At 39.5% G+C, this 72089-nt stretch overlaps 1 long non-coding RNA gene across 1 annotated transcript; it reads left to right on the forward strand.

Moving 5' to 3' along the window:
- The first annotated feature begins 11099 nt into the window (after positions 1 to 11099).
- On the forward strand, positions 11100 to 41582 carry LOC138835589 (uncharacterized). The gene is made up of 3 exons (XR_011374663.1): positions 11100 to 11280; positions 11790 to 12018; positions 37929 to 41582. It is a non-coding gene; the product is annotated as an uncharacterized lncRNA (long non-coding RNA).
- The last annotated feature ends 30507 nt before the right edge of the window (positions 41583 to 72089 follow it).

Here is a 72089-nt window from a genome sequence, read left to right on the forward strand (position 1 = left end):
CAATCTTTTTCTTAAGTTATTTATCAAATCAACTTAGAACTTTTACCGAATGACATTTGTGGCATCAGATAGAAGTCAAAGTATCTCAGGAATATCTCAGCATAAAGCAATATAAAATACAATTTTAAATTGGTGACAAATGGCCTCAACATATGAAAAGTGGCTATTTCACTCCACACAGCTGTCAGGTCCTGGAAGATAGAGTGAGATGGACAGAGGGACTGGGCCACATGGTCCTAATGCTGGAATGAATGGTCCAGCTCCCTCCCCACCCCCCAAAACTGGGCTAAATCTTTTGCAGCCTTCCTTAGGAAGAACTTTATAGTTGACTAACTTGAAAAATCTGTTTTTCATGGTCTGTTGGTGTTAATTATCAACAGGTAGATTTGGGTGACTGCAGCTGGCCTTGACATGAGCGTTCTAGAAGGAACCAAGATTTACTAGTTTTGAGAGTTGGCAATTATAGTGATAAGAGGATTAGAAATTCATTTTGTAGATGTGATTTCTATCCTTTAGTCTGCAAAGATTAGGTTGATGGTGTTTGTATATAAAGCATGTGAAGTCATGAGGGGGCTCTCCAGACACTGGCTTCCTTGGTTTTATTTCCATCTGAATACCTCACTTCTGCTATTTCCTCTGTGTGGAACAAGCTTGTTTATTTCTTCATTTCCAAGTTTCAAGAGAAATGTCCCCTCCTCAGAGAGGCTTCCTTGATGATTCATCCTAAATATCTCTCCTCCATCTCTGCCTCATCCTCTCCCATGCATCATCCTGGCTGAATTGCTTCCAAGATTCTCTTCAAAGCACTGGTGATTATCTGCAGCTAAGTTTGTGTTGTTTATTGCCTATGTTGCACTCTAACATTTAAGCACAATGAGAAAGGATACACTGCCCATCTTATTGTCTGGGCTGTCGCAGGACTCAGTCAATGTTTGGGGAATGATTGATTGAAGAAAATGACGTATGCAGTGAGCCATCAGAAGTAGAGGATACAACTTGACCCTGAAAGTTAGTGTTCATATTTAGAAGAGAAAGTGCAGAAAGAGATTATATCAATTTATTATACCTTGATAATATTATTTGGGCTGTAGTGGTCCAAAATATAGATATAGATATAGATGTAAATAGATAGATAGATTGAATCTTTTAAAAAATTTATTGTGAAATAATGTACAGAGGGGTTACAATTACATGGGCAAGGTAATGAGTGCATTTCTTATCAAGCACTGTTGCCTCCTCCTTTGTTTCCCCTTCCCTCTCCCCCCACCCCTCACGCCAAAGTTGTAAAGTTCATTTTCGACATAACATCTTGTACATCATATTATTGCAATGGGTCCACCTGTAGAATCTTTTTAATGATTGTGACAGGTGTCTGAAGATACCTTTTATAAAATGGTCTTTGTCACTTCCTGTTAGAAAACAGAATGTGATGCATACTTGTCTATACTTGTTTATGTTGTTTGGGTCACATCTTTGTGTTGGTGATGGTACCTTTTTCTTGTAGACAAAATCTTGTCTTTTGTATAACTGAAGATATTAAAAGCATTGTACAAAAACTAATATACAAAAAATAATAAACAAGATTCTGCTACATAGCCCAAGCTGGTCTTGAACTCCCAATCTTTTCACTTTAGTCTCCACAGTACTGGGTGTCACCATGCTTGGGTGTGATCATATCTTTAATTAGTGGCTTCAGAGACAGGACCACATTGCTCAGCCAAAGATGGGATAAGATCTGCAGAGGCCTTTATTGTTGAATCTACCTAACTCTACAAACCACAAACTGAGTGAGAAATTATCAACATAGTTCAGTACTTGCTAATTTTACTACACTCTTTTGTTATGTATATGAGAAAGTCACAGGGATTATAAATTCAATTGGAGTAAAGTTTAAAACTGTACTTTTAGGTTTCTATAAAAAAAATTTGTCTGTGTTAAGGAGCCCTAGAGTTTCTTATATTCCATCCTGTAATGTTTCAGGATGTCTGCTTTTATTTCGAGGTCTTTGATCCATTTGGAGTTGATTCTGGTGCAGGGTGATAAATATGGATCTAGCTTTAATTTTCTACAGGTGTTTAACCAATTTTTTCATCACCATTTACTGAAAAGGCTGTCTTTCTTCCATTTTATTTTTTTAGCTCCTTTGTCAAAGATTGAAATCAAAGAAAGGTTGGACAAATGGGATTGCATGAAGCTGCAGAACTTCTGCATGGCAAAAGACATAGCTAGCAAGATCAATAGAAAGCCCATGGATTGGGAGAAGATCTTCACTAGCCATACAACAAACAAGGGTCTCATATCTAAAATATACTTAGAGCTCAAAAAATTAAATCCCCCAACAACAAATCCTCAAAGAAACAACTGCCTGATTAATAAGTGGGCTAAAGACCTCTCTGAAGAGGAAATAAGAATTGCCATTAGACACATGAAGAAATGCTCATCTTCTCTAGCCATAAAAGAAATACAAATCAAGACAACATTGAGATTCCACCTCACCCCAGTTAGAATGGCTATAATCAAGAAATCTAGTAACAACAGATGCTGGAGGGGATGTGGCCAAAAGGGAATCCTACTGCATTGTTGGTGGGAGTGTAAACTTTTTCAACCACTTTGGAAAGTAGTCTGGAGGTTCCTCAAAAGACTCCATATAGAACTCCACTATGACTAAGCAATCCCTCTTTTGGACATTTACCCAAACGATATGGAACTAACCCAGATACCCCCAGTAGATGAATGCATCAAGAAAATGTGGCATACACACACACACACACACACACACACACACACACACACACACACACACACACACACACACACACACACACACACACACACACACACACACACACACACACACACACACACACACACACTGGAATTCTATGCCTCCATCAGAAAGAATGACATGGCCCCATTTGTTAGGAAATGGAAAGACTTGGAAAAAATAACACTAAGTAAAGTAAGCCAGGCCCAAAGAAACAGGTCCTATGGTTTCCCTTATTTGCAATAACTAGTACATGTCTAGGACAAGTAAAAAAAGATCAAAAGCTATGTACATATGACAATATAAGATGATATTAAGTGAAACGAACCCTAAGACAGGGACACAATTGTTTTTTTCTTTCTTATTATTGTTTTGCTGTACTTATAATGCACTATGTGATTTTCTTGTTTCTTTTGTATGTTCTTCCCCCACGGTATAACCCCTGTTTTCACTGTATCTGATTCCGGTGTCCTGCATCTTGAATATACGGTTTTATAATTTGAGGAGGGGAAGGGATATAACGAAATGCTTAAATAAGGATACAGGTTGACCCATTGTAGCAATGAGATGTACAAGACTGGGTTGAAAACAAACTTTACAATTTGGGGTGGGGGAGGAGTTGGGGAGGTTGGGAGGGAAGGGATGATAGGGGAAAAACAAAGGCGGGGGTAATAATGCGGCAAGAAATGTACTCATTACCCTACTCATGTAACTGTAGCCCTTCTGTACAGTATTTTTACAATAAAAATATATATGGAAAGAAAAAAACTGCATTTTTATGATAAAGAGCCTTTAACTTAATATGGCCAAAGAACTGATATTATATACATATATAATATACTATATATCATGAATTTTAGTTTTCTGATATTAGAAATTGATAGACTTGTTTTCATTAAAAATAGAAGGAGGAAAATTCAGGCATGATTTCATAAAGGTTCACTTAATTGGAAACCATTCTTTCTACAAAACCAAAAATATTTCTACATGGCTTGTAGTTTCAGTTTGAGCATGGAATGTAGGATATTTAGGAAGTGTGAGTTGCCAAGTTTGCATCTGACTATCTTGTCTAAACTTTCTTAAGCCTTGGTTTCCTTACTTGTGAAGCAGGGGATTTTCATGGTAGCTACTTTCTTGTTTTCTCCGGTCATTAAATGAGCTCATACATCCCATGAGCTTAGACTTTGTTTTTAAAAGAAATAAGTGAGAAAACAGAATTGGAGGTCAGGGAGCTATAAGAGAGGACTGAGTGTTGAGACTAAGGAGGCTGATCAATGGTGGAACTGCACCCTGATTGGGTGGAGGTTATAAAGCCTTTGAGCAGGAGGTACGATGGACCAGGAAAAGTGCCGAGTGCTGTGAGTGGGATTTAAAAATGTTCACTCAGTGACACATAGGAGTTTATTAGAGCCCACATAAAGCTCTCCCTCCCATCTCCTCTTCATCCCAGTGCTTCCTTGGTTTGGAGACCAAAAGTATGTTGGAACTTGAGACTTGTGTCAACAGAGAGCCATAAAATCAGATACCCATCTAACACTTGGACAGAGATAAAACACACCGTCTGGCAGTGTTTTGATTGTTTGCCTCAAAGCCAAATAGATTCCTAAGAAGCTTATAAATTACTTCTTTAGAAGTTTTCTAATGAGTAGAGAATGATAAATGGAAAATAATACTATAGTAGACATAATTGCTAATTTAAGAGGCCCACATATCCTTGATCCTGCTTTTATTTAGCAACTTTACCTATGATGTCATTCTATTGAATTTAAGAAAGTTTAGGTTTAATGATGCTTTCAGTTTTGTAAAAAAATCAGTTTTCCTATTTCTCATTTCTCAACTGCAAGGTATGTATACATGTATGTGTGTGTGTGTGTGTGTGTGTGTGTGTGTGTGAGAGAGAGAGAGAGAGAGAGAGAGAGAGTGTGTGTGTGTGTGTGTGTGTGTATGTGAGTGTGCATGCACTAGTACCAGGGCTTGAATTCAGATCCTTCCACTCTCACTTGGCTTTCTTTTCATCACTGACACCCTACCACTTAAGCCATGCCTTCAATCCTGCATTTTGCTAGTTATTTTAGAGACAGAGTCCCTTGGATTTTTCTGCCTGGAATGGCTTTGAACCTCAGCTTCCTGAACAGCTAAGATAACAGGCGTGAACTGCCAGCCTGGCTTTATCCTTGGTAACTTTTAATTTCTTTCATGATTTCTAGTCTTAGAAATATATTTTAAAACTGTTTACTGCCTATCAGGAATATTTGCAGAATCGTTATAATGGCCTTGGGAACAGCTGCTACTATGAACTAGCATGAGCAAAAAGGCCGATACTATTCTTTGCTGCTCTTGTGCCCATGGAACTTTCCTTTCTTGAGTTATAGCACCCATTCCATGTTAATAAACTTACTAGCTTTACCTGTTTTTCTTCACTACTTGAGTGTTAAAGTCCTAGATTGAGGCTAGAGTTTCATCACTTCTGCCAGCTCAGTGTTTGGAGCATAGTAGTTAGATGGTGGAGGGGAATCTAGACTTCCTTGCAACCTCATTGCAACTAGGCCCCTGGCTTCATGGAGCAAATGTCCATTGTCACCTGATTCTGCCAGGAGTCCTCAGATGTATGAGTGCATTGGAGGCCTGACTCTTAATCACCATTCTTTGCCCGTGTGACATGGGATGAGTATTTTTGTCACTAGGCATCCCACACAGAAAACTAGAACCTCTTGAATTTCTTGCATCTATGGCCTGTAAACCAGTGAACTGAGTAAATGCATGTGATTCTCTGATGCTGCCTGTAGAAAAACATCCCCAAATTTAATTCTTTTTGTTTCAACACTCTCATGTAAGAGAGCGAGCCACATTTGCTATCCTGAACTCAAATCCCTCTCACCACATGCATCAAGTGATTCTTTTGAACTGTTTTAGTGAACTGTTAAAGAACTCTAACTTCTTTCAATTTTCAAATGTCCTTTCTCTGCACCTGAGTTGTAAGTTCTAATGCTAGGCCATACCATATACTCTGAGAGCTCTAAAAACGTATTTTCACTTGGTGATGGTGTCTTGTCTACCCCTCCATCTCCAAACCTAAAGACTCCAAGAGCCTGGGACAGGGCACAGTTGCCTGTGTCTTCTTAATTGCTTTTGGCTCTCATCTAAAAGCGGTGGTTGGTACCCACAGAAGACTCAATAACTTGCTGTTAAATAAACTAAGCAATGGGTGGACACATTGCTGACTTGTATAAGAATTTCTTCTACAAAGAGAATGAAAATCATTTAAATTGTCTCTGAGAACATTGAAATAAAAACCACACTTTAGGGGAAAGCACCTTCCTGGCAAGTGCAAGTCCCTGAGTTCAAACTGCAATAATATTCAACCCAAACCCAAACATAAACCAACCAACAATAACAACAACAACAAACACCTTTGTTGGTCAAGAGATTAGGGCAGTCTAGGCTTTACTACAGAAAATGAAAAATAATTAGAAAGTTAGAACAGGAGGCATATTTTTGAGTGCTCAAAGTTTTTACATGACTTTATTCTAAATATATAGAATAAAATGGTTTATAAAAATAAACCCTGAATAAAATAAATAAAAATAAATTAAAAATAAAAGATAATAAAAATAGAAAAATAAAATCTATTTGGTGTCTGAGTACAGCAGATTTTCCTCATATCATTTTAAATTTAAAGATCAGTTTCCCCAGAGGCTGTGTAATCTGTCATAAAATGGCCTCTTTTTCGTGTGAGGGAAAGAAAACTTTGGGAAAGATGGCATATTAAATTGTACCATGCTGGCATGCAAGACTGGTGGTATCCAATCTATATAATTTATATATATTTTGATGACTTAGAAAAACAAAGAAATGGTTTGGGACAAGCCAAAGTAGCTTAACATATTTAACACACTTAAGAACTTTTTGTGGGGCTGGGAAGGTGGCTCAGTGGTAGAGTGCTTGTCTTGCCCTGGGTTCCATTCCTCAGCACCACATAAGCAGAAAAAGCTGGAAGTGGCACTGTGGCTCAAGTGGTAGAGCGCTAGCCTTGAGCTGAAGAGCTGAGGGACAGTGCCCAGGCCCTGAGTTCAGGCCCATGATCGGAAAACAAACAAACAAACAAACAAACAAACAAACACTTTTTTGCTGGCAGGAATTCTCCAGTTGGACCAAGTGGACTTTTTGGAAGTATCAACTGGCCTTCGTATCACCCTAATAAGATACACTGTAGATTGTGTTAAGGGTGAACACCAAATATCACACATAAAGGACAGATACATCAAAATATGAGGGAAAAAGTCAACTTTCTGTATGAGGTAAGCATGAAGAGTTGAAGGAGGGAGAAAATCTGAATTCATATCACTTGCTTTCTTCATTTCTTCTTTGAGATGACAGGCTCACTTTGTACTATGTATCTCCCATCAGTTATTGGATAGCAATTATATTTTAATTGTACTTAGTGGTTAACACTCAGGGTATATGTAGCCATTGCTTTTTTTGAAGTTAAATTCCTTCTCCTCCTTTCATCCACTGGCTCTCACTCACTAGTTAATTCATTTAACAAATATTTGAAGACGAACTGTCATAAAAACTCAGGTAACTGAATACATCTTGTGAAACACAGTAATCCTCCTCTAAACGCTTAGATTTCTCACTGCTCTCTGTAATTCAAGCCCAGGCAATTGATTTCATCTCTGAGGGTTATTCAGTGGGCATAGAAGCATGGGCTGCTGTGCATATTTTAGTGATGATAATTTCAAAGAAGCTCCTTCAGGTTTTCTTTATTAAATGAAAGGGTGATTATTATTTTTACAAATCTTGATCAAATTCTTCCCCACCTCCATCTCCCTGAGCAATTACCAGGGAAGAGCTGGCTGAGAACTCAAAGTACAAAAGGTTGTTTTCATAACCCACTAATCTCTAACCATTTTTTAACTGGAAGATTAAAGACCAGATTGAAAAGGGACTTTTTTTTAAGGTCAGGATTTCTCAGTTCTCTGTTATACATTCTCAGGCAAAGGTTTTTACGCTTTTTATTGACAAGGTGCTATACAGAGGGGTTGCGTTACATAAGGTAATGAGTACATTTCTTTTTGAACAGTGTTGCTCCTTCTCTCTTGTCCTCACCCCCCCCAAGTTGTAAAGTTCATTTAGTGAGTATCACCGTTGCATTGGTTCACCCTTTGTTCTACCAGTTCTGTGATTCTCCTTTCCTTCCCCAAATCAGATAAACATATATATATATATATATATATATATATATATATATATATATATATATATATATATGACAAAGGGTACAGAAATAAAAAAAAAACCAGTGACATCAGGGCATACACCAAAGGAAAAAAGAAAGAAAGAAAATACATTATAAAAACCTCTTGCTTCCATTTCTGGAGTTCATTTCACTAAGCTTCATTTTATAAGGTCATATGCACCTAGCTATTGAGCTATTGTGATCCACTGCTAAGAATATTCTAGACATGTTCCAGTTATTACAAATAAGGGAAACCATACAGCCTGTGTCTCTTTGGGTCTGGCTTGCTTTGCTTAATATAATTTTTTTTCCAGTCTTTCCATTTCCTTACTAATTCGGCGATGTCATTCTTTCTGATGGAGGTATAGTATTTCATTGTGTGTATATACTGCATTTTCTTGAGCCATTCATCTACTGAGGAGCACCTGGATTGTTTCCATATCTTAGCTATTGTAAATAATGCTGCAATGAACATGGTTTTCACTCTTAAATATGAGCCATTTCAGATGCATCCCTTGGTCTCACTGAACCCCGTTGTGTGGGTTGGTGATATATTTAAGAACATTCACATCCAAGTGATTGACAAGAAGGACTTCAGATTTTTCTCCTTTCTGTGTACCCTGGTAGGCTTTGGTGAAGACACTGAATGCCCCAATCATAATGGCTTTCCTCAGGGAACTTGCTATCATGGGACCATGCAGCCACTGGCAAGACCCAGTTAGTGACTTTTGGATGGATGATGGCCAGTGTTTCACACCACAAGTGAAATGGAATTGTTCCAATTTCGAATACTGGGTTTACTGTTAATGGTGAACTCAGTGATGGAAGGGAATTTCCAGCTGGATGTTGAAGATGATTAAACCAGGCTTAATCTATTTTCTATGATCCTTCCTGACATAGCTTGGAACACCCCTCTCATTCCTTCCTCTCTAATTCTCATTCATTCATTCTGCTGTCCCTGGTTCTCAGTTAATGAATAACTTTGGCTAAGAAGTCTTCCCTGACTCCTATGTGTATGTCATCCTTTTGAATACTATGTCTGCTTTAGACATCATTTGTCATTGTTGGGGGTGTATTGGTGCAGTCACAGTTTGGGGAAGATTACTGAGAGAAGTCAGGCCAATTAATTTTGCTGATTCCTTCCCGAGGTTAACTCGGGTTCCATTGTTCTACTTTGTTAAGTTAGCTGTAATATTTTAACACAAGATTCTCTGACTATTTAAGTAATATCAAACAACAATATTTTATTAATATGTACTTATTTTATAGTCGCTAAAGCATAGAGCTATTTCTTTAATAAGAAATGCTCGTCTACTTTTCTTCTTTTCACTTTCTTTTGAACTGACCACCCAATTAGCAAGTAAAATTCTCAGTTTAACATGATGATCTCCAGTTCTATCCATTTTCCTGCAAGTGGTGTAATCTTGTTCTTCTTTATGACTGAATAATACTCATATTTATGAGTATCATTTATATATAATCACATATACATGACATTTTCTTTATCTATTTGTATAAATCATCATGTCAAGTGAAATAAATCAGACTTAGAAAGACAAAAACCATTTATTTTCTCTCATACACGAAACTAGAACTTACCAAGAAAAAGTAGATGAATACAATAGCAGAACTGTTGGGAACAGCCAGATAGGATAGGGGAAAAGGAAAGTTAAGGGGAAAATATGATCAAAGTCTGTTGAATGCCCACATGAAATGGACATAAGGAAACTGACTTAAAACGTTGGAAAAGAGCAATAGTTGGGTGAATAGGAATATCACAACAAAACCCCTCACTTGTAAAATTAATATCAGCTACTAAAAAGAATTTATAAAGAAGACTCTGAAATTTGTATATAACAATTGTCATGTTTTTCCCCTTTCTTTTTTATTGTAAAGGTGATGTACAGAGTCTGGGTTACAGTTATAAGCAAGCAAATGAATACCTCCTTTTTAATGTTTTTATCCTATTTGAGCACTTGACCCGTGGTCTCAGGGTGATCTTTCTAAGCTGCTACTCTGATTCTCTGATGACAATTGACAACACTCTTATGAACAGCAGTCTTGTTGATGTGTTTCTTTCGATCACTCTCTTCTATTTATCCTTTGAAGGATAAATCAGTTAGGGCTCTCAATGTGTGTAGTAGACAATCTTACAGCAGTTCTTAAAGAAATTAGGACTTAATCAGTGTAGTGGCTTATATCTATAGTCTATGGCTACTTTGGAGGTTAAGATCCAGATTGGAAGGGTTGTGGTTTAATGTCAGCCTGGACAGAAAGTTAACAAGACCCTATCTTAGGAAAAAAAAAAGGTGGACATGGTGGTACAGTTCTGTGGTCTTGGACACCTGGGAGGCACAAGTAGAGAATCGAAGTCTAGGCCTGCTTAGGCAAAAAAATGTGAGACTGGGCTGGGAAGGTGGCTCAGTAGTAGAGCGCTTGCCTTGCATGCTCAAGGCCCTGGGTTCGATTCCTCAGCACCACATAAGCAAAAAGAAAAAAGCTGGAAATGGCGCTGTGGCTCAAGTGGTAGAGCGCTAGCCTTGAGCTGAAGAGCTGAGGGACAGCACCCAGGCCCAGTGTTCAGGCCCCACGACTGGACCCAAAAAAAAAAAATGTGAGACTTTCTCCACATATTTTGTTAGACAACAAATGTTTATGACAGCTCCTTTCTTATGTTGAGCATTTCTGTAGAAGCTAAACTTGGGGATTTAACAGTGAACAATATAGCTAGGTGTGCTACCTTCCTGGGAAAATGAATGAAGGAAAAGTGTATACAAACTATATATTAACTAGAATAATTATTTTGTTTTTCTCATTGTCTTAAAAAATGTTGAAAGTATTCATTAAAACTAGAAAGCTGGGTGCTGGTGGCTAATGCCTATAATCTGAACTACTTGAATAGAGATTGAAAGAATTGTGTTTTAGGCCAGCCCAGTAAAATGTTTGTAAAGCCCCATCTGGGCATGTGTCTGTTATCTTAGATACATGAAAAGCTGAGATCATGGGGAGTGGTCATGGTTAAAACGCTAGCCCTTGAAGAAAATGTTCCTAAGATCCTACCTCCATATAAAAAAGCTGGGTGGAGTATCAAGCATCTGTCATTCAGCTTTGGCAGACAGTGCAAATAGGAGGATCTGGTTTGCGGTCATGCCAGGCAAAAAGCAACGATCTATCTTAAAAAAATAAACAGAGCAACAAGGAATGGAAGTATGACTCAAGCAGAACAGCACCTGCTTAAGAAGCTCAAAGTCCGAATTCAAACCCCATGTCATGAAAGGTAAGCCAGGGATACTGATGCATACTTGTAATGACAGCACTTAAGAAACTGAGGCAGGAAGGTCATGAATTCAAGACAAATCTGGGTTCACTAGTGAGATCTTATCTCACCAACCAGAAAGCTATGTAAATGCCACAGTGGAATTAATTATTTTGAACAATTAATGTATGCAACAAAAATTCCATCTTAAAACTTGAATTCCCCAGTAGGATTATGTATAAGAATAGCAGAGAGAGAGAGAGAGAGAGAGAGAGAGAGAGAGAGAGAGAGAGAGAGAGAGAGAGAGAGAGAGAGAGAGAGAGAATTATAGTAACCTATTTTGCTTCCTCTTTCCCTTTTTAACTTATTTTTTGTCATATTTCAGTACTGAAATCTGTGAATCTGAGAGTACAGTAATTGTGGTAGATGGAGGCTATTTATAGTTGCTTTGGGGGCTATTTATAGTTGCTTTGGAGTCAGTCTCTAATTTTTATTTGAAAATGTTATTTACAGTCACCTATTTTCTCTAGCAGGTGTGAAATGGATCTGCACTATATGGAAAAGGGTCAAAATGTCACTTCTGAAGTTTGTGCTAAAATTCCTTGCTAGAGTCTTGAGGAGGAGGGAGATTTTGCTCGCATCTATTGCTTCTGTGCTTCCAAGGCTGGGAATTAGAAGAGAAAATCCTTCACGATTGTGGGCCGTGTCTTCGATCTTGGTACTCTACCTGCAGTCATGGTACAGAACAGCTCAGATTCTGTAAGTGGAACTAGCCTTTTGTGTGGTTGTAGGGAGCTTGTGACTTACACCAAACCTGGAGTTTCTATTAAATAATTTGTTTTAATGAAATAGTGTTTATATATTGAAAATCATTGATACTATTCAGTGACCATGTTAAGCCCAACTCTTCGTTCAAGAAAGAGGAAACTCAAAAGCAGCCTAGTCACCTCTTGTCTCTTCAACAAAGTAGACACTTCTTAGTTGTGGATATATAAGAAATAATCTATACATATTATTTTCTTTTATTAACATATTATTTTTTCTTTTTAATTTTTTATTTTTATTGTAAAGATGATGGACAGAAGGAGGGGGTTACAGTTACATAAGTCAGGTACATACAGGGACATATATTTCTTTTTAAACAGTGTCCATCTCTTCCCTTGTTTCCTCCTAGTTTTCATCCCTTCCAACTATTTTAAATGAGTTTCCCTGTTTGACTTAATTAGGAAAAAAGACAGCCTTTCCAAATAAGATACAGTACATTTTATCTGAAGCTTTGTGTTCTGTGGCTTCAGTAATCCATGATTAACCATGGTCTAAAAATAGTCAAGGGTAAAGTCCAGAAAATAAACTATCAGTTTAAATCGTGTAACATTTCTGAGTAGCACAATAAAGTCTCACACCAGTGCATTCTGCTTCACTCGGGGTATGAATCTACATGTCCACACTGTATATACTACTCACTTGTGAGTTATTTAGTCGCCTTCCTGGTTATCATATTGAAAGATGCAGATTTATAGTGCCTTATTTAATAATGACCCCAAACACACCCAAGTGCAAGAGCAATTGCTGGCAATTCAGATATGCCAAACAGATACTGTAAAGTCTCTTTATGGCAAAACACTTCCTTTAAGTAAAAGGGCGGAAGTTCTTGACAATAAAGAAATAAAAGAAAATATATGCTAAGGTTAAGATCTATAGCAAGTTATTGTTAATCACTTACTGTGCCTAATTTGTAATTAAACTTCATCATATTTATATGTATATATACACCAGTGCACATCAGGCTGGGTTCTGTCTTCAGTCTCAGATACCCATGGAGTCTCTGGACCATACTCCATATGGAGAAAGGGGCTATTGCCACTGAATAATTCTGTATTATGCATTATGAGGTCAGTACTTACAAAGGAGAGAATTAAATTAGTCATGGACTGAACAATGCATTCCCTAATTTATAATAAGAGTTCACAAGAGAATTTATAGGTACTTTCTTGGGAAATATTGATGAGAACTTTCATGAATATGTATTTTATGATTTTGCACACACCATCTGCCTTTTCCCCAGCCTTTGACTCTTGGAGTACCTGAAATGTATCTTCTCTAAATGAAGACTAGGTAACTGGTTCAGAGTCATTACAATCTGCACATACAAAGATGATGCAGTGAGTTTCTTGTTGGTGGGAATGTAAACTTGCTCCACCACTCTAGAAAGCAGTTTGGAGGTCCTCAAAAGACTAAATATGACCCAGCAATTACACTCCTAGGTATTTATCCAATAGAACATAAACCAGGCCACACTAAAGCTACCACCAGAACAACCATATTCACTGCAGCATTGTTTACCATAGCCAAGATATGGAATCAATCCAGATGCCCCTTGGGGGAATGGATCAAGAAAATTTGTTGTGTATACCTAGTGGAATTCTACTCATCCATCAGAAAGAATAATATTGTGTCTTTCATAAGGAAATGGAAATGGAAAAAATTATGTTGAGTGAAGTAAGCCAGACCCCCCAAAAATTATGTGTCATGGTTTCCTTCATTTGTGGTAGCTAGAATGTGCTTATAAGTCTATAAGTAAACACATTGGATGAGATATGATACATTGTAAAGGACTCTAGGAATTCACACAGTGAGACCAAAAGAGGACATTCTTAGGAAAGGAACACAAAGGCACAATGCCTGTGTGCATCTGATTATATAAAATAGTATTTATCAAAATGAACTCCAGGAAATAGAAAGAAGAGGTTTCTTCTTTGTTGCTGTTTTGTCTTTTTCCTTTTGTCCCATTTATTTATTTGTCTTTGAAAGGGCCAGGGGGCACAGAAATGGTGGGTAAAAGAGTGAACAAATGTAGCAGTGGCATTCACTAGACCCTAGAAAATGAACTATGCAACTTGAGGGTAGAGATGGGAGAGAGAAATTGAGAGAGAGTGAGGGAAGGGTGACTTTGTTTAAAAAGAAATGTACTCTTTATCTGACTTATGTAACTGTAACACCTATGTACATCACCTTTACAATAACAATAAAATGAATTTAATAATAACATTTTTTAAAAGAAGATGCACTAAGTCCTCCTCCCAGAGATTATCACCTGTGCCTGGATGTAAGATGGGCTTTCAAAGCAGATTGCATGTGAAAGGCATAGTCATCCATGTTGAAGATTTGATTCATTTCACTTAGGAGATGGCAGACACTTTGAGGATGTGGGTACAGGAGATAGAGAATCAGTTACATCTTTTAGAGGTATATGTGGAGGTGGTCAGAAGAATTGGCCATTTGCTACTCAACTTGTTTTGTGTTAAACTCTGTGCAAATATACACTTCAGTGTATATATATATATTTTGGGTCCGGTCATGGGGCCTGAACTCTGGGCCTGGGTGTTGTCCCTCAGCTCTTCAGCTCAAGGCTAGCACTCTACCGCTTGAGCCACAGTGCCACTTTCGGCTTTTTTCTTTTTGCTTATGTGGTGCTGAGGAATCAAACCCAGGGCCTCAGGCATGCAAGGCAAGCGCTCTACCACTGAGCCACCTTCCCAGCCCTCAGTGTCTGTTCTTACGCATGGTTTGGAGCATAGAAAAGCTGCAACAGGGACTAAGAGCTTAAATTACTTGTCCAAGGTAACCCAGCTAGTAGTAGTGAAGTCAAGTTTTAAACCAAATTTTATTGCTGTTTACATGGCATTTGTATGTACAAGGAAGTGTCGTTTTCTTCTTCCAACAAATAATCTTGATATGTATTTAGGAGGTCAAATTCCTCATTAGTGTTGAAGGCAGTTGAGGCGTAGAAGAATAATTAGCATGAGTCAATACCAATAGTTTCCATACAAACAAAACAATTGATTCATTCTTAACATTGTCTTCTAGGCTCATACTAAATGTATTTATTAATTCCAGAAATTGTTAATTGAATAAGAATAGTAAGTAAGAGATACAGCTCTAAAACTAGGCTAGCAAATTGAGATCCAGGCTCTGCCATTATCAGCTGAAGGCCTCTAAAAATGACTTACTCTCTCTTTATTTCATGTATAAGATGGAAAAGATAACAGCACTTACCTACAAGGGAGGTCTGTAAGATTATTATAAGGATTAAGGGATTTTTATCTGTGAAACACTTGGAACCACTTCAGCCACTGTGTTAGGTAGTATCTTTCAAATGATCCACCCATGATATCCTGCTCCCTCCCCTAGAATGGTGATTGTGATGAGATATCTGTGCCAGAATTCCCTGGGTGGGTCCAGTCTTACCACAGGAACTCTCTTTTAAAAGCAGAGAGCTGCCTTGAGTTTTTGGTAAAAGAGCAAGTTGGAGATTCCACACATGAGGGGAACTTGAAGCATGGTGGGTAGCTTTGAGGCTGGAGAGGGCCACTTGAGAAGAAATGCAAGGCAGCCTTCAGGGGCTAATAGGGAGCCTATCTGGCAGCCACCAAGGCACTAGAGACTATGTCCTACAGCTTCAAGGAACTAAATGTAGACAACAGCATGAATTAACTTAGAAGCTAGTTTTCCCCAGAATTTTCCTGTAAGTGCCCAGCTGGCTGGCTGCTTTACTTTGACCTTGTGAAACCCTGAAAAGAAAACCCAGTCAGGTATGGACTTTGTGTGTGTGTGTGTGTGTGTGTGTGTGTGTGTGTGTGTGTGTGTGTGTGTGTGTGTGTGTGTGTGTGTGTGTGTGTGTGTGTGTGTGTGTGTGTGTGTGTGTGCAGCTTGAGCTCAGAGCCTGGGTGCTGTGCCTGCTCAAGGCTAGTACTCTACTACTTGAGCCACAACTCCACCTCTGGGCTTTTTGTGGTTACTAATTAGAGAGAAAAGTCTCACAGACTTTCTTGTCCTTCAAACTACACTCTCAGCCTCCTGACCAGCTAGAATTACAAGGATGAGTCAGAAGTGCCTGGCTTCAGCCTGGATTTGTGCTGGAGAGGGATATGTTGGAGAGGGAGTCTCCCAGACTTCAGACTTTGAACCAAGTCCTCCTTACCTTAGCCTCCTGAAAAACTAGGATTACAGGCCTGAGCTCCAGCAACCAGCTAGACCTAGACTTCTGAGCTGCAGATCCATGAGATAATAAATGGGCATTTATTTAAGCCACTAGATGTATGATAAGTGATTTTGCAGCAATAATCTAAGCATAAAGACATGCTTAATAAATAATCACTATCATTTCATTTTTTTTAACATCTGAAGCAAATGATGCGCTGCGTGAGGAGGTCTGGGGTGACACTGTTGAACAAGGAATGGTGTCAGCCCTTAATGAGCTTATAGTCAAGAGCGTAAATCAGTTCTTTTATTTTCTGTGACATTCAAGATCTATGAAGAACAACTGTTGTTAGATCTTATAGGCACATTTCTTTGATGCTTCCTTGCTTTGGTTTACTTCTTTTATGATACATGTTTGTGATGTCTTTTATTTTTAGCCACACTCCAGACTGTCTTTAATCCACCAGCAGCCTTTGCCATCAACTGTGAGTTGAAAAGAGGATTTACTGATGGCCTTTCTCTTATGAATGGCCATTAGGCTGTCTGGGAAGTTCCTGGCACGTGCTCAAATATTGTAACTCATACAATGAGAATGAGTGTTCCTAACAGAGCATCTATACAATCCTTTATCTCCAGGATCCACCACCTGGTGTTCCCAACAGCCACAAACACAGAACAATTCCCAGTTTAATCAAACTGGAATACAAAAGGAACAGTGGGGTCTCAGCATGTGATCCCTTGAAGTTGTTCTAAGGGCAAGGGACCTTTTGTTACAGAGACAGCTCATTTTAGAGTTCACTGGCCTGTGACACTTCCCCAGCTGGCAGCCCAGCAGGAACCTTCTGATACATTTCTCCCCTTGAAAGCCATTTTGGGTGGGGAGAACAGTGAAACTGTCATTAGGGAACACTTGGTGAGAGGCTGGGGTGAGGGGTCATGGAGGGACGAGGGAAATGGTGGTTTTTAAGGAATGTGCTTTTGTGTGTGTGTTTTTTTTAAAATTTAAATCCATGCTGTCTTCACTTTTGAATCTTTGCTTTATGAAAAGAATATTAGTTGTTTGTCTATTTAGTTGAGGGGGGGTTGCAATGTCATTGTAATTTTTTTTATCTTTTTTATTGTAAAAATACAGTACAGAGGGGTTACAGTTACATGAGTAAGGTAATGAGTACATTTCCTATGGAGCATTGCTACCTCCTCCTTTGTTTTTCTCCTACCATCCCTTCCCTCCCAACCTCCCGAACTCCTCCTTCCCCACCCCCAAGTTGTAAACTTCGTTTTCAACATAGTATCTTGCACATCTCATTGTTACAATAGGTCAACCTGTAGCCTTATTTCAGCATTTGGTTATTGCCCTTCACCTCCCCAAATTAGAAAAATATATTTACAAGATGCAGGGCACCGACATCAAATACAGTGAAAACAAGTATTATACTATGGGGGAAGAACATACAAGAGAAACAAGCAATCCCACTTTTGGGCATTTATTCAAACAATCACAAATAAGGCTATACTAAAGCTACCAGCACAACTGTGTTTATTGCAGCATTACTTACCATAGCTAAGATATAGAACCAATACATAGGCCCCTCAGTAGATGAATGCTATATTTATACAATGGAATTCTATGCCTCCATCAGAAACAATGACATCGCCCCATTTGTTAGGAAATGGAAAAACTTGGAAAAAATGAAGTAAGCCAGGCCCAAAGAAACATAGGTCCCATGGTTTCCCTTATTTGCAATAACTAGTATAAGTCTAGGACAAGCAGAAAAGGTCAAAAGCTATGTACATATGACCATGTAAGATGATGTTAAGTGAAATGAACCCCAACATAGGGACACAAGTTATTTTTACTTTCTTGCTATTGTTTTTAACGTATTTGAATTTTTTTAAACACTCATTTGGAAGGCCCTTGCATTGTCTGGAGTTAATCAGGGGAAGCCATGCATTGCTCATACTCATTTTGAAGTACCTAACTCCTTTTCTGAACTAGAAACGAGTCCCTTCCTGCTGAGGCCCCCCCCCAAGAAGAAAGAGATGAAAAATTCCAAAAGTTATTACAATTTCTAAATATTTTTTCTTTTCATTTTCTGAAACAAGTTCTCACTAGATAACCCCAGCTAGCTTTGAACTGATCATCTTCCTGTCTCATCCTTTAGAATGCTGGGATTACAGGTGCCCCACCAAGTCTGCTCACACTAAAGCATATGGATACCCAGAATTGTGGAACTGAAAAGGATCTTGGAGCCAAACTGCCCATGTGGCAGGAGACCCTAAGACCATATCTCTCAGAAACCCACTTTTGAGTAGTGCGGGGCTTGTCCAGAGTTCAAACTTGGGGAAGAAAGAATTGTTTTTAAAGATTTTGAGCAATATATTTGGGTTCCCTAAGTCTTAGCTTCTTTATCTGATAATGGGAGTAAAAGCATGTCTGTGATGTCTCCTCCTCCGGCTTCTAATAGAAGCTACTGCAGGGCAGGAGGAGTATTAGTTTCCTATCTTTTTGTTTTGTGCATTCGTGTGTCTTTTAATAATTTAAAATATTTTAGCAACCCATATTAGTTGACATAAATTGCATCTTTCTTACATAAGGACATTAAACAGTACTTACACAACTGTTTTTGTCCTACACATTTTTCTGTCTCATATGTACACTTTCTTTTTTGGCAGTACCAAGGTTTGAACTCAGGGCCTGGTGCTGCTTTGATTTGTGCTCTACCACTTGAGCCATGCCTCCAGGTTTGGCTTTTTTGTTGGTTAATTGGAGGTATGTCTGTCTGGGCTGGCTTTGAACTGTGATTCTCAGAACTCAGCCTCTTGATTCGCTAGGGTTATAGACATGACATCAACACCTGGCCATACCTTATCAGTTTTTTTTTTTTAAAAAAACAAATAACTTTATTCCTTTCCTATATTTTTATGCTGCAAGGGTTTCTGTCCCCCTCAGATAGAGGGGGAGAGACGGATGTGGCGTTGGTAAAGTGTTGGGGAGATTAAAGCGAGCTTTTGGGTTTTGTGGGCTTCTGGCTTGCTGGAGTGGCAGGAGCCTCAGCTATGGGGAAACTGAGTCCTGAATCACGAGGCTGCTGCAGTTTCATTCATTTGCTATGAGCAGGGTCCCAAGACAGCCCTCTGAGACAACACTAGGCCTGACATGTCATGTCAGTGATTCCAAAATTAATACGTGATAAGAGAGCTTGGAATCCCAGCTTCTCATTTCCAGTCCCGGACTATTTCTGTCTTGTTGAGAAAGCTCACGGGGCTGGCTGTGAACGCATCAGAGGCTTTGCCATCTGGTCGTCTTTCAGCTCTGTGAATTTGGAAACCTAAGGGAAGAGACAGTTGCGGTGTCTCAGGCTGCCTGGGTTTTCCTGAAGTTGTGTATTGCGTTGTAACTAGGGCCTCGGAAAGTGAATGTCTGTCTGTGCGAGGGCTCTCAGTGCTGGATGGACTTCAGATCCCAGCGATCAGCTGCTTCCCACCAGACACCTGATACATCTGGCTGCACAACCAGTCTGTGGCTCTCCCCGTGCTCCTGTGCATGACTAACCAGGGCTTCTTGGGCTGGATTAGTGTCCAGCGATCACAGGGTAGCTTGGCTCCGTCCGCATCCAGGCGATACTATCTATCCCAGCCACGGGAGGGTGGCTTGCTGAATCAACTACCGGGCCCATGATCACCTGTGTGACTGGGCACCTGACAGGGCAGGAACGCAGTCTGGAAGGGCAATGCTAAGCTTTTAGACACTAGATCTGCCCGTATTTGGGTTAAAGCTTTTGCTACAGGATGAATTTAGGTTATGTCAACAAGAATTTTCTGATTCCAAGGACTGAGCTAAGTTAATAAGATAAATGGGATAAGTATCACCATGCTATCCTATGTGTGAAATTGGCTTATATCAAATATTGGCCTGAAATCTTTCCTTGACTATTTTCTCTTATCTTCTAGTTTATTTGTAGTTTGAAAGGTAAAACTAGTTGGTAAATAATTTTAGATGGATATGCTACTAGTTTAAGCCAGTGCAAGTCTGACAGGTTAGACATGATTTGTATGTGCATGCACACACACAATGTGTATGTGTGTGCATGTGTGCGTGTGTGTGTGAGTGTGTGTATGTGTGTTTGAGTTTGATGTGTGTAGAACTGCAGATTGAACTCAGGGATCTTGCTTATCTGACTTATGACTTCCATATATACCTGGGATTACAAGAGTGTTCCACTATGCCAGGCCTATTGATTAAAATGAGGGGGCCCTGGACTGTTCTTAGACCCGTGATGTTTCCTATCTCTGCTCCTGGTATTACAGTCATGAGCTACCATGCCCAGCTTTCTTTTTTTAAAAAATAAGTTTTTTCTTTTATTGTGAAAACACTGTACAGAGGGGTTACAGTTACATGAGCAAGGTAATGAATACATTTCTTATCAATTGTTGCCTCCTCCTTTGTTTTTCCCTTACCATCCCTTCTCTCCCACCTCCTCAACTACACTGCTCCTCCCAACCCCCCTAAATTCTAAAGTTCATTTTTCAACATAGCATCTTAAACATCTTATTGTTGCAATGGGTCAACTTGTATCCCTACTTAAACAATTTGTTTTTTCCGTTCCCCTCCCCAAATTATACCAACATCAAATACAGTGAAAACAGGGGTTATACTATGGAGGAGGGACATATAAAGCAACAAAAAAATCACATGGTACCTTATAAATATGTTAGAAACAATAACAAGAAGAAGAAAACCACTTGTGTGCCCATGTTGGGGTTCATTTTGCTTAACATCATCTTATCTGAGCTTTTCTGCTTATCCCAGACATATACTAGTTACTGCAAATAAGGGAAACCAAGAGACCTATGTTTCTTTGGGCCTGGCTTACTTCACTTAATAGAATTTTTTCCAAGTCTTTCCATTTCCTAACAAATGGGGCAATGTCATTCTTTCTGATAGAGGCATAGAATTCCATTGTGTGTGTGTGTGTGTGTGTGTGTGTGTGTGTGTGTGTGTGTGTGTGTGTGTGTGTGTGTATCACATTTTCTTGATCCATTCATCTACTGAGCAGCCTCTGGGTTGGTTCTATATCTTAGCTATGGTAAATAATGCTGCAATAAACATAGTTGTGCTGATAGCTTTAGTACCGTCTTGTTTGTGATCATTTGGGTAAACACCCAAAAGTGGGATTGCTGGGTCATAGGGGAGCTCTTTGTGGAGTCTTTTTTTTTTTTTTTTTTGTTGGTTGTGGGGCTTGAACTCTGGGCCTGGGCGCCATCCCTCAGCTCTTCAGCTCAAGGCAAGCGCTCTACCACTTGAGCTACAGCGCCACTTCCGGTTTTCTGGTGGTTTATTGGAGATAGGAGTCTCACGGTCTCTCCTGCCCGGGCTGGCTTTGAACCGCGATCCTCAGATCTCAGCCTCCTGAGTAGCTAGGATTACAGGCGTGAGCCACCAGAGCCCGGCTTTTGTGGAGTCTTTTTGAGGAACCTCCATACTACTTTCCAAAGTGGTTGAACAAGTTTACACTCCTACCAACAATGGATTAGGGTTTCCTTCTGGCCACATCCCTCCAGCATCTGTTGTTATTAGAGTTCTTGATTATAGCCATTCTAATTGTGGTGAGGTGGAATCTCAATGTTTTGATTTGCATTTCTTTTATGGCTAGGGAGGTTGAGCATGTCTTCATGTGTCTATTGGCCATTCTGATTTCCTCTTCAGAGAGGTCTCTCTTTAAGTCTTTAGCCCACTTATTAATTAGACAGTTGTTTCTTTGAGGATTTGTTGTTGAGCAATTTAATTTTTTGAGTTCCAAGTATATTTTAGACATGAGACCCTTGTTTGTTGTATGGCCAGTGAAGATCTCCCAATCCGTGATGCCCAGCCTTCTTAATGACATCTTTCAGGCTGAGAAGATCTCTAATGCCACAGGGAAGGCAGAGAATATAGAATGGTAGTAGGTAAGTTTCTAAAGCATCTTAGCCACAGTTGCTTATTTTTTATTCTTCTGTTGCTAAAAAGATTACTAAATTTAAATCCTATTATTCAGAAAAATTTGTTTTTTACAATGTACTTACTAGTCCAGTTCTTATGTTCCCAGTTCTGTGCTAATTGTAGTATGACTACAATCATGAACAAAGTGGTGGTGACCTCATAGAACTTAGGGTCTACAGCAATGCTAGCTAATGGAAATGGAATGTAGGGCTGGGCATGGTACCACCAAACTGAGATAGTAAAATGGAGAGAGTGAGCTTGAACTTCACAACAGAACCTTATCCAAAACAAAACAAAACAAAATAAATAGAATGTGTCCAAGTTGTAAGTTAAAGTTTTCTAGTAGTTACTTAAAAAAATGACTAAAGATAAGCAGGCAAAAATCTTAATATATTTAACTCCATTTAGCAAGAATATTATGTCACCATGTTATCCACACAAAAATCTTTGAGATATTTTCTTTTTTTAACTTTACGATCTTCAAAATTTTGTTATTCATGTTATACTTACAACACATCTGAGTTTGAATCAGTCACATGAAATTCTCAAGTCTAAATGCCTAAACACACTGTGCTTTGAAGACTTACCAACAGTAACACATAATCACATATTAAGTATGTAGAATTTAATAATAAGTGAGAATGGAAACTTAGTTAATTTGAAATTGGGAATGCTAATGGTAGATCTCAAAGGCTGGGCGGGAGTAAGCCAGCTTTGAAAAAGGTGAGAATCTTCCATGCAGGGGAAGAGTGATGGAAAGTCATCAAGGAGAGAGGGGTAGAGAGGGGGAGGAGAAGGGCAAATGAGACCAGAATTCTGAACTTTGGATCAGTGAAAGAATGATGATATGGTACTAAGAACTGAAAGAAAAATCATCTAGAAAAGGAAAGATAACTTTGAACTTAAGATGCTGCTGTCAGGAACAAAAAAATATAGAAAGACATAGATTGGAAAATCAGTGTGAAGAAGGATGGGAGATTCAGTCTTCAGGTTGATAGAGTCAGCAAGTGACATCTTTCATTGACATGCTAATAACCAATCTTTTCAAGGGCTTATTGGGAAACTGGAGACCACAATGAAGGTGGGATGGTTGGTCAAATAGATGGGGAAGAGAAGAGATACAGGGGGAACGTAACTGGCCTCGGTATGGCCTAGAGAAGACCACAGGACTTCAATTCTGTGGTGACGTCTCATGGCCAATAGGAAAAAGGAATAGAAGGGTTAAGGGAGGAGAATCCAGAGAGAGGTAGAATAGTGTGTGTGTGTGTGTGTGTGTGTGTGTGTGTGTGTGTGTGTGTGTGTGTAGTAGGAGGGGGGCAATAAACACATGGACTCCAAGTCAGCAGGTCAGACATTATGGGTGTCTTTCTTTAGTTGGCTGCCAGCAGTATAGTGAGAAATGAGTAAGCCAGAATTGATTAAAGGTAAAGAGTTCTGCAGATAGGCTAGCAGCTGTATCATGACATTTCTATCAACAACAGACCACATAAATGATGCAATGGGAAATATAGCTTGGATGTGTCCTGGGCTACACAATTTAGGCATGATAGAGCTCACTCTATCATGTTCACACAATAATGAAATTGACCAAGGGCACAGTTCTCAGAATATATCTATAGTGAAGCAATTTATGATAGTCCCTATCCATGCTTGTGGTTTCAGAGGAAATAGCTCAAAGCCTGAAAAGGCCTTGGAAAATGGTCCCGTCTCTCAAGGGGTCATACCATGTATCTGAGCCCAAGACAAAGCTCACTTTGGGCACTGATGGGAGCCTTTTACATCTGATACATTTTGTGTCCTTACTACGTGGAAAGTGGCACAGGGGGAAAAAGAAGACAGCCCACTAGCTAATGTAGACATTCTCATTCTCTGTCTCTCTTTCTGTCTCTCTCTCTGTCTCTCTCTGTCTCTCCGTCTCTGTCTCTGTCTCTGTCTCTGTCTCTGTCTCTGTCTCTGTCTCTGTCTCTGTCTCTCTCTCTCTCTCTCTCTCTCTCACACACACACACACACACACACACACACACACACACACTCTGCTTCCTGGCTACCATGAGATAAGCTACTCTGCTCTACCACCATTTCTCTGTTATGATAAACCAAAACCTTGATTGTGAGCCAGAGTAAGTTTTTCCTCTTTTAAATAGTTATTCTCAGGTATTTGGTCACCATGGGAAAAAAGTAATTAACATCACACACACACACACACACACACACACACACACACACACACACACGTATGTGTGTGTTCTTTATCCATTCATCTATGGATGGGCATCTAGACAAATTCCATACCTTAATTCCTGTGAATACTAACACACTAAAGAAGGGTTGTTTTGTTTTGCCGATTACATTCCTTTTAGTGATCCCAAACTTCAAGGCTTGAATTCCATCCTAATGTGATCAAGACTTTCTGGGTGCTTGCTGAGATGGATGCAGGAAGGGATTTCCAGCTCCTGGACACTGTGTGTGCCACACGCTCACCTGGGCAGAAACACCAATGTGTTCTCCTGGCAGCTGGAAGAGAGTATAGCCATTGTCTGGATCAGGTGGGAAACCAGCCTGTTTGCAGACCCAAATGAGTTGCAGCAGATGCTGATAGCTAATAAAACAAAGCAAGACCAAAGGTCTTTTAATATTAGGCTAAAATAATGTAATCATGCTCTGTTTGGAGTGAGTCTGATTTTCAAGGACAGATAGTTTGCTTAGCTACATTGTGGACATGTTTCTGTCTGCTTTCTGGGTCTTATCTCTGATAGGCCCGTCCCCCTGCAGTCATCAGGAGTTAAGGCTGCCAGGTGCTTAGATAACAAGGGATAGAAATATAGATGATAGAGTAATCATAAGCCATGGCTAGAAGAGTCACCTTTAATTTAGATTTCTCAAAATAACTGTCTACATTTATTGATTATGTCTACTAAGCAGTGATTTAGAGCTATGTTAAATCTTTATGGAACAAGGTAGCCTTAAAAACAACAACAACAACAACTAGTAAGCTCAGAACACTATGATTAAACCTTTTGGTATCAGCAAGCCTTTTGCAGGAGTATTTCCGACCCTGTTTGGATGATGTGTGAAGGAGGAAGAGGAGAAAGGCAGCAGAGGAATTGGGAAGATAGAATCTTATTCCCAATTTTGGAGGTCCTAGCAAGGTGAGATTTTCTTCTGAATAATAAGGTGCTTGAGGACAAGTTTTATACAGGGGTGTGTTTACGAGGTCCTGATTTGTATTTTTATAAGCTTCTGTTGGCTGCAATGGGTATGGCCATTTTGTGTTCAGAGAGAAAATGAATTTCCCTTTCTCATTCTGGCCACGGGACTGGTGAGGGCTTGAATCCCAAGTGACCATACCACAAACAGAATTGATTCATGGTGACATGAAAGGAGCCGCTGCCCTGGAGGAAGGGAATTTCCATTGGCCATATGTCTTGCTCACTTGTTAATACAGCCAGAATCAAAAGGAAATATATGATACAAAGGGCTTCTTTGTAGTTTTATTTAAAATGAAACTACACTTAGAAAAAAGGTTTGAAAAAGGAAATAGTTTCATGTTCCCATGAGGTTAGGAACAGCTCACCTGAACAGAAAGTTACCTGGACAAGATTTCTGGCAATTTTCCTGATCCTGTTTCTTGGAGACAACTTCTTATTTGAATGCAGCTAAGAGGAGCCAAAGCCCACTATTTGGTATGGGTAGGTGTCTTGCTCCTTTGGGCCACTAGCTTTAGTTGACTGAATCAGTATCTGCTCTCTTCTTAGTGTTTCTGCAAGACAGGTGCTCTGGGCCTCATGCCTGGGGAGAAAGATACACGGTTCATCTTTTGTCAGCAGATTTTCCTGCCAAGTCTCCTTTATTAACCAGAGGAAATTTCAGGCTGCAGATTGCATGCAATCCTTCTTATCTTCCTTGTGCAGAATCCTTTAATGATTAAGCAGTCTCTACTTCAGCCTGGGCTGAAGGAAGCCAGAGTTCACTTAGGTAACCTCTGACCCTCAGCACACCTCCTTCCTATTTGCTCTCAACCGCATCTCTAGAGCTGAACTAGACTGCTTTGCTGATTTCAGTCTTCCCCTTTACTTCTGAGCTTTCCAGAGAAGCAGTGTCTGTCTAGTTGTGGGCTCAGAGTCACCTGTCCAGGCTGGGTGGCTTTACCTTGGAACTTACCAGAACCCCAGGCAGCTGGTAGTTTCTGGATTGTGCCCTAGCACCTGGCTGGTTTCATTGGACCGTTGCCTCAGATACTTACGCCCTAGCTCTGCTTGGCTCAGCTGGAATTCTCATCTTTACCCACAAATCTCTGGGGGTCTAGTCTGTCCTTCTTTGTTGAACCTCCTCTGTTTTCACAGGGTTTTATTTCCTGAGCTTCCAGACAGGTCAACGAGTCTTTTCCTTTCTTTTTTGACACCTTAAGTCCTGGGACTTGATACATGCAGAACAAAGTGGATCTCAAGCCATATTCAGAGCCATTATGCCATAAACTTTACAACTTTAACAGATTTTGAAAGTTCAGCTCAGTTATTTTAAAGTTTATCTCTGTGAGCCTGGATGAATGAGATTGCCTTCTCTCTTGTCTCCTTTCATCTCCTTTCCCCTCCTCTAGCTTCCTCTTTTTCTTTTCACCTTCCTTTCTCTCTTTTCTTTTCCTGTAATAGGAACTGAGCTCAGGGTCTCATGTCTGTGCTCTACCACTTAAGCCAAATCCTTGCCTTTTTTCCTTTAATTTTCTTTTAAAACCAGGTCTTATGCATTTATCTGGAGCTGGCCTTGGGCTACCATCAATCACCCTGTCTCTGTCTCCTGATAGGATGGGATTACATTTGCTACCATGCCCAATCCCTAATTAGATTGCTTTTAAACTGTTCCAACAAATTATTTTAGTATACAAAATTTTATCCTCTATGGATAACTTTCTAAGAGGAATATGGCCTCTTTCCCCAACTGTGTGTGTGTGCGCGCACACACACACACACACACACACACACACACACACAAATATTTATGTGCATAAATATGTAAAAAATGTATGGCCTTCCTTTCTGAGTGCTTTTATATACATATATGCACACACACAAACATATAATATATAAACACAAGAAATATAAAAGTATACATAAATATAAATGTATACATACAGTATTCATACATATATATGTCGGTTATTTTTCTAAAGAACAATTTGTGTTACATCTAAGGTTAAATGGTTTTATAGAGAGAACTCAGAATACTTTTAAGTGTACAGGTTGAACTTTTGTTTAAACAGAAGTGTCATTTTTTCCAGTAATTGCTATTGAAAGTAATTTTAGCTCTTTTTTTAAAGAGGCACACCCTAATAAGTATGTCTAATAAGTGTGCCTTAGTAAAAGCGATACTTCTGCTACTGAAGAACAAAAGCTCCTTAGAACTTCCCAAAGTGTTCTGACTTGATTGCGGGTGCATGGGGAAGGACAAAGGAAATAGAGGAAGGATTTGTACCTTAAGTGACACAGCTTCAGTGCCTGATCAAGAGAAGTAGTATTGCCTTGAATCTTGGATATTTTTCAAAGCTTAATTGTAAACATAGAGAGGTCATTAAGGAGCATGTAATGACATCAAAGTGCCTGTGGATTCTCCATTTGCCTTGGTTGATGACATAGTAGTATTCCTGGCAGTGGACAATGAGATATGTGTTCCAAAAGTCTCATGGCTCAAATAGAAAAATTCCAATATCTTTGGCTTTGAAGTGGGTGCTAATAGATGTGTTCCTCTCCCTTTCTGACTTTCAGGAGGAAATTCAACCAAATCTGTGGAATATTATGTCTGTACTTTTTGCTTTATTTTGTCTATAGTGGGTAGAAGTTTTTGGATCAAAGAAGTCTGCTTTGAGAGTCTTTCTCTTTCTTTACCAGTAATAGGACTTGAGCTCAGGGCTCACTTGCTCAGCTGCTGCTCTACTGGTTGAGTCATGTCTCTAGCCTGACTTTTTGCTGTGTATTTTGGAGTTAAAGTCTTGTAGACTTTTTTGCCCATGCTGACTTAAAATCAAGTCTCATTCTCCTGATCAGTTAGGCTTATAGGTGAAGCTACTGGTGCCTGACTTTTTTTTAAATTAAGAAGAGCATATACTTAACACATCAATCTTCTTTCCTTCTCTCTATTCCTATTCCTCCCACCTGTCATTATTTCCATCATAATATTTTTTTTTGTCGGCCATAGGGCCTGAACTCAGCCTGGGCGCTGTCCCTCAGCTCTTCAGCTCAAGGCTAGTGTTCTACCACTTGAGCCACAGTACCATTTCCGGCTTTTTCTGTTTATGTGGTGCTGAGGAATTAAACCCAGGCCTCATGCATCAAGGCAAGCACTCTCCCACTGAGCCACCTTCCCAACCGCACAACAACTTTTGTTTTTGTCGGTCATGGGACTCAAACTCTGGACTTAGGTGCTGTCCCTCAGCTCAAGGTGAATGCTTTACCTCTTGAGCCACAGCGCCACTTGTGGTTTTCTAGTGGTTTATTGGAGATAAGAGTCTAACGGACTTTCCTGTCCGGGCTGGCTTTGAACCATGATCCTCAGATCTCAGCCCCCTGAGTAGCTAGGATTACAGGCGTGAGCCACTGGTGCCCGGCTCACAATAACTTTTTATCTATACAATTATTCCATGTTTAAAACTAAAAAATTAAAAATAGAAGCTGGCCACCAGAGGCTCACACCTATAATCTTAGTTACGCAGGAGGCTGAGATCTGAAGATTACAGTTCAAAGCCAGGCAGGGCAGGAAAGTCCACGAGACTCTTATTTCCAATTGACCTTTTAAAAGCTAGACGTGGAACTGTGGCTGAAGTGGTAAAACACCAGCCTTGAGTGAAAAAGCTAAGGGAAAGAACCAAGGCCTTGAGTTCATGCCGCAATACCAGCATGTACACACAAATAAGTAAATACAAATAAACAAATCAATTAAATTAAAAATACACATTGGCAAAAGCCCAAAAGCAAACAAATGGGCATCAGTTACCCCCAATCCATCAGGTGGAGCTGAGTCCTGTTGCCAACTGGAATTAAAGCAATGTTCTTGTTGGTATGCGCTGGCACATCAGTGTTCTATAAACTCTATATGGGAGAGCTGTTCACTGTGAAACACCCATAAAGTTTGCTGCTCCTATAAGCAGGGTTTGGCTAGTGAGGCAAAGAAGAGTAGGGTAATGAGAGAGGAATAAGAGCCCAGTGAACTGATGCCCAGAAAACATTACATGAGGTATGTGGTGTCTGTCCTGTGCAGACACATGGATCATAGAGACAGAAGGCAGTTTGTCTTAAACAATTGCAGACTGGGTAATATGGGAATACTGTGAGATTGCTTTGTGCCTTGATTTTAGTCTTTCAGTTCTTTTACCTGGCTGGCATCCTTAATAATTAAAGAAACATTACTTGAAACTCTGAGTTCTAATATTACTTAGCAAAAAAGGAACGACAATGATATAACCCAATGGTAATGGAGGCATGGAAAAATAGATACATCTGCATGTTGCTAGCATTATCTAGATTTCTCTAACGACTCTGGAGTGCATTGCATCCAATTGTTATTTTTTTTATCATTAGCTTACATGACTTATACAGAGGGAGATTTCATTGCTATAATTCCACACATGTTTATCATAGATTCCAAACATTCTATGTTATTATAATATGAATATTTTGTGCCACTCACATTGCACGATGTAGATAGAGGAAATTAAAAAGTGAAACCGTTTATTTAAAATAGTTATAAGTTAGGGGTAATCGGGAAAATCATCGTTAAGAGACTCTCCTATTTCATTTGCAGAAATGGGTTTTAAGCACACTAGAGTGTCCTACTAAATCATGGATGCGTGAGTGGTGATTGAGTTATAATAGCACAGAAGCCTCTTATGAAAGATGCAAGGTGAAATCACTGGGATATGTGCAGAGTACAGCTTGTGGCTTTGCTTTATTTCCATTCATGCACCTGATGCATATACTCAGCTTCATTGAGAGATGACAGAAACACAGAATTAACAGTGATTTTTTTTCTCTTTTACTGATCCTTGGCTTGAACTCAGAGCCTCTTTTTTTTGGGTGGGGGGGTCCGGTCGTGGGGCCTGAACTCTGGGCCTGGGCGCTGTCCCTCAGCTCTTCAGCTCAAGGCTAGTGCTCTACCACTTGAGCCACAGAGCCACTTCTGGCTTTTTTTTTCTGCTTATGTGGTGTTGAGGAATCGAACCCAGGGCCTCATGCATGCAAGGCGAGTGCTCTACCACTGAGCCACCTTCTCAGCCCTCAGAGCCTCTTTGTGTTCAAAGATAATGTTCTGCCACTTGAGCCACAGTTCCATTTCTGGCTTTCTCTGAGTAGTTTATTGGAGATAAGAAGTCTCAGAGAGTTTCTTGCCTTGTCTGGCTACAAACCTCAGTCCTCAAATCTCAGTCTCCCAAATAGCTAGGATTAAATGTGTGAGCTACCAGCACCACTTGGATGATACCTTTTTCTTTCTTTCTTTCTTTTTTTTCCCCCATCAGTCCTGGGGCTTGAACTCTGGGCCTGGGCACGTCACTCAGCTCTTCAGCTCAAGGCAAGCACTCTACCACTTTGAGCCACAGCTCCACTTCTGGATTTTTGGTGACTTATTGGAGACTTTCCTGCCCGGGCTTGCATTGAACCGCGATCCTCAAATCTCAGCCTCTTGAGTAGCCAGGTTTACAGGTGTGAGCCACCAGTGCCCAGCTTGGATGATATCTTTTTAACACAATAGCTGACATAGGTACCTTCTCTAAGTACATAGACATACATCTGATCATTGTTACCTCTTAGCACAATTGGTGGATGCCCTGTCATTTAGGAGGTTCATTCATCAAGGTATATTAGCCTGCTTGAAGCTTTTATCTGCTGATTCCATGTCAACTTCAGAGATAATGCAAATAACAGGTTTCCTTTCCCTTGTAGACTGATGAGCTTTAGTTATTTTAGACCTTTCTTAGATTTTCAACATATGGTTATCTTCCTCTGGAAGCATCTAAATTTGTGATGCCAAAGCTTTGCTACAGGAAATGCCCACGATACGCTGGGTATGGGCTCAACATCCCAGAGAAGCCATTCTTGGGGATTTTTTTCATCCATGACACCACACTCAGTGTGCTAAGTTCTCATTAGCTTTCATCCCTGCCGTTTACCCACAAGGAGTGTATGGACAGCTGAAGTCCACCAGTGTCTTCATTTGCATGGCAGTTTGAGTTCTCCTCTGGCTAATAGAATAATTTGAACCTAAGTTCTGCTCTCCACTTCTTCATATCTGCATGAATAACTAGCTATTCAGGAGGCTGAGGATCATGGTTCAAAGCCAGCCCGGGCAGGAAAGTCTGTGAGACTGTTATCTCCAATAAACCACTAGAAAACTGCAAGTTGTTCTGTGGCTCAGGCAGTAGAGCACTCGCCTTGAGCTGAAGAGCTGAGGGACAGCACCCAGTACTAGAGTTCAAGCCCCCCGACTGACAAAAAAAAAAATCAGTCCTAGCTACTCAGGAGGCTGAGATCTGAAGATCACGGTTCAAAACCAGCCCGGGCAGGAAAGTCAGTGAAACTCTTATCTCCAATAAACCACCAGAAAACTAGAAGTGGCGCTGTAGCTCAAGTGGTAGAGCACTAGCCTTGAGCTGAAGAGCTGAGGGACAGCGCCCAGGACTACAGTTCAAGCCCCACGACTGACAAAAAAAAAATCGGTCCTAGCTACTCAGGAGGCTGAGATCTGAAGATCACAGTTCAAAGCCAGCCCGGGAAGGAAAGTCCGTGAAACTCTTATCTCCAATAAACCACCAGAAAACTGGAAGTGGCGCTGTAACTCAAGTGGTAGAGCACTAGCCTTGAGCTGAAGAGCACAGGGACAGCGGTCAGGCCCAGAGTTCAAGCCCCACGATCAAAAAAAAATCATTTAATTAATTGATTTTGTGCGTGTACAAAGACTTGAACTCAGCTTTATGCTCTCAATTGGCATTTTTGGTCAAGGCTGGTGCTCTACCACTTGAGTCACACCTCCACTTCTGTCATCTTGCTGGATAATTGGAAGTAATAGTCTCTCAGACTTGTCTGCTTGTACTGGCTTTCAACCATGATCTTCAGAATAGCTCCTGAATAGCTAAGATTGATGCATGAGTTGCCAGTGTCTAGCAATATTTAGCATTTTTTAAGAAGCATAGATTGTCATCACATTGCTTTAGGTTGCAGTTTCTCAATGACTGGTTATTCATATAATTTCATGTAAAATTAAATGCATGATTGACTCCATTGAATTTATTTTGGATAGCCACCTTACTCATTGTATTAGTGTGCTATTTTATATCTGTTATTTTTTAAGTCCCAATAACATGAGGATGAAGACATGACAGGGTCTTGAAGCTCTGTAAGTTGTCATCAGTGTATATAAAGACAATTTTGGTAAGCCTGATGTGTGATTATCATCCCACATTTCACTATGCTTTCAGTAAGTTTATCTGGAAATATATATTGAAATCAAATCCTCCTCCATCCATTCTTGTTATCTGTCAATTTAGCACATTCATAAAAATGAAGTAAGTTTAAGTTGGTGTCTTTGTGTCTCTTTCTCTCTACAATCTAATAAATCATCCTTCAGATAACCTATTATAGGTTTTACTGATGATGTAGTCTCCCTTTCATAAATCAAGGGCAATATTTGTAACTTCTTACTTAAAAGTATGGCTCAGATTCTTTTCCTTGTTTCTGCTGCATTTAAATTGTTTTCTTTTTTATAAATTGAAATTTTAAGATAGCTTACTGCTTGATTGAAATATGCAAGCATTTTTATTTTTGAAGTAGACTTAAGTCTTTAGTAATGAAACTATTTACTCACTGATTTATTTCTAAACTTGAATTTCTAAATATCAGATTTACCAAAGCAAAAGTGTTTTTGTTTTGTTTTGTTTTTGCACATGGTAGAATCATAGGAAAGATGGGTAATGGAGAATATTTATTGTTTAAGTAATTCAAAATTTCCAGTACCATTTAATAAAATTACCTTGATGAATTAAGTAAGACCTTAATGGGCTTGAAGAGGTAGATAATGTTTAAAGTATCTTAGGCATTAAGAGAAATTTGCCTATGCAAAAAAAAAAAGAAAGAAAGAAAGAAAGAAATGGAAGAATTTCCAGCAAAAATTGATATTCCCAAACTAAATCAAGAAGATTTAAACCAACTAAATAGACGTATATCAAGTTACGAAACAGCAGTAAGAGTGCTCCCATTCCTCCACCCCCCCCCCGCAAAAAAAAAAAAAAAAAAAAAAAACCCAGGTCCAGCTGGATTCACAGCCAAATTCTATAAGGCCTTCAAAGGAGAACGCACTCCTATTCTCCTCAGACTCTTCAATGAATTCGGAAACGAAAGCTCACTACCAAACTCATGAAGCCTCCATAACCTCATCCCCAAACCAGAGATTCATCACAGAAAGAGAACTATACCACCATGTCTCTAATGAACATACATGCAAAACTTACTCATAAAATTCTGGCCAATTGATTTCAACAACTAATCAAAAAAATTATACACTATCATCAAACAGATTCATTCCAGGGATGCAAAGCTGGTTCAATATATGCGAATCAATTAATGTAATTCAACACATCAATAGAAGCAAGGACAAGAACCACATGGTTATCTCCATAGATGAAGAAAAAGTATTTGACAACATCCAACACCCCTATATGATGAAAGCTCTGGGGAAACTAGGAATCCAGGGAGTATTCCTCAATATAATAAAGGCAGTATATGACAAGCCTACAGCCAGTATACTACTCAATGGTGAAAAGTTAAAGCCATTTCCTCTACAATCAGAAATGAACCTAGGCTGTCTGTTCTCTTCACTCCTCTTCAATATAGTATTAGAATTCCTACCTACAGCAATAAGGCAAGAGGCAAACATAAACGGGATCCATAAGCAGAAAAAAGCCAGAAGTGGCGCTGTGACTCAAGTGGTAGGGCACTAGCTAGCCTTGAGCTAAAGAGCTGAGGGACAGCGTTCAGGTCCCATGACCAACAAAAAAATTTTAAAAAAAGAAAGAATTAACAGGAAAGTTTATTGGGGTTCGCTCCCAATCCCTGGTTGGTTAGGATCAGAGAGGTCGTGCTGAGTTTAGCTGTAGCAGGGTTTTTATAGCTGGGGTAAAAATTGAACTTTCAGTCAGCCAGGGCTTTTAGCACAGGGCTTGTACTGCAGTCTCAGGCCAGTGCTTCTGAAGAATGGTGAGGCAGGTGATGTTTTTGAAAAGGGAATGGTTTTCTTGGCAGACTGCCCCGCCCCCTCACCCCTTCTTAGCCTTTCCCCGCCCTCCCGCCCATGTTCTTGGATTGGGAGGATTGACACTGTGAAAATGACAATATTGCCAAAGGCTATCTACAATTCAATGCAATACCCATCGATAGCCGACTTCTTTCTTTAATGAAATAGAAGAAGCAATCCAAAAATTCATATGGAACAACAAAAGACCCCAAATAGCAAAAACAATCCATAGCAGGAAGAACAATGCTGGGGGAATTTCAATACCAAACTTCAAACTCTATTACAAAGCCATAGTACTCAAAAGAGTAGTGGCTCAAGAACAGACCTAAGGACCAATGGAATAGATTCAGAAATGAACCCAGAGACCTACGGCCACCTAATCTATGACAAGGGAGCCAAAAAACTAGGATGAAAGAAAGGCAGCCTCTTCATTATATGGTGCTGGAAGAATTGGCTAAATATGTGTAGAAAACTAAAGCTAGATCCTTATATATCACCCTGCATCAGAATCAATTCTAAATGGATCAAAGACCTTGAGGTCAAAGCAGACACCTTGAAAATATTACAAGAAGGAATAGGAGAAACACTAGGGCTCCTTGGCACAGGTCGAAACTTTCTTAATAAAGCCCAGAAACACAACAAATCTAAGAAAGGCTGGATAAATGGGACTGCATTAAACTGCAGAGCTTCTGCATGACAAAGGACATAGTTAGCAAAATATATTGAAACCCCACAAACTGGGAGAAAATCTTCACCAGTCATACAACAGACAAGGGTCTCATATCTAAAATATACCAACAGCTCAAGAAATTAAATCCCCCAAAACAAACCCCCAAAGAAACAACCATTAGGAAGTGGGCTAAGGACCTTAAGAAAGCCCTCTCTTAAGAGGAAATACGAATGGCCAAGAGACACATGAAGAATTGTTCAACATTTCTGGCTATAAAAGAAATGCAAATAAAAACAACATTGAGATTCTACCTTACACAGGTTAGAATGGCCATAATCAAGAAATCTAACAACAACAGATGCTGGCAGGGATGTGACCAAAGGGGAACGCTACCACACTGTTGGTGGGAGTGCAAACTTGTTCAGCCACTCTGGAAAGCAGTGTGGAGGTTCCTTAAAAGACTAAACATAGAGCTCCCCTATGACCCAGCAATCCCACTTCTGGGAATTTACCAAAATGACCACAAACAAAGTGACACTAAACCCAACAGTACAACGATGTTCATTGCATCATTATTTACCATAATCAACACAAGGAACCCAGCCAAATGCCCCTCAGTAGATGGATGGATCAAGAAAATGTGTGTGTATATATATATATTCAAATCCTATGCTTCCATTAGAAAGAAAAATAGTGTTCCATTCATAAGGAAATGGAAAGATTTGGAAAAATCATATTAAGTGAAATAAGCCAGACTCAAAGAAAAGCAGGTCACATGATCTCTCTTATTTGTAAGAACTAGAATATGTACATGATATTCTTAACAGGGGCTTTCAATAACCCAAGTGCTTAGTACATAGGACTACATATAATGAAGCATATTAATATGAGCTCCAACTTCTGGAAGCAAGAGGTTCTCATTAAACCCTGTATATAGTTTGTTCTTTTTTCTTCTATTGTTTTTTTCTTTCTTCATTTCTCTTAGTTTTTTTGTACCTTTTGTTTTGCATAAAAGACAATGCAATTTGCGAAAGGGAAAGGGAATCACAGAAATAGCAGGACAACGGATGAACCATAGCAACATTGATACTCACTTGACACTATGTGGGATTTGAACATTACAACTAGGGGGAGGTTGGAGGGGTCAGTGGGAGATAAAGAGAGATGATGTAACAATGATTAAAAACAAATGTACTTACTACCTTACCTATGTGCCAGTAACCGCCCCCCCCCCCAGCTCATCACCCTTTCAATAAAAAAAGAGAAATTTGCCTAGTTTTGAGAAGTCTAAATGCAATGGCATAAATAAGCATTTTTAAAGGTCTAGGGTTTCTGGTGATATTTCTTTATGACTTAAGGAGGAAAAGTAAAGATTTCATAGAACATATCTAATTAGCTTACAGCAGCTGCCCCAACTGATTGAATATATTTTTGTTCATCCAAACCTCTCAATCAGCCAGCATTCTCTTTCATGCCTCTCATTTCATAACATAAATAGCAAGAGTATTTCCTTCTTTCAGTCCTTCCTTTAGCTCTTTCTTTCTTGTTTATTTCTGTCTCTCTAGGCCTCTCTGTGTCTCTGTCTCTCTCTCTCTCTCTCTCTTTGATTCTCTCTTTAATCTAGTTGAATATTTTAAATTTACCTCTGAAGTCACTAAGATCCGTCAATGCCAAAGGATTTACCTATGTTCCATCACTTCTAACATTGAAGAAATCAGGGACCATTTTCAGCTCTCATGATGATCTCACTTTAGTTGCACAAGGACACAGAAAAAGCAAAAGCAAATGAAGAACGTAAGTATTTGGAAGTAATGAGTATTCCACCGAGAGACTGGGATATATTTGATGCAGGGCCCAGTTCCTTTTAATTTAGTTCTCCCTCGGATTTTCTAAAACACTTTCTGAAGAACTACTTCAAAGAAACAAGTTAAATGATACAGTAAGTACTTCATGGGTATGTTTCATGTCAAAAATATAAATTTATTTTCATTCAATTAGCATATTCCTATTGGTTCTTTAAGAAATAAAAATCGAGTCAGTATTTCCAGAATAAAAATGTATGTATAAATGAAAAAATATGTGTAAGACACCTAAGCCCAGGACAATTGAATCAGTTCTTTTCATCTCTGAAATGATTTATTTAGATGTAATGACAGAAAGATTTTGTTTTCTACTGAGGGTGGCTTTAATGAAATAATATTGCAATATACAACTGAAGTACTGGATACTCCTTTCCACCTCCCTTCAATACTGGAGATTGACTTAAGAGCTGTGTGCTTGCTTTACTACTTGAGCCATGCTGCTAGTCCTTTTGCTTGGTGTTTTCCAGACAGTTTTGTATTTTTTTTCAGATGGATTTGGACTGTGATCTTCCTTCTCCAGTTCGGAAGTAGTCGGGATTATAGGGGTACTCCACGAGTCCTGGCTTACTTTTAAGATAAAGTCTCACTAACTTTGCCAGGGCTGGCCTCTAACTCTGATCTTCCTGTTTCTGCATGTTGAGTACTGGGGATTATAGGAGGGTTTACCATACCTAGCCCCATATTGAATATTTCTGTATCTAGTCCAAGAAAGACAGGAATGCTGGTCTCAGAGGCCTAGATTTCAATCTTAGTTTTGTCATGGAAGCTCTTTTAATGAATACATTATCCAGTTCTTTTGTACTTTGGCTTTCTTGCTCCCTAAGAGGGAAGACAATTAGTATCCAATTTTATACTAAAATGGATGCGTGAAAAATGTCTCAACTCTCTGCTCCTCTCCATTCAACAGATAGCTGCATCGTCTCCTGCAGTGCCAGGTGAATTACTGAAACACAACAGACAATGAAGGTTGGACTAGACAGAATTGGCTCTACTGAATGCCTAGAGACTCGAGCTGCTGTTGGCTCTGGCAAAGTGGACACTGTTACCATCGATGACCCAGAATTGTCCTCAACTCCACGGTGTACAGTTTCAGTGTGTGATCCCAACCATGACAAGTTCCATGGGGCATTCAAGGCTGAGAGTGGGCAGCTTGTCATCTCTGGAATGCCCACTGCCATCTTCCAAAGTGTGATCTCACCACTATAAAATGGGGTGATGCTGGGGTTGAAGGAATGTGGAGTTCACTGGTGTCTTTGTACCATGAGAAGGCTGGAGCTCACTGAAGGGTGGAGCCCAGAGAGTCATGATCCCCGCCCCTTCTGCTAAAGCTCCCTAGTCAGGGTGGGCATTACCTGTAAGAAGTATGACATCATCAACAATGTCTCCTGCACCTTGTACTGTGTAGCCCCCAGTCAATCTCATCCACGATAACTTAGCTTCCTAGAGGGTCTCAGTACCTGAGTCCTGGTTACCAGTGCTGTTCAGAAAACCAGGGACAACCCTTCTGAGACACTGTGGGTGATGGCCATGGGCTTTGGAGACCATAATCCTGCTTCTCCGGGCACTGCCAAGGCTTTGGGCCAGGTCATTCCTGAGCCTAAAAGGAAGGCCTTGTGTGTGCCCATATGCAATGTGTTGATTGTAGATCTGACTAGCCTTCTGAAAAGAGCTATCAAGTGTAATGGCATTAAGAAGGTGGTAAAGTAGGCATTGGAGAGCCCCTGAAAGGGAATCCTGCTCTCTCCCAAAGACCTGGTTGTGCTCAGAGACTTTGACCCTGACAGCCATTCTTCTACTTTCAGTGCTGGCACTGCGTTCAGTGCCATTTCCTGGTATAGCAATGGTTGAAGCCACAGGTTGATAGATCTGATGGTCCACATGGCCTCCGGGGAGTCTGAGTTCCCTGGCCCACTCTGCCTCATCAGGAGCACATGAGGGAGCCAGCGCTGCTGGCTCATGTCTGTACTCCTAATGACTCTCGGCATAAGAGCTGAGGATTATGGTTTGAAGCCAGCTTGGGCAAGAAAGACCATGAGACTCCTATTGCCAATAAACAACTAAAAGAGCTGGAAGTGGAGCTGTGTTTCAAGTAGTAGAACACTAACATTGAGCAAAAGAAATTCAGGGGCAGTGCCCAGGAGTTCAAGCCCCAGGACTGACACACGTATATACAAAAAAAGAACACAAGTGGGAAAGAGAAGCATCACCTAAGCATCTTCCCTCTTCCCAGATTTCTTCCTAGACCTCCTACTTTGTTATACACCATCAGTAAAGCCCACTGCCTCCCAACCCCTCCCTCTCACAAGTCTGATATAAGGCCCTGGCCTTATATCAGCTAGCAGGTGGTAGCAGGTGGTAGGAATGTGGAAGAAATGGTCTAGATAAAAGAACTGATGGAAAGGAAGAAGTAGAGATTGGACTGAATGCTGGAGGGCATGCTCAGGTACTGGGTATTTGTAGCAGTCCTGTGGGAGATTTTCCAACTAAAACTTCTTCAGTGACTGGAGATGGAGGTTATTAGAATCTCCCAGTAGTGTAATTCTGACATCCCTTGGTGACTGACAACCCATGTAGCTGGAAAATGTTTGATGGGACTAGGGCACAGTAAAGGAGGATGTCAAAGATGACTCTGCAGTCTGAGCCTGGGTGATAAATAGCTTCATGTGTAAGGCTGACAAAATCTGAAGGGAGAACTCACTTGGGGGTAAAGGGAATATTTATTTTAGGCTTATCAAGATAATGGCAGCAAACTTGAATCAAAGTGTCCATCAGGTAGTAGATAGGAAGGACTGGGGTAAGAAGGAGGGAATGGTAGAGTTGAAGACTCCTTGTATGAGCAGGTCCAGGGAGAGGAGAGGATGTAGGAATCCCCAAATGAAACACTGACCATAGGCCACTTCCAATTCATCTCACAGAATGCAATGGGTCCTTGTGTCAGCTGCAAGGAGCTGGCATCTGCTGACCAAGTTTTCGTCTCCCACAGTAGTCCATGCCAATGGACAGTGAGGAACAGGACCCATTTTGGAACCCAGCCCCACTCCTGCTTAGTGGTTGGATACAGCATATGTGGTAGATATTATATACAATTGTGATCCAGACTAGGGCATACTTGAGAGGGTGAAAGCAACCCACCCTGAGAACAATGTGTTAATCAGAACACCTAGGAGCTCAGGGAGCTCAGCATGTGTCAGAAGTGAGAAGACAGAGAGAGAGAGGGAAGGAGGGAGAAAGGGAAGGAGGAAAGAAAGGAGGAAGGAAGAGAGAATTTGCTTTTTCTCCTCTTGTTTTTGGATACTTACTACTTTCCAATTCCATGCTTCCCTTCTTCTCCTCCTCTTCCTCTTCCTCTTCCTTTTCCTCCTCCTCCTCTTTGGCAGTACTGGAGTTTGAACTCAGAGCCTCATATTAGGTCACACTCCCAGGCCTTTTTTGCTTTAGTTATTTTTTTTAATAGGGTCTCATGTTTTTGCCTGAACTGTGATCCTTTATTTATACTTCCTGTGTAATTATAATGAGAGGAGCATGACACTATGTAGTTTTATTGGTTGACCTAGAGTCTTGTTAATTTTTTCCCCTAGTCTGTCTGTGAACCAAGATCAGCCTGATCTCTGTCTTCTAAGAAGTTGGGATTACAAGCATGAGCTACTCTGCTTGATTCTTGTTTTACTTTAAATCCTTCGACAGTGTCACTTTTTAAATGCTCTTTGTTCAGAACACAGAGTTAAGTAATGCTTGAAAATATTCCTTTTTGTTTAGGCATTATTTGATGGCAATTCTAAGCCAGTCCAGATAGGAAAGTCTGTAAGACTATTATCTTGCATAAACTACCAATAAAACTGGAAGTGATACAGTCTTACTTTGAAAAAGAAACTCAAGGACAGTACCTAAGCCTTGAGTTCAAGCCCTAGGACTAGCACAAAAATGCCAGGCTGGAGGCATGGTTCAAGAGGTAGATACCAGAGAGAGAGTGCAAGTCCCTGAATTCCAGCCATGGTGTTAGTGCAAAAAAGGGAAAAGAAATTTCATTATACAAGAATAGATTGTATTCTTATTTAAAGACTTCTGACAGCATGAACAAAGAAAGTCTCGAGTTTTACTATCCAGTAGAGGTAATTGCTGAAACAAGTTTGGTATGTGTTTTTGTCTTTTAAAAAGTTGGCACTGGTTCCTGGCTGAGCACTGGTGGATCACATCTGAAATCTCAGAAGGCCGAGATCTGAGAATTCTTATTTGAAGCCAGCCTGGAATAAACAAATCTGTATTTGTCTCTTATCTTCAATTAACTCTAAAAAAAGCCATAAATGGAAGCACAACTCAAGTGGTAGAGCACCAGCTGTGAGCAAGATAGTGCATGGTCTTGAGATCAAGTCCAGTATTAGAACTAAAAAAAAATGAAACAATCCTCCCCAGCAAAACAACAACAACAAAAACACATAGGCACTAGTTGTTATTTTGGTTAGAAAAGTATCATGTGGTCACTATAAGAGTAAAAAGAAGAAAAAAATGAAATCTTCATTGCCATAGTAGATGGGGATAAAATTAATATTTTATTAAATTTCATTATCTATGCCTATTTTTATAATCATACATATTTTACATAATTGAGATTTTGGTCCACATACAATTAATGTTCTATAAAACATTTTCTTATAATGTTAACAACATTTTGAAAAAAAATCTTACTGTAATGGTAAACTACTTGTATAGATTTTATACTAAATTAAATTCCTAGTATTTTAAACATTATAAATATATATATTTATATATCTATAAATAATGCTGAGGCAAACTATCTCTTTTACCAGTTAAATGTTTCTTATTTTTGAATTTTGTTTCCCCTTATTGACCTCACTGAGTGGTTTTGAAGGAAGAAGGAGCAGAGACCATGCTGATCACTGAACCTCATCATCTGGGTACGCACCTCCCAGCCACCGAGACTCTGCACCAAAAGAATAATGCAGGGAACCATAATGACGAGCATGTGTCTTCAGCTACCCATTAATGCCATCTGCTCAGTAAAACATTAATGAGCTTACACTTTTGACCTATGAAAAGTGCTTTTAATTACAGTTCTTTTCTTTGTCTCTTTGCTCTTTTCATTCTACCAGCCTGATTGATCCTTTGAACCTTCTGTCCAGGCTTTGGAGTAACAAAACTCTATGGCTCTGAGCTGGTTTAAACATGATAGTAGAAAAGTTATGATTTTTTTAAAAAATACCAAGTATTTCTTTAAGCTGAATGTTGTACTAAATATGGGGTAAATGTTACAGGGGTTTAAATTTCCCATGATATAGTTGAATAATAGGAAAATCACCAAATATATAAGGACTAAACAATTGCTCAAGCCTAACAATGATAAATCTAAATAGTAATCAAATAAATTAAATAATAATGAATCCAGGCATGGTGATGTGGGTCTATAATCCCAGCAGTGCTTTAGAATCTGACCCCTAAATGTGTGACAACCATTTCCATACACCTTTCGGCTGGTGCTAGAATACTATGTAATGCCTTTTCTAAATCTGGAGATAAAGACTTCTCCTTTGTATCAACTATCGGTTGTGACTCTCCTGAAGTCAAAAGTGTGACTTAAGGTGGTGTGACATTAAGTCAGAAACGGCATGCTGGAAAATACAAACACTTGCTCATGAAATCCTGATCTGTTTGTACTCTGGCCTATGGAAAACAAGTCCTTCAATAATAATATGCAAGGGGTTGCATTGAACTAATGGTGTGACAGTTATAAAAGCCAGTCAGCTGGTGTCTCGTGATCTGATCATTAGTCTTTTTTAAAGTCCAGCAGCAAGGTGTTTCTCATGAGAAGAATGATTACTTACTAAAAAGGGCATGGCTTTTATCCAAAACCCTAGAGGCCACCATGTGATTCTTGTATGGTGACTTGCCATGGGCTCTATTTAGCATCCTTATTTGCTACGTTTGATATTTTAAGTACTATTTGTCCTGATGAGTCATAAAGGCCAAGTAACAGAGGTGCTTAAGGGAGCTGTGATTCATACTGGATAGAAAGCCCTCTTGGTTGAGGGGACTCTGCTTGAAGCCTTTTATGTTACCTGCAAAATGGCCAGGCTAATGTGTCACAGATGTAGAAATATTGTGTCCCAAATCCAAAGAAGTGCACACAAACTTTGGCATCTGTTTTAGTGAGAAGAGTTCCAAGCTTACCAATTTTGACTCCATTTTGGTGGTACTACTTCAAGTTAGCTCAGATTCCTAGCACCCCAGACATGACCTATCATGATAAGTCCTTTGGAATTTCTTCTTCTGATATATAGCATCTTACCAAGGCATCTAGATTGGAATTCTTTTTGTCATATAGGGGATTAGTGGGACACACTAAATAAGGTCAGTCATACAAAATGTTACCAAGGGATTCACAAGACTTGCATTTTAAGGACAGAGCTATGGAAATAGATAAAGAGAAAGGCAATGGGGGCTGGAAATGTGGCTTAGTGGTAGTGTGATTGCATGAAGTCCTGGTTTGATTCCTCAGTACCAATTAAACAGAAAAAGTCAGAAGTGGCACTGTGACTCAAGTGGTAGAATGCTATCCTTGAATACAGAAAGGCTCAAGGTCAGTGCCCAGGGCCTGAGTTCAAGCCCCAGGACTGTAAAAAAAAAAAAAAAAAAAAGGGAAACCGTTAGCAGATGAGCAGAATCGCTCAATAGGTCATACACACGTATGACTATATAAGGTGATGCTAAGACTATATAACATGATGCTAAGTGAAATGAACTCCAAGACATGGACACAGAGGTTTTTCTTTGTTGTTTTTAATGTACTATATGATTATATGATTTCTTGTTTCTTTTGTATGTTCTTCTCCCTATGGTATTTCCGCTGTTGTCACTGTATTTCATTTTGGTACCCTGGAGATATATATATATATATATATATATATATATATGTATATATATGTATATATATATGTATATATATATGTATATATATATGTATATATATATGTATATATATATATATATGCACACGTTTGTCTGAATTAGGGAAGGGAACAACAGACAAAGGACAAAGGAGGAACTAATGCAACAGCGATATTCACAAGACAGTATGTTGGAAATAATCTGTATAACTCAGGGTATGAAGGGGGACTGGGGGGAGGGAAAGTGGAAGAAAAATGAGGGAAAGGGTCACAAGTTTGACAAGAAAGGTACTCTTTTGCAGTTGTCTAACTTGTATTTGATTGTTCATATTTAGCTATGTGACTCCCCAAACACTTGTATTTTCAACCAAGTCCAGGGAGCCTGTTTCTACTGAAGTAGTCTCTGGCCTACACAAAATAGTCAGGTGAAGACTTACTTGATCTCTAAGCAAGGAGGCAATGGCTTTTTTCAAGGGACACTGGAGACTTCTAGATTGTGATGGTACACTCAGTCACCTGATTTTTCCACATGTCCTTATTGGGAATCCTTGACTTTTATTAGGTAAGATATACTTTGTTTGGTAGGCAACCTTTAAAATGAATTTCAGAAGCCGCCATAATCAGTTTTGGGATTTGTTCCGGGCTACCGTAGGTCTTTAGGAGATCTTGAGAGGGGTTATAGACACACCAAGACTGGTGGTTTATATTTCTAGCAAATGATTTTGGGCTTTCAGCACCTCATTCTTTTCCTTTAGTTGCCAAATGTGGTTAATAATAAACAGCAATTAACAATAATCCCCCCCCATCTCTACCATCCATGAATGGTAAATTTATGCAGTTATAACATATTAGGTTTTCCAAATCCTTGCTCCAATGAAGCCATTTAGGCGCAGTCACTATATTCAATGTACAGTATGCAAAATCTGTGTCACTTGGGGGGGGGCAAATAAGGGGAAATCTTGGAAAGGGTGATATTGATCAAGATGTACTGTACTCATAACCTGACTTACAGAATTGTAGCCTCAGTACAACTACTTAATCATAAAATTTTTGAAAATTCATAGCATTGTTCTTTTACTGTATGATAAAAATATAAGAAAAAAGAATACACATATCTCAGTTACAAGCTGAATGATGGAAGAAAGGAAGGGTAAGAGGATGGGCCAAGCCAGAGGCAGGGGCTTTCAAGTGGAGATGCCCAGCCAGTTCATTTTATGTCTGACATTGTTCATTGTTTCCTTATGCCATAGTTTCCTTGTGCCAGGTACTTTGGGAACCACCTTGTAAAGCAGTAGCATATTATCCCATTCAGTAGCTGTGGAAACTGGAGCTCAGGGAGAGCCCAGCAACCATTCTCATTGCTAGCTGGAACTTAACCTCAGATCTATCTACTTCTTCAGAACATGCTCCTAATTGTCCTCCTGTTCTGGAAAGGACCTGTGAGGCCATCTTATAGAAATAGTCACCACACAACTTAAAATAAAAGCCTGAATTCTGGCTAAGGGATCCATGAAATGGATGTAGTTGGAGATCAGCTGTAAAGAAGGCAAAGATAATTGGCCACTTGAGAAGGATTTAGGTGAGCAATATACTTCATGACAAAAGAAGACAGAAACAGTTGAGACATAGGTAAATAGGCCCAGGAAGTATTGGTCACTTGCTACAGATGAGTTTATTGCAGCCATGTCTGCAGTCATGAGGATTCACTTAGATTTATAATCGTAGGCTTTCAAGAACGAACAAGGCAGCTTCAATCATCTGGTAAGATCTATAACATGAAGCTGGGCATTGTGGCACGTGCCTATAATCCCAGCACTTGGCAGTCTGAGGCAAGAGGCCAGGTGGGACTCTATAGTAAGATGTTGTTTAAAAAAAAAAAAGATATATGACACAAGGAAATAGCACATAATGTACTTAACTAACTACCCTTACTGAGGAACACCAATACTGAAAAGATCCTTAATTTTTTTATGACAACTATTGTAACTAGAAAGCCAGCCCTATTTGGAAAGATTTCATCATGCCTAATAAAGTTAGACTACACCTATAAAGTGATCTGCCTCAAATCAAATGACGCACATTATGTGCCACAGATAAGATTGTTTTTCTTCCCTGCTTATAATTGTCGGCAGAGCAGCTGCTTTGTACAATTGAAGCTCTGAATGATCCTTTAAGACAACACTCATCTGGGGACAATACCTGGATCCCATATAAATACCCACTGCCAGCTAGTGCCATATGCAAAACAGAAGTCCCAAGCATGCCTTGCTTAAGCCCAGACCCTACCTCCAGCTGGGATGAAGAGAGCTGTGGAGCCTTGATCTTAAAAGGGATGAAATGAAAAAGTAAGAAAGTATCTGGTTATGTTTTGTTGCTTTGAATTTGTCTTTTAGTTTTGAATTTCAGTGAAACCTCACATTCTTTTTCAACTCTCCACCTCCCAATAAACAAATCTTTAAATTGTTTTCTTCATTTCCTAATGCTACCCTCTTGAAGTCATCAGTCAAAAACAGCATGAAAGTTATTTTCCATTGATCCTATTACTTCTTCTAAGAATTCTTAGTTTTATGGCCACAGGTGGCTAGTGGTGATGTTAATGCAAGTTGGATGGCTATATGCAGATGTGAAAGAAAGGAGAGTTTGTGTCCAGCTGGGGAGATTCAAAAGACTTCCTGGGGGCTGTAGCACTGGATCTAGATGGTAAAAAGGAGATGGATTTGACCGTGTGGGGATGGGCATTCTGATCTCCAGATGGGGAAACCAAGACCCAAGGGATTTATGGGCAAGAAGCCTTGGTGTGAGTCACAGGCAGGAGGCCCTGTGGGACACAGGAAATAGTGGTAGTTCCTAATGTCATAGACTGAGCAGGTTAGAAGGGATGTGAGAATGAATGAGAAAGGGGGAAATTCTGTGAAATGCATGAGATTTGTTTCTAAGATACATTAAGAAACATGGATTTTTACTTTCCTCCCTTCATCTTTCTTTCTTGTAGGAGCTATATGGGCCACAGTCATGGATTTCACTGTAGTTCCACCAATGACTAACAAGGTGAAAATGTTCATGTTCTTCATTTGTGAAATGCACCCTGATGGCTGACATTGTGAAGATGAAATACAGTTTCCTCTTCCACATTTAGCTGATCCTCAGGGACACAGTAGGCATCTGATGTGTTGGCCTGCCTGCCTTCTTTCCCTCCCTCCCTCTCTTCCTTCCTTCCTTCCTCCCTTCCTTCCTTCCTTCCTTCCTTCCTTCCTTCCTTCCTTCCTTCCCTCCCTCCCTCCCTCCCTCCCTCCCTCCTTCCTTCCTTCCTTCCTTCTTTCCCCCCTTTTTTTCTTTCTTATTTTTTTGTGTGCCAGTATGGGGGCTTGAAATCAAGACCTGGGAACTATCCCTGAATTTTTTCCCCTCAAAGCCGATAACTTACCACTTGAGCCATAGCTCCACTTCTGGACCCTTGCTGGTTAATTGGAGATAAGAGTCTCATAGACTTCCTTCCTGAGCTGACTTTGAACTGCATTCCTCAGATCTCAGCCTCCTGAGTAGCTAGGATTAAAGGTATAAACCATTGGCATGTTCTTTCTCCATCCCATTATAATGTATGCATTTCTTATTTCCCCTTCCTGCTGCAAGGTACAGGGCTAAGGGCATCATCTTGAGCCTATGTCAGGTCTTCACTTGAGCCCAAGGGAGATTTTCCTTTGCTTCTGTCTTTTCTTTTTGCACTTTTTTTTTTAACCTGCATGCAACCTTAGTTTGATCCCCTTTGTTTAAAGTTGTTCAACCTTCTTGAAAGTTATTTCAGACCTAGGCTGGAACTGAGAAAAAGATTTTAGAAAATAACTCTTGGCTCCTTTTGGCTGATATAATTTTAATTTATAATTTTCATGTCAGGCTGATCACTAGGAAACTGTTTAAAAAAATCATTTATCCAACCATTTCATGACAGTGTCATTTTATGCTGATGGAGTAATTTGTCCCTTTAGAGAGAGCTATTTCTTGAGTAATTATTTTGGGTACTGGGTGACAGGCTCACACTATTTCGAGACTCTGTGGCCTTGTCTCCTGACATGCATTTACCTCGAGGATGGTGAGCATGACAGGTATTGCCCGTGACTCACTCGACAGAAGTTTGCTGCTCTGTGCTTGTCTTTCACATGACAAGGACGATTTGGAAGATTTGCTGCCAGGGTAGCTCCCCATGGAAGCCTGGCAGAGAGATTGTCCTTGTTCCTTACTGAGTACCTGCCCTCAATCTAGACTTTGGAGGGGATGGCAGCCCAGCAAATTCACTAGGTGTGGGAAAATACGTGTCACTAATTATCACATTCAGTTGATTTAGGGAAGGTTTCCATTTGAAGCTGACTCACCTAGACTTAGAGAGGTCTAGATGAAGGGATCTATCTCTCTTTGGGTTTCCTGAACTTCAGCTATTTGTATGAAAAGGTGTAAAGAGATGTGGATTATTTAAATTTATTTAAAATATGTATAAAAACCCTTGCAAAATTTATAAAACAATGCATTTCAAGGTAACGACAACTAAAATAATATCCAAATATTCCACTTTCTTTCTTCAACATTCTACTTTTTCCAAAAGTGATCTACATTTAAAAAAAATCTGTTGTCTCTGATCTCATCCAAGGTCTTATTTCAGATTTACCATAGCTACACCATAGCTAGTCTCTGGGTGCCAGGGTTCCTTAAGTTAGGAGGTGAAAATGCTGTTTCAGTTCAAATTGCTATGTGAATAGCCAGAGCTTCATGAAAACAAGAATGATATATCCAAGGCTGCTTGTGCCCAACAAAGGTGCAAATGTTCCTCTTTATGGTATAAGTCTCAACACGTTTGTTTTATATGTGAAGGTGGTGATTCAGAGAGGCTAAATTGCTTATTCTCAAACACATAAAACCACAGAAACCAATAACACAGTTGTGGCCCAGAGCCCCATTCAATTCACAAGAGTTGACCATTTGTCAATTTACTCTTACATTTTTTTGGGATAAGATCATAAAATGTAAGATCCTATTTATTAATAGACTTATTGATTGATTAATTGATTGATTGATATGGAGCCTATTAGGCAAGCACTGAGTTATAGTCTTTAACCTAATAAATTTTATTTTGATCAACACAAAATTTAGTAGCTGTTAGTTACTTTTTAAGTTTTTTATTTTATTTTATTGTAAGGGTGGTATACAGAGAGGTTAGTTACATAAGTCAGGTAATAAGTACATTTCTTGTCCAACAGTGTTACCCCCTCCTTTGTTTACTCCCACTTTCCCTCCCCTGCAGACTTCCCTCTCCCCTAAGTTGTAAAGTTGTTAAAAAAAAAAAAAAAGCTCTTCAATGGTTTGTTGTTGCGTTTTGATTTGATTCGATTTTGAGACAGTGTACCCCATGTAGCTTGGACTGGCCTTCAACTCCTGATTGTGTTTCTGCTTTCCTAGGGCTACGATTACAGGTGTATATTAGCACACATGGCTCCCTAGTAGTCTTTATTTTTTTTCCCTAGTAGTTTTTAAAATATAAAGAAAACCCCAAGAGCCCCAAAGTAAAACACACTGTATTTTTCTTCCTTCCTTTCTTCCTTCCTTCCTTCCTTCCTTTCTTTCTTTCTTTCTTTCTTTCTTTCTTTCTTTCTTTCTTTCTTTCTTTCTTTCTTTCTTTCTTTCTTTCTTTCTTTCCTTCCTTCCTTCCTTCCTTCCTTCCCTTCCTTCCTTCCTTCCTTCCTTCCTCCCTCCCTCCCTCCCTCCCTCCCTTCCTCCCTCCCTCCCTCCCTCCCTCTCTCCCTTCTTTCTTTCTTTCTTTCTTTCTTTCTTTCTTTCTTTCTTTCTTTCTTTCTTTCTTTCTTTCTTTCTTTCTTTCTTTCTTTCTTTCTTTCTTTCTTTCTTTCTTTCTTTTCTTTCTTTGGGGTCCGATCATGGGGCCTGAACTCTGGGCCTGGGCGCTGTCCCTCAGCTCTTCAGCTCAAAGCTAGCGCTCTACCACTTGAGCCACAGCACCAATTCCGGCTTTTTTCTTTTTTCTTATGGGGTGCTGAGGAATTGAACCCAGGTCCTCATGCATGCAAGACAAGTGCTCTACCACTGAGCCACCTTCCCAGCCCCCACACTGTATTTTTCTAACAATAGCCTTCTCCAGACGTTTTCTTAAAGTGTGATAAATGACTTTAGTGTGGCCTGAGAGTTACCTGTGTCTTACCAGCCTGAAGTGTGGGTTTCACTAAGTTAACAGCCATTCCCAAAGTTAGTGTCTGTCCTTATAACCTGCAGATGGGTAGGGACCCCCAAAATCACCTTGATATAATTCTTCTATTTTCTGCTTCAGCTCTGAAATGAAAACTGCCAGTTTCAGTTCATCTGTGGAGTTTATTTCTCTGAACTGTCAAGAAGGTTAGTAGTTTATGAGGAAACAATCCTGAAAATATAAAGTATATTGATTCATAACTACATTCATATAAAGCAATAAATGAAATTATAAATAGCAGCAGAATTAAGAATGTGTTACACAGTCAATAAAAGAATTTCCATCAAGTGAAAACAATACTTGATATTAATATGGTACTTTTAAATTCATAGAGTATTAGTGTTTAATTTCTACAGTCATCCTGTAAGGAAGCTGAGTTGTTGAGTAATGGTGACATCAGCACACTCAAATGTATACATAAGCATAAATATCCACATCCACACCCAAACATATTCACATGAGTTCAATTTTCCTTTGTACGAAATAATGCCCTGACCCTTCCATCTCTTCAAATTGTTCACCCCAGCGCATTCTTGGTTCACTTCTAAAATTATTAAAAAGGTGAAATATTCAACTTCCCAGTATCACTCCATGAAATAGAGAATAATCTATCATTTTAGAAAAATGTACTTGCTAGTTGCTGGCGGCTCACATCTGTAATCCTAAGTACGCAAGACATTGAGATTTGAGGATTGTGGTTCAAAGCCAGCCCCAGTAAGTCTGTAAGACTCTTATCTCTATCCAGCAAAAAGGAAATAGAGCTGTGGCTCAAGTGGTAGCATATCAGCCTTGGTTGATCAAAAACAGCTAAGTGAGAACTCAAGGCACTGAATTTAAACCTCAGTAACAAATGAATGGCACATACAAAAAAACTACTGATTTTCTTGTTGCCAAATCAAGTGAATTTTCTTCCATATCTGCCATGTAAAGCTCTTTGTAGTTGTAGATGCTGATGAGCATGTCCATTTTTCTTCAGTTTAGTCTTCAACAAAATCTCCCATGACTTGAGGACAGTGCAGTGCTCTTCCCATTTCTTTAACCACTTCTGTGCATAGATTTCCCCTAAGAAATGGTTCTTTTTTCTGTTATTTCTTAAAATTCCTCCTGATAGTCTCATCCATTTCTTTCCTTTCCTCTCCCTTCCTTTCATTTCTTTTTCCCTTTCTTTTCTTCCTTTCTTCCTTTCTTTCTTCTTTCTTTCTGTCGTGGGGCTTGAACTCTGGGCTTGGGCGCTATCCCTCAGCTCTTCAGCTCAAGGCAAGCACTCTAACACTTGAGCCACAGCACCACTTCTGGTTTTCCTTCCTGGGCTGGCTTTGGACTGTGATCCTCAGATCTCAGCCTCCTGAGTAGCTAGGATGACAGGCGTGAGCCACCAGCACCTGGCAGTCTCATCTATTTCTGTAACACCTATCCCATCCCCACCCTGCTTCTTGCGTCCCACCATTACTCTTGATGTCTTCTTTCTACTGTATCCAGATTTCTTGGTTGGAAGCCAAGCAAATCAAAGGGTTATTATGGGAATCACTTGGAATCAGTTATAAGGATTGAATCTTAGTGACAGATTACTGGAGACAAACTCACATTACATTATCCCAGCAACATATTGGGAAAGGCTGCTATGTTCCATCCTAGAAGCATTGTTGAATTGCTTGGAACTTAATGTGCTGTCTTATAGCTATTGCCTAATGGTATTTGATGCAAAATCCATTTTTTAATCCTCCAAAGATTTGTTTATCTGCCTATTTAGCTAATAATAGGCAAAATTCTTATTCTGTCAATATCCTGAACAGATTGGACTTTGTTCTCAAATTCTTTTTTTAAAATAAGTTTTTTATTGTGAAAATACTGTACAGAGGGGTTACAGTTACATGAACAAAGTAATGAGCACATTTCCTATCAAGCATTGTTGTCTCCTCCTTTGTTTTTCCCCTACCGTCCCTTTTTGTTCTCAAATTTTTAGAATTATACAATGAGAACATGCCAAGAATCTTATTTAAAATAGTTTTGGTGGGGCATGGTGGCTCACTTCTGTAATCCCAGACACTTGAGAGTAGAGATTAAGAAGATCAAGATTGTAGGCCGGCCCAGGCAAAAAGCTAGTGAGACTGGGTGTAGTAGGTGCATGCCTGTTACCTCAGCATCTTGGGAGGCTACTAAGAGGATCCTAAGTGAAAGATGGCCTTGGATAAAGAGTGAAAGCTCCTAGTTGAAAAATAAAGCAAAAAATATCTGGGAGTGTGGCTTAAGTGATACCTGTCTAGCAAAAGCAAGGGCCTGAATTCAAACTCTAGTACTCTTAAAACTCTCTCTCTCTCTCTCTCTCTCTCTCTCTCTCTCTCTCTCTCTCTCTCTCTCTCTCTCTCTCTCTCTCTCTCACACACACACACACACACACACACACACATACACACACACCACTGCTTCCTAAGGGAACAAAGATACTATCATGTAAGCCTTCTAGGACAAGGAAAATGGAGTTTCAGCAAGTTAAAAAGAAACCTGAACAGATGACACACAGTGTCCTGAGGAATAGGAAAAGATCAGAGATTTATGTGGCTGAAAGTTGCTTAAGTCCTGAAAGATTATATATCTATAAGACTTCATCTCACCAGGGATTCTAAGATAACTTTGAGCTTCCTGACCTCAGTGAGTATAAAAGTATAAACAGGAGATGATACACTTGTCTCTAGAGGCTAAGAGCAAGCACATTTATTTTTTCTTATTTTTATATAGTTTGAAGTAACTATATCAGTCATGGTGAGCTGCTAAATCAAATTTTTCATTGCTACTTAAAGTTCAGAATATCAAAATGTCACCTAGAGATGTATACTAACCCAGCTCATATTTACAAAGGCTGTCCTTTTCTCTCCTAGCAATTCCTGTCTATGTCACCTTTTTTGTTTGTTTGTTTGTTTTTGGTTGTCATGGGGCTTGAACTCAGGTCCTAGGCTCTGTCTCTAGCCTCTTTCATTCAAGGTTAGCACTCTACTATTCTAAGCCACAGTACCACTTCTGGTTTTTGAGTGGTTATTGGAGATAAAAGTCTCATGGGGATTTTTCTGCCCAGGCTGGCTTTCAAGCATGATCCTCAGATCTCAGCCTCCTGAGTAGCTAGGATTACAGGTGTGAGCACCCGACTATATCACCTATTTTTAGTTTACTTCAGTAAGGAAAGCAAAATCACTGCTGTAATAAACCCAGTCCTGTAGATCGGCAATATTAGGCAATAAAAGGCAGTGGCTGTGGTTCTATCTCCATTTCTTCTCTACTTCTCTCTAGTGCTGTGCACAAAAGTGATATGGAATAAATAGTTTGAAAAAAATGGTCCCATTGATCAGTAAAATGTTTGTAAGGTATATGTTTTAAGAAAAAAACAATTCATTAACTTGTTGCCCAGAAAATAATGTCTAACTACACTATAGTATAATCTGGGTGAACATTTTCTGTAAATATACAAATAGTAAATATTTATGGCTTTGCTGGCCCTGAAGTGCCTGCTGTTGAAGGGAGGAAGCAGACATAAGGGAGGGAATAATGCACACACAAGATCGGTGGCCAAGTTCCAGTCAATTGTATTTACATGCGTGCACTCATGTTTGGGTACATATTAGCATACAGATGCAGACAAGCACATATGCACACACTCGTGGGCTGGAAGCATGGCTTAAATGGTTTCTACCTAACATGTGTGAGGCCCTCAATTCTAGCCACAGTACTTCCCAAATGACACACACAGTTGTTTTCTCTCTCTCTCTTTTTAAAAGAACACATCATTTTATTGTAAGAGGTAATGACTGTATAGCAACTACCAGGGAGCCTTTCTTCACATTTCTTTCCTGCGTGTTGCAGTGCTAGGCTCAGACCTAGAGGGCCTAGTGCATCCAAGGCAAAAGTTCTACCACTGAGCTTCACTCCCAGTCCACTAGATAGATATACTTCCAATAGATAAAGAGGCCTCTGGGACTTGTATGTCATCTATGACATGGATTCTTCTATTTGTGTGTGTGGAGGGGGCATTACTGGTTTTTCTTTCCTCTCTTTTATTAGTGTATAGTAATTATACAAAAGAAACTCCATGGTGATATTTCCATATTTCCATACACGTATATCATGTACTTTGATCAAATTCACCTCCTGTCTTCTTTCTTCTCTTAGTTTCCTCCCTTTTTGAACAATTTTAACAGGTTTCACCATCCTATACACGTGTATGATGTTCTTCCATCACATTTACTGCTTTTCATCCTCTTCTTTCTCCCTCCCCTTCCTGTTGGTTCCAAGCTTCAAAAAGTTCCCACATTTTACACTCACATCACTCATATCTTGATTCTGCATAGGGGATAGAACGTGTGATAGTTGTCTTTCTCTATCTGGCTTATTTCACTGAACATGATGTGTTTCTGTTCCATCCTTTTCCTGCAAGCGATCATTTCTTTCTTCCTCAGGTCTGAGTAATACTTCATTGTGTAGACATAACACCCTTACTTTATCCATTAATCAGTTGATTGACACCTAGATGGATTCTATTGCTCTTGTGGATATTGCTGCTATACACATGGGAGTGCAGGAATATTTGGAGCATGCTGACTTACGACCCTTTGGATACATGCCCAGGAGTAGTGTAGTAGGATCGTGTAGTAGTTCTATTTTTAGATTTTTGAGGAAACTCCATCCTGATTTCCACATAGGTTCCACAAACAGCGTACGGAGGTTCCTTTTCCTTTTCATTCTCCACAACATTCGTTGTTTTCTTAATGATTGTCATTCTGACAGAGCAGGGGATGAAATCCCCGTATAGTTTTGAACTGTATTTCCTTCACAGCTAAGGGTATTAAATGTATTTTTCCTGCATTGGCTGGTCATTTGATAGTGGGGTTTTGAATTCAGAACCTTATACTGGTAGGTACAAGGTTCTTAGCAGTTAAGCCACAGTCCTGCTTTTTTTTTATTACATCAGTTAATTTTTAGATAGAGTCTCCTGTCTGGAACAGACTCAGATCAAGATTGTCCTATATTTCTTGGTAGCTGGGAAAATATACATGTGTCACCAAGCCCAGCTTGTTCTTTGGGACGGTTCCTTGGAACCATGATCTTCCTTTGTTTGCCTCCCAAGTAGCTGGAATGACAGGTGTGAACCACTTCATTGGTCATGTATCTGTAATTGTATCAAAGGGGCAGAGATTGGGTCATGAGGCTAGAATAAAAACATTAGCTATTATAATGGCTTGTAGCCCTTCAAAGTTCCAGTTCACTCATTAAAATCTCATTTGCATACTGAATTTTGTTTAGCTAAAGTGTCTAAAATGTATGCTTAAGGAAGCAATAACAAAAACCCTTTTGATGAATGAGAAACAGCCTTTAGTCTTAGCGCTGTTTTTCTAAACCTGTACTTTGTAGGTCACTGATAAATTATCACAAATACTAAAACTTCTCATGTCCAGATTTGCAAACTACTCTTGTTCATTGGAAACACCACCTCTCTTCCCAGAAAACCCATGTAAATTTAACCTTCTTGAATTTCTCCTTGATATTGGGTGCAATATCTGATCGTTTTAATCATTTAATAACTAACAATAAATTAAGTGGAAATCCTTGACGTGTATTTCCTTCCTGCTTGTATGAAGCTCACGGTTTCATGCTTTGAAAATGTCATTTGACAGTTCTCATTGATGTGGAACAGTTTTCTTTTTTAACCTGACAATGCATCAGTTTTTTTTCCCCAAGTCATTACCTATCTAAACATTGCAAAGATTACATTCAGTGAATACACTATATTTTAAAGATTTTTTTGTTCTGTTGTTAGAAAACAGGGAATGATTTTTTTATTTTGTAAGCCAGCATAAATTCCTCTTTTAGAAGCAGACAGAATGTAGAAAGTCCCAAAGTGTGTGAGAAGCCAGTTACCTAAGTTTTTGGCGTGGTGCTTGTTTGCTTTCAGCTCCACGCTGGCTTTGCAGGGTCATGGGACAGTGGACATAAAGGCCAGTGCTATTTTCATGGCTGTCTGTTGACAGAGGCAGCATGTGCTGCCCTGGTGAATCTAAAGATCGTTTGGGGAAAGCACAAGCCCTGGCCTCATGAGGGGTACACATGAGGCGTGGGAGGGTGAGTACGCTGTGATACTTTACTTGGCTCCCATGACCTGGTCATCCTTCTGATTTGGCTGCAGTTTCTGTCGGGGACATGGAATGGCTCTGGTTGCCTCCCGTTTACTTTGCCAGCAACTCCTAGCCTTATCTCTACCCTCTCAGCGCTCCGACAGTCACCTCTAGCCCTTACTATGAATGTCTTTTATTTATTTTTTATTATTATCTTTTTTTTTTAAGTTTTTTTTTTTTTTAACAAAGTTGCCTTTTAACAAAGCAATTTATGAATACAAAATGTAACTTGGCCAATGTCACCCCTTTCAACGTTTTCACCCATCTCTCCTCTCCCCACCCTTGCTCTCACTTCTTAATTTTGCAGGACATACAAAATTGGGTTCTTGTCTGTATTTGCCTCATCTTCTCTTAGCCACTCTGGAAAAGAATTGTCTTTAGCGCTTGTTAAACTTCCTTTCCTCCCTAACTGCCCCCCCTGCCCCCCCCTCTCTCTTTCACTCTCTCTCTCTCTCCCTCCCTCTTCTTTGGCATTCTTGATCTTTACAGTTGCCAAGTGAATGACTTTGGGGAAAAGCGTCTATTCTCAGAAGAGTTATAACTTTTTTTCAGAAACTAAATAAATAGATGTTTTATAGAGAACATAAGGCAAAAGATAAATGAAATAAAAATTTCAGAAAAACAAAGCACATGGGACTGGTCTGGGAAGAAGGTGGGAAGGAGTAGGGGGAAGAAGGCTGGCTGGGGGTGACTCTAACCAAGATGCAATGTACATACAAATGATAAAATGAAAACACTTTTGTTGCTAATAAAAAAATAATAAATAGTATTTTTTAAAATGAAATTAATTTTTCGAAGTGGATCTTAGGCATAGGAACAGAGTAATGAGGTGAAAGTTATTAAGTATCCTATAAATCCGTGTTTATCAATCATTGATGGTGGTGCAAGTAATATAATAATTTTTTTCTCATTCTGTTATGAAATTAAGTCATATGTATATTATAATTGTGTCTCTCATGCCATGTCTATATGAGTATAACCCACATTCTTGCCTGACTTGGAAGTATGAAAGAAGAATTTGGAAGATGGTTGCCTAAGACTGAAGATTATTGTGTCACCAACTATAGATATTTCTCTTTTATGCAAACTTGACCTTTCTAGGCTTGAATGACCTCATCTTTATGAGGGCTGTGTCAAGTCTTGACTACAATTCTTTTTGTGTTATGCTGCTTGTATGTCTTAGAATTTCGAAGCTTCCTTTCTACCATTTAACCTTTGGCCTTAACTTCTTTAGCACTATGAGCAAAACTAATTTGCCTAAGTTAAAAAGCATGTACCAGGGCAGGAAGCCAAGAGAAAGAACATAGGAAGGTTAAGAAACAGGAAGCAGACATTGCATAGCTATATAATAAAATGAGAGGATTCAAGATCTCCAAAAGCAGTGGGCATAGCAAAGAAAGGCTGCAGCTAGGAAATGACTTTTTGAGGGATTATGTAGAGAAGTGGGTGAGATCTGGTTGTGCCCTAGCTATGAGCAGGCTTTCAGGAGACTGCTGTGTCAGGAGAAAGGCCATTACAGAGGCTCCGTTAATGGGACGTTTGTCTGCCTCCTCCACGTCATTATCCAGCCCTCTCTCAGGAGCTGCTGTCACCATCACCACCAATTCCATTTCCACCTACCCAGAGCTTTCTTACTCTCAGTTCAAAGCAAACACTTCTGCTTATCCCTTCATCCTTTCCATCTCATCTTCCATCTTACCTTCTCTCATCTGCTAACTTCTTTCTTCTGCCTTTCTCTCCAGTTCCCGTTCTTCACCTCTTCTTTTATTCCCATCCCCTGACACTTATTCAGTCTGAAAGCCTGACCAGGCAACATTGATGCACAGAAGATAAATGAGATCCAGGCTAGGCTTCCTCAGTTGCTCTCCAGTCAGGGGAAGAGGCAGACAAAGACACAGATGAAACAATGGGGCAATCCAATTGTGAGACAAGCCACTCCAAGACAACATGACTGCTGCTTTCTCTGGCAGCCCTGTCTTAAAATGTGCCCATTCTCTCCTTCTCTCGCCTAATGCCTGCTATAATGAGGAGACACTAGTTAGGGCTAATGATTATCCCTAAACTGGAGATAAGGATATAAGACATATTCTCAGAGCAGTTACATTGTTAATCCCTGTATCACCTCTCTGGCTCTCTTCAAATCTTGGATGAAATTACTCAAGCAGGTTGGCTACTCCGAAATAAAAATAGCTAGAGGTAGAACCAGAACACAGATCCACCTAACTTAAATACAAGCACGGCTTATACAGGTTGACCCATTGTTGAGACATACAAGACACTGTTGAAAACAAACTTTAAACTTGGGGTGGGGGAGGAGTTGGGGAGGTGGGGTGGGAAGAGATAGTAGGGGAAAAACAAAGGAAGGGGTAACAATGCTCAACAGGAAATGTACTCATTACCTTACTCATGTAACTGTAACCCCTCTGTACAATATCTTTACAATAAAAATATTTAAAAAAGAAAATACTCTGGAGATACAGAAATGTGTACAGAATAGATCCTGATGTTTCTGCAGATCCTATATATTGTAGATATAATAAAGAACAAATAACCATTAAAAGGAGTAAGTTCCATACAGTAATAAGCAATATCTCAAGGCTCTGAGTTCAAGCCCCAGAAAAATTTCCTAAGTGTCATACTTTAAGACTTTTCCCTCTAGGGTTTGAACAGATGGGGGACAATGATGGGAGAGGTGACAATGATCAAGATGCGTTATACTCATAAATCATTTGTACTAGTACTTAAACATGATAAAAGGACTTTTCCTCTTAAATCAACTAATAATTATAGAAACACATATTCTTTTTTTGTGGTATAAATGGACTTTATTCAATGATACCTACCACAATACAAAAAAAAAAGTTAATAGTAAACTTAGCTCAGCCTTTAGGGCTTAAGTGGTACTTTATAGAGGGCTTGATTGCCAAAGGAATGTGAGTTGAGGCTTTGAGGACATTGATCTAGTCAGCAGGTTGATTTGTTAGTTTATTTATAAATGAATTAATGGGCTATTCGGAGGTAGTAGAAAGTGGAAGATCAGGCCTGGTAGAAGTGGGTGTGTCCTTCAAAGTGCATTTGGTCTCTAGATTCTTGCTTTCTCTGTCTCTTTCTCTGCTTCTTGGGTGCCATAAGGTATGCAACTCTTCTGAGATATGCAACTCTTCTGAGATATGCAACTCTTTTGTGACATGTTTTTGATACCATGATGTCTGCCTCGCCACAGACTGGAGTGACACATTTAAAAAAATTATTTTATTGTAAAGATTCTGTACTGAGGGATTAAGTTAGATGAGTAAGGCATTGAGTACTTTTCTTGTCGAGCATTGTTACCCCTTCCCTTGTTCTTCCACTATCTCTTCACTCACCCACTTCCCTTACTCTTCCCTCTCCCCCCTCAAAGTTGTAGAGTTCATTTCCAATACACTGTCTTTTTGTGTGTATCATTGTTGCAATGGGTCATCCCTGTTTCAGCATTTTGTTATTCCTCTTCCCCTCCCCAAATTAGACAAATGTACATACAAGATGCAGGGTACCAAAACCAAATACAGTGACAACAGGGGCTATACCATAGGGGAAGTATATACAAAGGGAATAACAACAAAAAATCACATAGTACATTAAAAATGACAACAATAAAGAAAAATCTCTTGTGTCCATATCTTGGGATTCATTTCACTTAGCATCATCTTATATCATCTTTGAGCTTTTCTGATCATCTGATAATTATCCTAAATGTATACTAATTATTGCAAATGAGGGAAACCATAGGACCTATATTTCTTTTTAAAATTTTTTTATTTTAATACATTTTTATTGTAAAAATACTGTACAGAGGGGTTACAGTTACATGAGCAAAGTAATGAGTCCATTTCTATCAAATATTGTTGCCTCCTCCTTTGTGTTTTCCCCTACTATCCCTTCCCTCCCACCTCCACAACTACACTCCCCCTCCCACCTAAATTGTAAAGTTCGTTTTTCAACATAGTGTCTTGTACATCTCATTGTTACAATGGGTCAACCATATCCCTATTTAAGCATTTTGTTTTTTCCCTTCCTTTCCCCAAATTAGAGAAGCGTATATACAAGATGCAGGGCACCAACATCAAATACAGTGATAACAGGGTTATACCATGGGGGAGGAATGTACAAAGAAACCAAAAAATTACAGGGTACATTATAAATACGTTAGAATCAATAGCAAGAAAGAAAAAACCACCTATGTCCCTATCTTGGGGTTCATTTCACTTAACATCATCTTATCTGAACATAGCTTTTGACCTTTTCTGCTTGTGGGACCTATATTTCTTTGGGTCTGGTTACTTCACTTAATATGAGGGCAGTGTCATTTTTTCTGATGGAAGCATAAAATTCCCTTACACACACACACACACACACACACACACACACACACACACACACACACACACACACACACCACATCACATTTTCTTGATCCATTCATCTACTGAGGGGCATCTGGGTTGGTTCTATATCTTGGCTATGGTGAATAATGCTGCAATAAATATAGTTGTGCTGGTAGCTCTAGCATGGCCTTCTTTGTAACCGTTTGGGTTAATGCCCAGAAGCGGGATTGCTGGGTCATAGGAGAGTTCTATGTGGAGTCTTTTGAGGAACCTCCATACTGCTTTCCAAAGTGTTTGAACAAGTTTGTTCAATGTTGTTTTGATCTGAATTTCTTTTATGACCAGAGAAGTTGAGCATTTCTTCATGTGTCCATTGGCCATTCTCATTTCCTCTTCAGAGAAGTCTACCTTTAAGTCTTTAGCCCATTTATTAATGGGGCAGTTGTTTCTTTGAGGATTTGTTTTTGGAGGATTTAATTTTTTGAGTTCTAAATATATTTGAGATATGAGGCCCTTGTCTGTTGTATGGCTAGTGAAGATCTCCCAGTGTGTGGGCTTTCTATTGATCTTGCTAGCTATGTCCTTTGCCATGCAGAAGCTCTGCAGTTTCATGCAATCCCATTTGTCCAAACTTTCTTTGATTTGTTGTGTTTCTGGGTCTATATTAAGAAATTTTCAGCCTGTACTAAGGAGACCTAGGGTTTCTCCTATTCCGTCCTGTAATGTTTTCCTGGTGTCTGCTTTGACTGAGATCTTTGATGCATTTGGAGTTGATTGTGGTGCAGGGTGATATATAAGGATCTAATTTTAGTTTTCACAGGTGTTTAACCAATTTTGCCAGCACCATTTACTGGAGTGACTGTTTTTCTTCCATTCTAATTTTTGGCTCCCTTATTGAAGATTAGGTGACTATAGGTCTGTGGGCTCATTTCTGGGTCTTCTGTTCTATTCCATTGGTCCTCAGGCCTGTTCTTGTGCCAGTACCAAGGTGTTTTGATTACTGTGGCTTTGTAGTGGAGTTTGAAGTTTGGTATTGATATTCTTCAAGCACTGTTCTTTCTGCTAAGGATTGTTTTTGCTTTTCAGGGTCTCTTATTGTTCCATATGAATTTTTGAATTGCTTTTCTATTTTATTGAAGAATGAGGTTAGGATATTAATGAATATTGCATTGAATTTGTAGATAGCCTTTGGAAGTATTGCCATTTTCATGATGTTAATCTTCCCAATCCAGGAGCATGGGAGGTTTTTACCACTTCCTTAATTTTGCTTGAATTTCCCTTTTCAGGTTTTTAAAGTTTTCATCATAGAGGTCCTTCAGTTCTTTAGTTAAATTCTACATATTTTATTTTTTGTGGGGCTATTACAAAAGGAGTAGCTTTCCTGATTTCAGCCACACTCCTCTCATTATTGGCATACAGGAAAGCCATTGATTTTTGAGGGTTAATTTTATACCCTGCTACTTTGCCAAAGTAGAAACACATATTCTTATGTTCACTAAAGTTTATTGTGCTACACACATGTGGACGTATAGGCAAAAGGCCATTTAACAAGAGTCAAGGACAATTTTAAATGTCCTTGCTGTTTGGTATACGTGAAATAATTTTATATCCATCTCCACTGTAGAAGTTTCCAGAAAAAGAAGAAATGTTCTTTTTAAAATCAAAAGCTTAAAACATTTTAAATTAAAAAACACTAAGTTTTATAGCTGATTTAATTTAAAGATTAATAGAAGACAGATTATTGATTTTTAATATCTCAGCATTGATTGTACAATTGTGGCTACATTAATATTAATTTGTCATGAGAATATCTGCCAATATGTAACTGTATTACAACATAGTAATTGCTAGTGCAAAAAATTAACTTTGAGCTGAGGTGATTTTGGTAGGTTATAAGATTAGTTTGTCTTATTCTTTCATAATGAAATTTGCATTGGATATTGAATGAACCAATGCATGTTATTCATATATGTCTTCTGAGTTTCTGATGCCATATTTCCATGGGTACAGATAATAGTAATGGTATTGAAAGATAATTCCTTTAATCTCTCTGAATGTTTACTCTTTTATCTGTGGGTACAGGTTATATTGCTTACTAATTTTGTTAATTTATGAACCTTAGGTTAAGAGCAGGTAAATTATCAATATGTTGTTTGTAACAATTGTGAGTAAGCATAAACCTACCACCATTGGTAAGAAATAATAACCTTTTTAAAAAAGTACAGCTCCAGCCTTGTCCTAGTGGCCCATGCTTATAAACCTATCTACTGAGGAGATTAAGATATCATGTAACTGTAACCCTCTGTATAGTATCTTTACAATAAAAAAATTAAAAAAATAAATAAATGAAAAAAAAATCATAGTTTGAAGCTAGCCAAGGCAGAAAAGTCCACAAGACTCTATCTATCTTAAACATCAAAAAGCTAGGCTGGAGGCATACATCAAGAAGTAGAGCACTGGATATGAGTAAAGCAAGCACAATGAATGTGAAATCCTAAACATCAAACCCTGGTACATAAAATAAATAAATAAATAAATAAATAAATAAATAAATAAATAAATAAATAAATAAAAGCATAGGTAGGAACAGCTCCAATCTCCTTACCTAACAGAGCTTATAGTCTAAAAAGGAAATTTGGAGTGAAGGGTTTTTAAAGTAATTTATTTTGTTTTATTGTAAAGATGATGTTCAGAGGGATTACAGTTACATAAGTAAGGGAATGGGTACATTTCTTGTCAAACAGTGTTACTTTTTCCTTTGTTTTCTCCCACTATCCCTACTCCCCAGGCTCTCTTCTCCCCAAAGTTGTAAAGTTCATTTCCAGCATAGTATCACTTTTGCATTGGTTCACCCTCTGTCCTACTATTTCTGTGATTCCCCTTCCCTTCCCCAAATCAGATATAGTTATATACAAGACAAATGATTTTGACAAACCTTTGAGGGGAAGATCTTGTAGAAGGTTAGAGCTAAGTATATTCAAGGATCAGTTAAGGGGGCTGGGAATTGTAGCTCAATGGTAGAATGCTTGCCTTGCATGCATGAGGCCCTGGGTTCGATTCCTCAGCACCACATAAAGAAAAAAGAAAAAAAGCCGGAAGTGGTGCTGTGGCTCAAGTGGTAGAGTGCTAGCCTTGAGCTGAAGAGCTGAGGCCCAGAACCCAGGCCCAGAGTTCAGCCCCCACAACAAGACCCCCCCCAAAAAAAGGATCAGTCAATGAAGCTATTAACTTTTTTTTAGCAGTTTTGCCAGACTATGACTTTTTTTAAAAAAGATTTTTTATTGTAAAGATACTGTACAGAGGGATTATGTTACATGAGCAAGGTAATAAGTATATTTCTGATCCAGCATTATTACCCCCTCCTTGGTTTTGCCCCTACTATAACTTCCTTCCCCACCTCCCCAACATAGTGTCTTGTATGTCCCATTGTTACAATGGGCCAGCCTGTATCCTTGTTTCAGCATTTTGTTATTTCCCTTCCCCTCCCTAAATTAGAAAAATGTTTATCCAAGATGCAGGGAACCAGAATAAAATACAGTGAAAACAGAGATTGTACCATGGGGGAAGAACAAATGAACCAAAAAAAAAATCACATAGTACATTAAAAACAACAGTGACAAATTAAAAAACCTCATGTCCTTATCTTGGGGTTCATTTTGCTTAGCATCATCTTATATGCTCATATGTACATAGCTTTTGACCTGTTCTGCTTGTCTGGTAAGATTATCCTAGACAAATACTAGTTATTGCAAATAAGGGAAATCATGGGACCTATGTTTCTTTGGGTCTGGCTTACTTAACTATGTAATTTTTTCCAAGTCTTTCCATTACCTAACAAATGGGGTGGTATCATTCTTTCTGATGGAGGCATAGAATTTCATATATATATATATATGTATATGTATATGTATATATATATACATATATATATATACACACACACACACACACACACACACACACACACACACTTTTGATCCATTCATCTACTGGATTGGTTCCATATCTTAGCTATGGTGAATAATGCTGCAATTAACATAGTTGAGCTGGTAGCTTTAGTATAGCCTTGTTTGTGATTGTTTGGATAAATAAATGACCAGAAGTGAGATTGCTAGGTCATAAGGGGGCTCTATGTGTAGTCTTTTGAGGAACCTCCATACTGCTTTCCAAAGTATTTGAACAAGTTTATACTCCCACCAACATGTAGTAGGGTTCCTCTTTGGCCAAGTCCCTTGCAGCAGGTGTTGTTTTTAGATTTCTTGATTATAGCCATTCTAACTGGGGTGAGGTAGAATCTCAGTTGTTTTGATTTGAATTTATTTAATGACCAGAGAAGTTGAGCATTTCTTCATGTGTCCATTGGCCATTCTTATTTCCTTTTCAGAGAAGTCTCTCTTTAAGCCTTTAGCCCACTTATTAATGGGGCAGTTGTTTCTTTGAGGATTTTTTTTGGAGGATTTAATTTTTTGTGTTCTAAGTATATTTTAGATATGAGGCCTTTGTCTGTTGTATGGCTAGTGAAGCTCTTTTCCCAATCCGTGGTCTTTTTGTTGATCTTGCTAGCTATGTCCTTTGCCATTCAGAAGCTCTGCAGTTTCATGCAATCCCATTTGCAGACTATGACTCTTGAGGATCATCATGAGAAGCATCAGTCCTTCACTCAAATAATCTTAAATGTCACTGGTGAACACATTCTCTTCTTGGAGATTTACAATGCTGATTTATATTATATAAGAAGATGTGGAAAAAAGAGTGTTTCAATTTCATTTCATCTTCTTTTTCTCAAACTTATTCACTTGACAATGAAATCTTTTTTTAAAAAAGTATGTCTCCTCTAAATAGTATGCATAATTAGCCTTCCATGTACTAATGGAAGATCGAAAGAAAAACTCAAAGTCAGCTTTTTTCCCCTTATTCATTTAATTTTTATATTCAGACATTTAAAACAAACTTTACTAATGTAAGGCCTCCCAAATGACCTTTCCATAGAGCTGCCTAAGTGTAACAGAAGCTTATCCACTGTGTGGAAAGCAGTGAATGGGTAAAAGTTGAACAAAGAGATCAGAAACCCTACCCAGGCTTGATATATTTCAATTTATGTGTGGAAACGTTTTAAGGCTTTCATTGTCTTAAAATATTCTTGTGCATAATCTTATGAATTCCTAAGACCACTAAGATGACTACAGAGGAAATTCTCATGGGGAAAAAAGTCATATCAGGATGAATTTATAGCCCATAATCTAGGCTTTGGTGTTCCCAAGCCTTGTTACATGTTCTTTGTTGCTTTGCGTTCACAGTACTGAATCTGTTCTAAAACCAGTTACCTCCATGGCCTCCTATCTGGCCGGCGGCTCAGGCTTCCGCTTCCGCTTCCGGCGGCCATTACAAGGCCTGCCGCAGGCTTCCTCTACAGGTGCTGGGTCCCACCGCGCTGCCTCCGCCATGCGCCTGCAGACCCCGGGCTGTTATGCCGCGGAGAGTCCTATTCTCGGTGGCTGGAAGTCATCACCGCTGCGATTGGATTGGCAGGAAAGGCGGCTGTGATTCAAAGACATGCCCTCTGGGTTTACAGCCTAAAGCTGGCTGTGGCTGACTTTCTCTTCCTCTGGTTTTGACTTGATTGCAGTCTTGCAATTACTCCTTTCTGTCTTCAGCTCTGTGTGTCTCTGTTTTGACACAGTTGATTAGCCTGGAGGGCTGCCTGTCTGTCCTGTGTCCCATCTGATACCAGTGCTGCGGCCCAAGGCGTTTTTCATCCTTCATGCGTGTGCTAGTCTAGGTACTATCACTGCTGCTTCCCTGTTTGCTAACTTACTACCGCTCACCTTTGTATGAGCCTTATGATCAGAAATGGTGTCTGTTATGTAGACTTTCGAACTCTGGATACTTTTCTATTTTTATATGTGACTTTCTCAGGGTCCAGACTGGCTCTGACTGTAAGAATGTTCTGTGACTCTCCACCAGGTTGTGTGTGATTGTTCTGCTCACAGTGCTGGTCTTCATCTTCTGTGGCCTGCCCAAGGCAACAATTTCTTCCTAATAGGCGGGATTCTTAGTAGTGCCTATGACTTCCCCTGTTATCTTTTAAGGCTTTGAATTTTGCTAACCTCTGTGCCAACACCATTATTTACTTTGTTGTTGGCTCTTCTCCGCAGAGACAGAGGCAGACCCTTAAGCAGGTTCTGCAGGGGGCTCTGCAGGACACTCCTGAAGACAATGAATGTGGAGGTAGCCTTTGTCAGGGGACCCTGGACATGTCTGGAAGCAGAGTGGAGCAATGATAAACAACTTCTGCCTTCCTCTTTACATGTGGCTTTGTGAGTAAATCTGGCCATAACACAATTGAGAGTTGGCTGTTCTTGGCTCAGTCCATGTTTCTGAAATATTTCAGTAATTCCTTAGTACATTTAAATGAATGTACTTATCTCAAATTTTCCAGCTTTTCTCAGACATGGCATTACTATGAAAGTGGAATATTTATATCATTCTATATGAAAAGAAGTTCTGTGACATTTCCTAATTTTTTTTTTTTTTGTGGGTCATGGGGCTTGAAGTCTGGGCTGGGGCGCTGTCCCTGTGCTCTTCAGCTCAAGGCGAGTGCTCTACCGCTTAAGCTACAGCACCACTTCCGGTTTTCTAAGAGTCTTACAGACTTTCTTGCCCGAGCTGGCTTTGAGCCACGATCCTCAGATCTCAGCCTCCTGAGTAGCTAGGATTATAGGTGTGAGCCATCAGCGCCTGGCTCCTAATATTTTTTTACTCAAAACTTCTTAGTTTTAGTTTCACATCAATAGAGAGTATTCAAAATCCTGCTTATAATTGTCTTATCCACATTAAATTTTAAGCTCTTTTAATTTTCTTTGTTCCTATGGGAATTATAATCTTTATTGTGTTCAAAGCATTCCTGCATGCAGATAAGTTATTTGTGAGTTATTTCATTAGATCATCAGGCTTTTTAAAATATGATGTCTGAAAATAAAAGATGCTACTGATTTATATGAAGATTGCTAGGGTTATTTGTCACTGACATGTTGACAATTTGGTCTTTGATTCAGGTAATAAGCTGCATGTCCTTGAAAAAATATATATAGTCATTTACCTGTCACAGGATAATTTTTTCCACCTTCTTAATGTATCCATTGATGCATAAAGCAACAAGCTATTGTTTATTGTTATATTATTATTATGCCCCCCAACAACCATCATTTATTACACTTTTGTGGAGATCTGGGACTGGCTATGCCTTAGCTAAGCCCTCTGGCTCAGGGTCTGTTCAGATTGCTGCTGGGATGCTGATGGGATCTGTCTGTCAGCCCAAGGCTTAACAGGAGAGGATCCTTTTCCAAGGTCACTCAAGTGGTTGTTAGTAAGACTTAGTTCCTTGTGACCATTGGAATGAGGCCTTCAGTTGCTTACCAGTGAGAGGTCTCACTCAGTTCCTTGGGTCATTTTTCTAAGACAGTTCAGACATGGTAGCTGGTTTTCACCAGCCTGAGGAAGTGGGGGGTGGGAGGGCAAGATGAAACAAGTGTCTACTGTAATCTCTTCACAAAATGACATCCTGTCACCATTCCATTTGCTAGAATCAGGTGAGTAAGCCCAACCCCATATTCCAGGGGAGTGGTTTAATCAAATATATAAATAGCAGGAAGTAGGGATGATTGGCAGCCATCTTAGAGCTTTTTCTATCACACCCATTAACAATCAGTGCCTGTAGGGTGGAATGTTCCATCAAATGTCTGGTACTTTGGGAGATTTGACAGTTGTCTGATTCTGAGGTTGTAAGTTGTGCATTGATACGCAATTACAGTATTGAGCAAGGAGATGATGACAGTTGTACTAACTTAAATCCTACACAAGAGAACACTATTCATTTGGAAAGAATGCTTGGATAAGAACTGGAAGCATGGCTCAAGTAAATGCCTGTCTGGCAAGCACAAGGCCCTGAGTTCAAATCCCTGGACTGAAAAAAACAGCTTCATTCATCTTGGATAGGTAGGAACAGAAGTCTGAGTAAGGGTGAGTACAGGGTAAACACCAGAATGGAGTTCACAGTTTATAGCTGTGGAACTGGTAGGGTCCTGTGTGGAGTCTATTGTATGGTGATGTGCTAAGGACAGGAACCATATATCTCAGTTGCACTCAGTGCAATACTAAAAGTTAAAATACAGTACATAGTCAGCCATTTTGGGGTACAGATGTGAGCTATACACTTAAGTGGACAGGGAGCTAGAGGACAAAGGGAGAGGTAGACATACCTATTAAATTGTAGGGAGCCGGGGCGAACGCCATTAGATTGCGCCCACTCCCTTGCAGCTTTGAGGTAACCACTCCATTTCAGGCGGTGCTTGGCGGGACGGTGGGTCCTGGGCTTTGCGCATGCGCAAGCCACGTAGAGTCCCCAGCCAATCCCATGGCACCTGGTGACGGTGAAAGGCAGACGACCAATGATAGAAAGACCCGTGTTCCTATTCCCTATATAAGCGGCCATGTTTTGGGTGCACGCGCTCGCGCTCAAGCTCTCCCATCAACTAAAAGGCTCTCCAATAAAGCGTGATCTGAGAAGACTCCTGGTGTGGTGGTCGTTCTTCCTCGCTGGTCGAGAAGACGTTCGCCGCATTAAATAGTCTTAGTCAAGGATAGCCTGGTTGATCATTATTTCAGTCCTCATTTGGGGAAGGATTCTGGGGAGATAGTTATTGCTGCCATCATTGGTCAGGATAAGCAAGCCTGGTGGGTGCTCTGCCCTGAGGAAGCTCTATTCTTCATTAGAGGTACCTACAAAGTTGTTATCCATCCATTCTGCCCTTCTTGGAGTCTCAGTGATTTCAAAGTGACTGCAAAAATCTGACTGGCAGCAGAGACACATACCAAATTCAGGGAGATGCCAAGCTTTTCTCCTGCTTTAATTTATGAGCCCAAGTAAGCTGCAAAAAAAGCAGCTTTTAAGCATCTCTTATCTTTATTTCACCACTGTAAGAACCATGCTCTTCAAATCAACAATTAGAACAGGTAAGTTAGAAATTCTCAGCCAGGCTTAGATTTAGGCCTGAAATCTAAGCACTTAGGAGCTTGAAGAATGCTGATATGAAACTCAGGCCAACTTGGGTTCCATAGTAAGACCCTTCAAAACAAATAAAAAATCTACAAAATGGAATAATCAGTCCTTAGGAAACATGTTGCATGTGAGAACAAGGCATTGAGCACATGCTTGCTATCTACTGATAGCCATTCTTGGTATGAAAAACCAAGACTGTTTAGCTGAAAATCTAGAAGCAGTTTCGGTGGTCTTTGTTTTATTTTTTGGCATCTGAGTTCATGGGATTATAGGTGAAACCAAGTCCTTGAATAAATGCTTTGTAACCGGAAGCCAGGGGATGTGGTGCACACCAGAAATCCCAAAGGAGGCTGAGGCAGGAAGGCAGAAAGTGCAAGGCCATTCTAACTTACATGGTATCCATTCCTGGGACACACAGTGACACTTTCTTTCAAAGAAAAATTAAACAAAAGTAAACCAGGATCCTGACTAGGAAGTAAGCCTGCGTCCAGACGTGGGAAATGAGTAAGGACTAAAGAGCATTTAGAGTGAAAAGAATTTGGAGAGGGCCTCCTTTGAACTCTCTTTGCTTGCTATCCCAGTATGGAAGAATAAAAAGTGACAACAAATGACTGTTTGTATTTCCTTTTTAGGAACAAGAGCTGATCCTGATAGGGCAAAGGGTGCTATATAGTGGCGTGTGGACCCAGGACCCTTTCCTCCAGGGTGGGATTTCTGCTGCCCCAGCTCTGTTTACAGGGAGTGATCTCAAAGGACAGGACAATAGAGAACTAGTATCAACAAAGCCAATGGGAGATGACTGTCGTTCAGGTCTTTGCCCTGCCTCATGCACACTGATTTTTTTTTTCCAGCATTGAAGGTTTATTTTAGAATCTGAGGCATATTGTTATAATCCTCCAGGACTGGTCATAGGCTAGACAAATAAACTTTGCTAACTATATATCTGTAATTTTAAGTTGACACTAAGAATTACACATACTTAAGTGGTACAATGTGTAATATCTCAATACATGTATTCAATGTGTAACAACTAGGTCTGGTTCATGGACACATTCATCACCTTAACCACTTAGCATATTCTTTGTTGTTAGGACCATTCAAAATATTCTGCACACTGATTTTTAAATACATATTGGAGCATTTTACTTTTGGGTTACCTTAGTCATGTGTAACTAAACCGTAGGCACTTTCCCTAGGATACAGTCAGGAAAAACTGGGCTTCAAAAATGAACTCAACCCATGGTTTCCCTTATTTGCAATATCTAGTATAGGTATGAGTCAAGCGGAAAAGGTCAGATAATGTGATGTTAGGAAAATGAACCCTTAAATATGTATTTTAATGTTTTCGTTTCTTTCATGCATGTGTTTCTAACGCATTTATAAGATTATTTCTTTGTTGCTTTGTATGTCCCTCCCCCCGCTTTCACTATATTTGATGTCAGTATAACATATGGAGGAGATGGGGACAAACAAGTCGTTTAAGGATTCAGGTGGACCTGTTGCAACAATGAGAAGTACAAAATGTCATGTCAAAACCAGCTTTACAATGTCGGTGTGGGGGGGGAGGGGGGTATAATTGGGTGGGGGGAGGGGGGTAAAATTGGGTGGGGGGAGGGGGGAGGCGGGGAAGGGAAGTTAAGGGTAAACAAAGGAGGAGGCTGCAATGCTTGGTAAGAAATGTATGCATTATCCTGCCCATGTAATTGTAGCCCCTCTGTACAGTATGTTCTCAAATAAAATAAAATACAATTAAAAAAAAATGAACTCAAGAATGTCATCCTTGGGGATAGAGGATGCAGTCAAGAATCTAATGTATAGCCTAAAAAATTAAGAAGAGTGAGGGAAGGGGTGAGTAGGGGAGGGATGGGTGCAAATATTGAAAGGAGTGACACTGATCAACATAAATTGTATTCATAAACTGCTTTGTACAACTACTAAAAGATACAGAAATGTACTCATTACCTTACTTATGTAATTGTAACCCTTCTGTACATCACCACCCTTATAATAAAAGAAAAAATAAGAGAAAAAACACTTTGTTTCACTTTTAACAAAAATCTGTAGTATATCTGGATCTATATGCATCTGATATTTTAATAAACCCTATATTGGATGAAATTAAACAAAATCAAAGAAGGTCATCTCTGGACCAGAAATGGAAACACATAGCAATTTTGTTTGGAGCCACAGAATTGGAAATTCTCACAAAGGAGTCTTAGAGGCAAGCAGAGGTTACCTCAAAACCCAGCTGAGCCTGTGACGAGTCCATCCCACCACAGGGCTTGGAGTAACACCAAAGAGGAGGAACAAGAAGCATATTTCCCTCTGGCTATGCTATGGCTCAG

This window comes from Dipodomys merriami, unplaced genomic scaffold (assembly GCF_024711535.1).
Source record: "Dipodomys merriami isolate MVZ:Mamm:240054 unplaced genomic scaffold, mDipMer1.0.p SCAF_24, whole genome shotgun sequence".
Taxonomy (NCBI): Eukaryota; Metazoa; Chordata; class Mammalia; order Rodentia; family Heteromyidae; genus Dipodomys; species Dipodomys merriami.